Raw genomic sequence first — 72,089 nt, forward strand, 5'->3', positions numbered from 1 at the left:
TATCTTTTGCATGTAAAATACTCTAAACTTATATGCAGTTTTATTAAAATGTTAAATCATGTAATTTTTGTATTTTTTTTTACCATTTTAATAGTTTTATATTATGTTGCCATATTATATTTAAAATTGTCAACTTAAAGGTTGTAGCAAATTATTTGCCTTGGATTTTTATTCACCAAAAGAATTTATCATAATTTAGATAGGACTTATAAAGGTTAAATTCATATCATTCTTGTATTCGAGTATAACTAGTACTGTCATTAAGCCGTAACGAAGCAAATGATGATGTAATAATAATTTAGGAAAATAAACAAACTGGGATTACATAAACAAATTTTTAAAGTGGATGCAAATATGTCTAGCTTTTCAAACAGGGCTTAACGTTCAATCATGGTGGGGAGATGCTCACCGACCCACCATTTCAATCAACATCCTTGGACCGGCCGGCAATGAGATTTGCTAGCATGTGATATGAGTTGCGTACAACACCCTTATTGCTATCAATTATTGAAAAAAATGAATTAACACTTAACAACGCACAAGGCAAGTAGACAAAAAATAATTGATGTTTATTGTCACAACTGCAAGAGCTGGAATGCATTTGGTGAAAAATCACAGTAGCTATCTTGGTTACCAGTTAACAAACTTGTTTAAATAACCATCACAATTTTCAACCACCCCAATAGTGCTATCGCATAGAGGAGAGGAGATCGTGATATATTCTTTGATGTTAACATGCTGATAACGGATAGTAAATAATCGAACATTCAATATTATTTGATTTAATTATATTGGGTTTGAATATTTATAAATGGATAATAAATAGATTTGGGGAAAAGATTTATTATTCAAGTCAAATTTGAAAAAGGTTCAAATAGCATCTGTTGGGGGTATTTAATTGTCCAAAAGATATAATGGTCTTTTTCTTGGGCTCTTGGCAAACAATCAGGAGTATTTTGGACATTTGTGTCAACCTGATCCGACACATTTAGTGTCACATCAGCTCGATCATCTTATTATTGTTTCTTATCGGCTTTTTGTCTCATCTATAAATATAAGCATTTAAGTATTATCATCGTAGATTTTATCTTGTCTTGATTCCTTTTTTTTTTCTCTCATTCTGACATCTTTCATCTTGATTTATGACTTACGCACCAGAGTGCAAACGCAAGAACACTCCTTACCTTTGCATCTAATCACTCTTTTCTAATTTTCTGTCCTTTAAAGAATACTCTTACAATGGAGTTTGGCACAAATATTTGATGTGCCAGATAGGGGTGCTTTCTATTCATTAGCCGAGTACAAGACAATACCACCTAGGAAGTGAACTTTGGAGGAAAGAGAGATGGTCGTCCTAGTAGAAACAAAAATTCAAAAAAGCCAGCAGTAGGACTGACCTACCCCACAACAGGCTGGTTTGACCATGGAGAAGTTTCGGGCTTTGACCGAGCAAATATAGGCTCTTAAACATATGTTATAGATTATAGCCCTACCACAGGCTTCAAAGGTATTCAACCTAGTTACCCATGGTTGACAAGCTGTGGAAAAGCAACCAAGTTACAAAGAGGTGGAAGCCTTCTCAACCTAAAAAAAAAAAGCATGATACTCCAGCTTACCCCTACCCCAATCATAACTCAACACAAGCCATGACTCAAAAATCAAAACAAACTGGGATTACATAAAGAAATATTTAAAGTGGAAGCAAACATGTTTGGCTTTTCAAATAGGGCTTAATGTTGAATCATGGTGGAGAGATGCTCGCTGACCCACCATTTCAATCAACATCTTTGGACTAGCTGACAATGAGATTTGCTAGCATGTGATATGAGTTGCATACAACACCCTTATTGCTATCAATTATTGGAAAAAAATGAATCAACACTGGACAAAGCACAAGGTAAGTAGACAAAAAATAATTTATGTTTATTGTCACAACCGTAAGAGCTGGAATCCATTTGGTGTACTAAAGTAGATATTATTCGATTTGATTATGTTGGATTTAAATATTTATAAGTGGATAATAAATAGATTTAGGAAAAAGATTTATTATTCAAGTCGAATTTGAATAAGGTTCACATAGCATATGTTGAGAGTATTTAGTGGTCCAAAAGATATAATGGTCTTTTTCTTTATTAGGGGCTCCTAGAAAATAGCTAGGGGTAATTTGAATATTTGTACCGACCTGACCCAAGATACTTAATGTCATATCAACTCGGTCATGTCATTATTGTCCCCTATCGGCTCTCTGTCTTATATTTATAAATATAGGCATTCAAGTATTATCATCCTAGGTTCCATCTTGTCTTGATTCCTTATTTTTTTCTCATTTTAACCTCTTTCATCTTAATCTTTGATTTATGCGTCGGAATACAAATGCAAAGAACACTCCCTACCTTTGCATTTAATTGATCTCTTCTAGTTTTTTGTCCTTTGAAGAATACCTTATGGTGGAGCTTGGCACAAACATTTGGTGTGCCAAGTAGGGGTGTTTTCTATTCATTAGCTGGGCACAAGACAATACCATATAAGAAGAGAACTTTAAATGAAGAAGAGATGGTTGTCTCGATCAAAACGAAAATGCACAATAACCAGCACTCGGACTGACTTACCCTATAATAGACTGGTTTGACCATAGAGCAGTTTTAGGCTCTAATCGAATGAATATAGGCTCTTAAACAAATGTTACAGACTATAACTCTATCGCAGGCTTTAAAAGTACTTGACCTAGTTACCTATGGCCAACAAACTATAGAAAGACAACCAAGTTATGAACAGGTGAAAGCCTCTCTGGCCTTTAAAAAAAAAAAGCATACCCCAATCACAACTCAACACATGCCATAACTTAAAAATAAAAACAAACCAACCCAAAACTCCAAATCGAACAAAGACTTAGAAGCTCGAATGCAAGCTATGGAGAAAATGCTGAAGGCAAAGGAGTTGGCTTTTAAGGATGAGTTCAAAATTTTGGAGACATCATTCTTAATCGAAGAGATTGATAAAACTATGTCCCTAAAAGGGTTCAAAATGTTGACCTTAGAAACTTATGATGGTACCTCTAACCCTTTCAATCATTTAAAACTTTATAGAACTAATATGATGATGTAGGGTATAGACGAAACTCTGATGTGTAAAGGTCCTGCTACTACCTTTAAGGGCATAACTTGGTCTTGGTATAACAGCATAAAATTGAGGTCAATCATGACATTTAAAGAGCTCAACCACTAATTCTTGTCGTGATTCATAAGTAGTCAAAGAATGAAGAAGACGATGTTAAGTCTAATGTTAATTCACTAAAGTTGTAATGAAGTTTTGAAGAACTATGTCATGCATTTAAAACGAAAGCCCTACAGGTGAAAAACCAGAAACAAAGGACTACTGTAGCTACCTAACAAGTGGATTAAATGACAAAGGTTACCATCTGAAGTTGACATTATTATTAAAGCAACCTAAGACTTTGGTCGACGTTCTATTTGTAGCTAAAAAAATACATAAATACTAAAGTTACAATAAAAAATAGCTAAGGTGAAAGAGGCTCATCTCCTTTCTTCAGTCGTAAGAAAAATAATGGTTTCTACGATTTTTCTCCAAAAGAGAGATGACATAAGGCTAGAAGTCTTAATAGAGAAAGAAACTATACTACATTGAATACCTTTTGAGAGAGGATTCTAATGTAAATTGAATGGAATTTGAAGCACAGATGGCCAAAGCCATTAAGGTAAAATATGATGAGGGATTAACCAAAAAGTGCTTCTTTCACAGAGATATAAATCACAACATTAAAGATTGTGTCGACCTCAAAAATAAGATTGAAGCTCTGATAAAAAAAAGTCAACTGAAGAGATTTATAGACCAATAAAGACAAGGACAGAATATATCAGACTATAGATAGAACCAAAGAGAGCCCATAAGATATAGAGAAGGGAAGCTAGAGGAAAATAAGAGAGGAAAAGTTTGAAGAGATAAACAAAAACAGGAAGAAGGTCGAGCTAACAACAATAGGCTAATTGTTAGAGTAATTACTGTGATCATTGAAGGGAGCTTAACCTTGGCAAAAAAAAAAAAACCAACCTAGGTATAATCATGGCCATTGGCTCTTCAACAAAAAAAAAAAAACTAAAAAAAAAAATTGATCTCATTTAGTTTAAAAGATTTGAAAGGAATCCAATACCGTTATGATGACACTATAGTTATCACAGTTGTGATGTATAATTATGTGGTCAAGAGAATTCTGTTAAATAATAAAAGTTTGATCGACGTCATGTACTATGCCATCATGAAAAAGATGAGAATTAAAGAAAAACTAATTGCAGTTGCTCACCACGAACCCTATAGGATTTGAGAACACATATGTATTGGTGAAAGGGACTATTCAACAATTGATCTTTTTTGGGATGAAGTTGAGGACAGTCACCTTGATCATAGAATTCATGGTTGTAGATGCCCTATTTGCTTATAATATGATATAGGGCTAACCTAGCTAATCTATTATACAGCTCATAGGCTCAATTCCCCATCTAAAGGTAAAGTTTTCAATCCTTAGGGGGTTGAAAAGGTGAGGGGAGACTAGTCCAAAGCACGATAATATTACGTTATGATAATGAAAGAAAGGATTGGGATGTAAATTGGTAGTTCAGTTGAGATTGAGAATGTTGAAGAAGAAAGATAAGTAATAAAAATCGAGGAGAAGTAAAAAAACAAGAGTAAAAACTTACAACATAAGATTGATTTGACAGAAGTGAGCTTGTAAGCTGCTTTAAACTTTTAAGCTCCAATAACAGATACATTTTTTGCTTCATTTTTTGAACTTCTAAATTGATCTTAAAGGTGATCGACCTCTTAAGCTAACACAAATATTTATATGTCATTTGGATTGAGCTAACACGTTGGCCAAAAAAAAAATTGAAATGAGAAATACATTTTGTTCAACCATATATTCTGATCACTTATCAATAACATATTAATCGTCACTTTGGGATTTATCTTCACAGGAAATGGGCTTAACCTAACTAAATAGAAAGAAATAATTGATCAAAAACTTGACATAGATGAAAACTAACTTGAGCCAATTAAAGACCTTGTGTCTATACATTTTTAAGAAAATATCCTTGAAAAACACACGTAAATCAAAACTAAACTTGTACACAAAGAATAGTTAACTCAATTTTTAAGAAATAACACTGTCCTGTTCATATGGACTCCATCTGACATACCTAGAATTGATATCGAGATAATGATCCATAAGCTGCCCACCGATCCAAACATGAAACTGGTTCGACAAAAAAAGAAAACCTTTACCTTAAAAAGATAAAAAACTATCGAAGAAGAGGTCGATAGATTATTACAAGTGGGTTTCATAAAAAAAGGTTTACTACCCTGAATGGATAGCCAATATGGTCATGTTTAAAAAGTATAATAAAAAATAAAAGATGTGTGTTCACTTTACTGACTTTAATAAAGCATGCCCAAAAGAAAATTTTTCTCTCTCTAGCATAATTCGACTAATGGACGACAGTACCGAGCATGACCTTTTTAACTTTATGGATACCTATTCTAGCTATAACCAAATTAAAATATTGAAAAAAAAAAGAGAAAAAAATAGCTTTCATCACTGAAAAAGTTTTTATTGCTACAAAGTGATGCCTTTTGGCTTAAAAAATATAGGGATGACCTATCAAAGGTTGGTTAACAAGGTCTTTAAAAATTAAATCAATTGTAATATGAAAGTATATAAGGATGACATGATGTCAAAAGTAACAGTTTGGCTGAGCACTTGAAAGACCTTGGAAATATATTTAACATATTAAAAAAACACAACATAAGGCTTAACCTAAGTAAGTGTGCTTTTGGAGTTAGTCGGGTAAATTCCTTGGCTATATGATTAACAAAAAGGGGATAGAGGCAAACCCAGAGAAGGTTCAAACAATCTTGGATATAAATTCACCTACCTCGATAAAAGAAGTGCATAGGTTAACTGAAAGAATAGCTACCCTGATTAGGTTTATGTCTAGGTTAGCAAAACAATGTCTTTCATTGTTTAAAAATTTCATAAACATCTTCAATTTCAAGTGGACCTCTCAATGTCAAAAAATATTTGATTAACTCAAAAAGTTCCTATCTTTTTCACCCATATTTTTTAAATCGAGGCTCGACAAGACTTTATACTTATATCTAGCCATTACAAACCAAGCCATCAGCTCAATCTTAGTCCATGAAAAAAAAAAGTAAAAGCCAATCTACTTTATGAGTTGGGTGCTGACAGGGTCAGAGATGAACTATAGCATGATTAGAAAATTAGCCTATGCTATTGTTATGTCAACCAAAAACTCAGATTATATTTTTAAACTCACATGGTTTCACATATTAACTGACTAATTGTTGAAGTAGATCTTGTAGAAGCCAGAACTGCTAGGAAGATTAATTAAGTAGGTAATAGAACTTAGTGAATTCAACCTACATATACTCTCCAGGTCAACCTTGAAGTCTTAAGTGTTGGTAGACTTCATTGTAGAGCTCACGTCGACTTATCTTAAGAAACAACCTGATAAGAATAAGAAAGCTACAGGAAAAAATGGAAACCTTTTGTTAATGGATCGATCACAAGTCATAATGGTAGAGCTAACCTTATTTTGATAAGCTCAAAAGGCTTACAATATCAGTATGCCCTGAAGTTTAGATTCAAGGCAACTAATAATGAAGTAAAATATAAAACATTAATAATCGACTTAAGATTAGTAACCGAGCTGAATGTTCAGCATATAACCATGTATAGCATCAATTAGTGGTCAATCAGGTAAATGGTGAGTTTGGAGCCCAGGAAAAAAAATTCAAAAATATTTAGATAAAGTGCTAGTTTTCATAGTCAGTTTCTAAAAAGCCAAGGTGAAGAGAATATTGAGGTTAAAAAATTCACTGGCAAACTGCCTATCTAAACTGGCCTTAGAAATAATGATAGAGAGTTCAAGCCAAGTTCTAGTGGAAGAATTGATACCAAAAAACACCGAAAAGAAGTTTGTAGAATAGATAAAAAAAAAAGAGACCTAGATAACCCTGATCAAGATATACCTAATTACGAGAGAGCTATTTAAGGATAGGGTTTATGTAAAAGCATTAATAAGGAAGGCTCTTCAATACATAATGATCAATAGAAAACTATAAAGAGGGTCTTTTAACTCGCCTTATCTAAGATGTGTGGATGATGAAAAAGCAAACTATATCTTAAGGAAAATTCATGAAGGAATATATGAGAACTACCTCGGATCTTGACCACTTGCTTACGGAGTACTTAGGTAGGACTATTACTAGCCTCCTATAAAAAAAGATATGATCGATTTGATGAAAAAATGTGACAAATGTCAAAGATTTACCTACATACAACATCTTTCATCCATCGAGCTCATCTTAATTATCAGTCATTGGCCTTTCATGTAATGAGAATGAAAGTTCTTAGACCGTTCACCTTTGCCATTGATTAAAGAAGATTTTTCCTAATAGTAGTAGACTACTTCACAAAGTGGCTTGAAGCTAAGGCCTTAGCCATTATAACGAGCCCATGTTGAGAAATTTGTGTGAAAGAACATAATTTGCAAGTTTGGCTTACCTCAGTTTATAGTAGTGGATACTAGTAAACAATTCAAAAATTTAAGATTCAAATAATGGTGTTCAAACCTTCACATCGAATTAAGATTCACATCAATTGCCTATTTTTAGTCTGATGGGCAAATAAAGGTCACGAATAAGGCAATATTGGAAGCCTTGAAAAAATGATTAAACGAACCAAAAGAAAAATATAGGCCAATGAGCTACCTAAGGTACTATGAGCCATAAAGATAACCATCGGGGTTTCCATATAAGAAACCCTCTTTTACCTAGCATTTGGAATAGAACTATGCTACCTATCGAGATTGGTTTCTCGAGCTTGAGAATCGAACTAAGATCAGAGGAAGAAAATGAAAAGGCCTTAAAGGTTGACCTAGATTTTGAAAAATAGAGAAACATGGCCCTAACACGAATAATAGTTTACCAGTAGATGATATCTGGCTATTATAACAAAAATGTTTAACATAAAAATATTAAGAAGAATAACCTGGTACTTTTAAGAAGGTTGAAGCCTCAGGAATTAATGCAAACTAGCTCTGATCTGGGAAGGACCATATGTGGTTAAAAAGGTTATCCATAACATGACTTACAGATTACAAGACATGAACATCAATTCTTTGTCGAAGACATAAAATACGAATAATTTGAAAGTATATTATCAATAGCTTGGATTAAATTGAGCTCATACTTGTAATCTAAAAGTCAATAAAGTTATGATGATCATGTTTATTGCCCAGTCAAAAAATAATGTTTCTACCTGATATGCCTGACCTAAAACTTAAGTTCAGAACACAATAACATTTGTCTTAATCAGTAGACTTAGGCCTAAACTAACCTAAGACTTAAGTGAATTTTAAGCTTACTCGAACTAAGCTGAAACTTTAGATTATTTTGACTAAATCAACTATTAGTTGAGTTATTCTACATTATTTGAGTTAATTCCATAGAATTTAAGTTATGAGGTCATCTTGTAAATAACTATCCGAGCTCGAACTTTAAAAGTTTCAACTAAACTAAAACTTGAAATAAAACATTATAAACTTCTCATTAATGATTAGGTTAGTACAAAAACTTATCAATGACAAAGTTTTATAGAGTGATTTTTCTCAAAATCATAACAAAAATCGACCTTACACTTAAATAAAAATTTACAAAATTAATAAAAAGAGAAAAGAAAAGAAGCCTTAAACATCAATAGCACTAGCAGTGGCACCAACATCCCTAATAGCAGCAACATTAGCTTGCCGCTTCTCAGTTGTACCCTCCTTAGCCTTGGTGCTTAGAGTAGCCTCAAGCTTGGCATCTACTGTTTCATATTTATCTTCATCCTCTTCTTATCTTTTTTCTTTATTGAATGGTATGAAAGAGGCCTCGATCTGATGTGGTTTATGTTAAAATAAAAAAAGTCAAAATTGAAATCTACAAATTTAAATTACACCTCATTTTTAGCCAACTCAAAGGTACCGATGACATTCTCTTTGAAGTACTCCACTTGGAGCCTGAAGAATTCGTCGGAGGCTTTAAATTCCTCAATGGCTTTCTTCTTTAGCTCTTTTTCTCTTTTCTTTTAGCCTCGAGCTTAGACCTTAGCTTGATGATTTTAGCTTACGTATCACCAAATTTTAGCTCGACCTTTTTTCTTATGGACTCTATTGAGGCCTTCTTAATATGCACGCTCTTTAGCTTGGCCATCAGTTTGTCAATTCTCTTTCTCTACTCAACCTCTTTTTTATGGGACATGTTGAAGCTAGAACTCATATTACCTAAGCCATCCAAGCTTTTTTAGTGTTCTTTACTCAAGATGGTTATGTCTTTCTTGGCTTTGAGCAGTGGGCTATAGCTAGATAGGCATGATGGAGGGCTTAGCTGGTGTTATCTATGGGTGTATAAAAGAGTTTTTGATAGATTGCATAGGACGAACTCATATTTATAAAAAACAGAGTAATGAAAGGTTGAGCTAAAGTTAAACAACACTCATCGCTAGAAAAAATTATGACCTTACAAAATCTCTTGGCCACATCAGAGTTTTCGATTAGGTTATTAGCTGAAGTGTACTCCAAGCTTGTACAAACTTTTTTTGAGTTGGGCCTTAGTGCCTTAAACTTAAAATTTTCTAAGGTAGAGGATGAGGCCTTGGTCTTTCGTTTTTTCATAAAAAGAGAGCTACTGAGGAGAGCTCTTGTTGTGTAGTGGCTTCGTGTTTTTTAATGGCGAGAGAATGCTAAGCTAAAGAGCTTAGTTGCTTATCTACTATTGGATTGATAACTTTATTTCCCCTCGAAAGGGGGTACCAAGCTGAATTTTCTTACTTTTGGTCTTATTAGGCCTGGGACCATACTAGAACAAAGAGAAGTAAAATTTCTTATTGGTAGACATCTTTGTAAAATCGAGCTGAGAGTTAGATAAAAAATCAAGTCAAACAAATATCGTATGTGATTACCTTACACATACCCTAGTATTTTATCTCATTTATTATTTCGAGAAAGGTAAGCTCTTAAGCATTTATGACAAGCTCTTCCTACGAGTTTACTCAATTATTTTATCTCGATTTGAGAGGTCCAAAATAGAGAGAGCAACAAGCACATTTACAAAATTACTAGGCTCATTTATTATCTCTTAGGCCTTGACCTCGATTTCAGCCTCAACCTGGGTCTAATTATCTTTATTTTCTTTTTATTTTTAAAGGTAGAAGAAGAGTACTTTCTAATTTTTTATGGAGCTCAGGTAATCAGTGAACAACTTTTTAGTAGGCCAAGTTGAAATTTAGTACCACATTCTATCACTATCATGCTTTTTACTAGAAAAAAATTTCTTGAATGAAGGGAGATCGAGAATAATGTGTAAGTGTTGACAAAGAATAATAAAACCTACTATGTATTGTATTTAGTTGGAGATGACCTACGTGAGTGTTAAATTATAAGAATTAAAAATTAAAACAAATAAAAAATAAAGTGGAAACTGTAAACCAACCACGAATGAATCCTAATATACCTAGAGTTGATAAAGCTCTAGTTTATCAATGATCTGATATGAAGAGTTCGACATTAATATGTTAGAACCCTCTATTGGAAAGCGAAAGTTCATTACCAAAGCACGAACATGATAAACTGAACATATATTAGGGAAATCCTTGGGCTTGACCTTGCCTTTTAGTTTTCTCATAACGTTTTTAGGGATCGTATCGAGGTTGCAGGGAGTATATACAAAAACCTTGGACAACTCATCCTACTCTGAAAGACTCTCTTTTTTACCGTTATTTTTCTTAGTAGGGGTATTGTCTTCCTCTTTCTCCTTCTTAGAACCTTCATTGTTGTCAGTCTTCACCCCATAAAGATTCATATTCTTAAGTAGGAGTAAGATTCCAAAATGAAACAGTGGCTGAGAGCACCATAACCTCAAGGAAAAAAATGAGGAGGAGATTAAGAAAAAGTGATTCAACAATAGTTGATCGAAGAGGAACAGAAGAGACGAAAAGAGCATTTATAGGTAGGCAAGAAAAAAAGTTGATAAGACTAAACCTTAAAAAGGGGAACAACTGAATATGAGAAAAGGTCAACTGTAAAAGATGAGCCAACCTAAGATAGAAAAAAGAGGTAGATTCTCTAAATCAAAATCTATTTAAGCACATATCTCTTTTTTGCTTAGGATTCGCTTTCATTTTTCTCAAGCATTCTCATCTTTTTATCGTTGTCTTTCTTTAGACATGGGGTTGAGCCAATAAACACTCTTGTAATAGTTTTAACCTTCGATGATTAGTGGGACTAAGTCATTGTCATCTTGCTCGAGTTAACCCTATAATCTCTACCCTGAACCTCCCAGCCTCCCTAGAACTAAAACTAGAAGACATGATGAAAAGAGAACATATAGAGCAAAACAGAGAGAATGGATGAAATTAAGAGAATAGTAACACCAAAAAGAAGAAAAGCTTTTAAGGTAAAAAAATTTAGATAAGATGAAGGGCAAGAAAGCAGAAAGGTGAAAAATGAAAACCCCAACAACCCTTTATATAGCCGCCCCTCAGATCAAATGGATAACTTTGAGTGTGTCATATGCCAGAGCACCATTGAAAGATGTCTTTTTACCTTCACTGCTCTAAATTTTGTCACCTAAACTACTTATCTCCTTATTTAATGTGACCTCAATAGCTAAACCAAATAGATCCTCAAACTGAACCAACCTAGTGAACTAGCAGTCTATTAATCACCAAAATTCAAAATAAGGATTTAAATTCCAACTTCTAAAAAAAATGTTTAAGTCCCACATTGACTAGACGAACTCCCATCCTAATATTGGATCATCCCAAATGAATGACATTTAACTTTCAAATCAGCCATGCATTCAATCCAAAGCACACGCGCAAGATTGAACTCACACTAATTCGACCTATGCCATAACACCTTAGGTCATAGTAGAAGGTGAATTATCCCTTGATGCTGATCTCCATGAGAACCTCGGCTATTGGAGATCGGATTCCACGTGGTTTCTTTTAGGCTGGCTGACTTGAACGAAATGAACTAACTGCACATCTAATAGTTTGATACTTAGACTGCTTGATAGAGGGATGGAATGTTGGTGATATTTAGTGATTTAGAGGGTATAATGATCTCTTTCTTTATTAGGGGCTCTTGGTAGCAAGGGGTATTTCGGATATTTGTGCTGACCTGACCTAACACATTCAATGCCACGTAAGCTTAGTCACATCTTTATTGTCCCTTATTGACTCTTTACCTCTCATTTATAAATATAGACATCTAGGCATTATCATTGCAGATTCCATCTTGTCTTGATCCCTTACTTTTCTCTCCTTCTAACCTCTTTCATCTTGATCTCTAACTTGCGTGTTGGGGTGCAAACATAGAGAATACTCTTTGCCTTTGCATCTAATCACTTTCTTCTAGTTTTCTATCATTTCATAAATACCTTCACGTTGGATCTCGACACAAATAGCATCCTTTGGATATCCGATATTCAAAACTATTTAAGTTTTAATGTATAATATCGAATATCCTAATTTATTATCCATTTAAATCACATATATAAAATATGTAAAATTTTATACTTATAGAAAGATTCAAAACCTTAGTAACAATCTTTATTTGTTATTAATTAAGAGTGAAATTAAATTTTAAATTAAATTATTATTTATTTTATATTTTAACAAAAAACTTAAGTAATAAAATATTTTAATGAATTCTAATATTTAATGAATAGTATTTATTTAAATATAGGTTAAGATAGTGATATTAAATTTAATTGATAGCTTAACAAATTCAAATATTATAAAAATTAAACACAATTCGAGTATAAATACTTAAAAATAACGGATATCTCTTATGTTATTATTTTTAGATGCTAGAGCCATTTGGTATAAAGAAAATCAAACAAAAGTGAGAAAGAAAAGTGTAAAATTTATACCCTCTTTCTTATCCAAAATTCTTGATCTATGAGCGTGCTTAAGGTGGAGTTTAGAGGGGCCATGGCTAATTAATTTTACCCAGCATATTTTTCTTTTTCAGTGAAGTAGTGAACCTCCTTCAACACAGTTAGGAGGTACAGCTTAATAAAGAAAAAAAAACCATATATACAACTTTCCTTCCCAGAAGCTTACAAAAATCCAATTACTACATTATCATGCATTTTCACTCTCTTCCACTCACTCAAATTCTCAACAGCCACCTCACAATTTCCTTTAAAAATGCTACTTCTGGTTCTAGAGTCAGGCACCAACTCCTTGAATATCTCCACTTACTAGCAAGCAGCTGCTGCAATGGCTTCCAAGAAAATCTGTGCCCACCTTATACTTTTCTCTCTTGTTTTCCACTCAACATTCACCAGCTCTTGCAATTCATGCAAACCAAAGCCAAAACCAACTCCTCCTCCAGCTGCATGCCCTTCACCAGCAAAGCCTGCTTCTTGCCCAAAGGACACATTGAAGCTAGGTGTCTGTGCTGACCTCCTTGGACTTGTAAACATAGTGGTGGGAACACCTCCCTCAAGCAAATGCTGTGCTTTGCTCGCAGGCTTGGCTGATTTGGAGGCTGCCCTTTGCCTTTGCACTGCCATTAAAGCCAACGTACTTGGAATCAACCTCAACGTTCCCGTTACTCTTAGCTTACTCCTTAGTGCATGCCAGAAAGAGCTTCCTCCAGGCTTCAAATGTTAATATTTATAAGAAGCAGAATCAGTACTTCTTGGCTAAGTTTGCTATAGTTTAATTAATTTGTCCTAAATAACTTTGTCATGGTGCTGCAAATTGCTATGTCTTTTGTTTTTATGTTGCTTTTAATTAGTGGGTTTGGAAGTTGGAATAGGATTTCCTTTGGCTATATGATTTTTATTACATTTTTATGATGTCCGGTATTATGCGATATTTGTTCAAGTTAAATAATTAGGTATAGAGGGTTAACATTTACCTCTGCGTAATGTAATGTTTGTGTTGAGAAATGAATCGGAATTTTAGTCATATAGAATTTATATTATAATATTAATTATAAGATATATTATTGTAATTTAATATTTATTTATATTATTATTATTTATTTATTATATTAATATTATTTACATATATTTTTTTTGTGAAATAATTATTTGTATATTTGTAATTTCTTTCGTAATAATAAGAAAAACTGAACTGATCATTTTAGCCTAAATTTTAAAAACTCACTTAATTCATCCAAACCAAAACTTAGACCTAATTTGATTTAATCATAAAAAGTGTACAACTCAAATTCGCTCAACTCAAAACTAAAAAGCAACCGGAACTCAAATCAAACCAAATCCGAAATTATTCGATACCAAGATGGTCCAAATGCATTTGAAATTGATATGAACAAAAAAATTAATCTAAAATAATTCGAAAATAAATTAAGTATAATTTTATTTAAATTCATTAATTTAATAAAAATAATAAATATAACACAAATGTTAACTTATTAAAATTATTAAAAATATCAACTTAATATTTTTTAATATCAAATATAAATTATATATATTATATTACTTATAAAATTTCTTATAATTTATAATATGATTTAAAATAAATTTTATATATATTTGAAGTTATAATAATAATTAAGTATTACTATCTATATATAAATTGAATTATTAACTATTGCATCGTAATTAAGTTATAATTATTAAATAATCAACTAACAAATTAAAATATAACTAAATAACCAAATCTGCATAAAGTAAAACTTGAACTTAAGAATTTTAAATTTTAGGGCCTTCTCATTGCCACTGAGCCAAAGTTTTATTAGCTATATATTTTTAATTATCATTATTTGCTAATGTATCATTTAGAATAAATTATATAATCTCTTATAATTATACATAGATATCATTTATCATATGATTTAGAATAAAGTATATAAAACAAACTATTAGTTTGTGTATATATGTTATACTTATATTATTAATTTTTAATCATGTAATTTAAAATAAATTATATAATCATGCAATTATACTAAAATCTAAAATAATAAGCTATTAAATAATAAGTTATAATTATACTAAAATGATTGTTTATATTATAGTTATACTATTAATATAAAAAATAATTGCATATTAAATGTGTGTCATAAATAAATATTTAAAATAATTTTTATATGATTATATTAAATATGTAATTTTGTATTATAATTAAAGTTTAAAATATTTTTTTATAAATTTATATTACATTGAAATAAATATAAAAAACTATTAAACGTATTAAACATGACAAATATATTTTTCGTGTCTAATACATGTACTCATATAGTACGATTTAATTAAATATGTTTTCTGTCTTACACATATCAAAATTTGTATTGACACGTCTAAATACAAAAAATATTTTTTTAAAATCCAATTGATTTTTTCTGTATTATTTTGGTGTTATATAATCATTTCGTGTTTAAATTTGTCAAATTTAATAAAATCATATATTTTTTTCATTTATATAAAAGTTAACTTTAATTTAAACATCAAATTACAATATTTATATTTATTTTTAAAATATTATTTATTTTTATTTTTTTAACAAAATTATAATAAAATCTGACTCAAACTTGATTAGATAATTTATTTAAATTTAATCTAATTTTATTCTAAAAATTAAAAAGTTGAATCCGAAATGACTCAAATTTAAATGAACGAACTCAAATAACTCGAATGTCAAATCCAAAATACCAAAGCTGAAATGATCCAAATCTCAATTATTCCAAACTCAAAATATCCAAACTTAAAATAACCTGAAAATCCATAGTTAATTTATTTTTTTAAAAATTCAAAATGACCAAAATTTAATTGATCCAACCTAGACCCAATCCAAATCCAACCTACTCATCCGATTAAGAAGCCTATACGGAACAGTGGTATCATTGAAGTAAACACTTAAGTATTTTGTCTGTTCATATTCTTCTCTAAAAGTTATTTTTATTGCATTTAAAAAATGTATTTAGACACTTAATAGTATCTGTGTATATTTCAAATGAAATTGTCAATTAGACTTAATAAAACTCTTATTTGTTTAAAATTTAAAATTCAAATTTCATTACTTGATTCGTTTTTTAAATTTTATGCCTTAATATTTTGATCGGCTTTGACTCTATTCCGAATTAGATATTGATTTCGCGATTGATTTTAGACTGCAAAATTCGTTTTATTTATATGTTAATTGGGCTTTATTGTTGATTTACGATTTGTCCTTGTGTCCAAATTCATGATTGGCTTTATTGTTAATTGGCCTTCAACCAAAATAAATATGGCCCAACTTTTTTTTTTCTTTTTTTTTTTGTCATTATGATTTTTTTTTATTTTAATAAAAATAAAAATGAAAAAACAGAATAAAAAAAGAAAAGAAAAGAAAAGGAAACGTTATTAAAAATTGTTTTGAGAAACAAATTGTGAAAATTGAGTCGCCTAAATGAAAAATCTTCACAATCAATGTTGAAAATCCAGAAGTCAAATCTGAAAATATTTTTTGAAAACAAAGGAAAGAAAAACAAGGAAAAGAAAAAAAGAACGAGAATAAGAATTCGATCTTCTCCCTTTCATTAAAGCCAAAAATTCTAGCAGAAGTTCCACCATATAAACTGCCACAAAGAACAAACATAGAATATCAACACAGAAAGTGCAATAGACAGAGACAACAACAATGCACAAGCAAAAATCTTTTGGCAGCAAGGCTTCTTCTATACCATTCTTAGAGATTAGAACAATCATGTCATGGCTGCAATTTAGAATATTGCGAAGCTCTTTGATTATCATTTCTTAGTTTTTTCCTTTTCTTTTTCCTTTTCTATTTTGCTTCTGCAATAACAGCTCGATCGAAAACTCGATGGACCGGCCATTGATTAGCATCTTAGATTCTTTTGCCGCTGATCGATAGTTTATTTGGGTTTGCCAAAAGTATAAAGCGAAAAATAATGTAAGAGATTGAAATGCATAAAATGACACACTATCTTTAATTGTATTTATTCTTCTTAAAATCTTTAATTGTATTTATTGGGATGTCTTAAAATATGTGAATTATACACTAATAGAATAAGATTTACATGAAATTTTTTAAATGAAGTTTGCAAAAAATGTTTGAGTAAAAATTTTAATAAAAAAATTAAATGATATTTAATTGAATTTAATGATAAAATTAATAATATGTAAAAAAATTTGTTAAAAAAATTATTTATAATTCAAATATTATCAAAATTTTTAATAAAAATCTTATCTAAAAATATATTAAATTTTATTTAAATTTGTACACTTAATCTATATAATAAAATTTATTAATCTATGAATTTGGATTTTTAATTCTAATTTTAATTTAAATATTCTTAATAAAAAATTTTATGAATTTTATTTAAAATTTTTTTATCTAAACCTTTCTCACATAAATAATAAGCAAAGGTTGCCGTGTGCCTTAGAAGCATGCATAAATTTCTAAATTGACTAAATGTATAATTAAGTTATAAAATAAAGATGGTAATTGTTTTCTTAAAAATAAAAAAAAAGATCGTAATTGTTCTTTAAGAAAAATCAATTCCAAGGAAACCTGCTTTTCATAATTGACACACGTTCAAATTAAACATGAAGGGCGTGGTTGTTTCTGGGCAGCTGAGTTTTACAGGTGAAGTACTTTGGTCTTTGACTTCTCTCTTTCTGTGTGTGTGTGTGTGTGTGCATGGATATGCTGAAACAAACGTGATCTTCATGGTTTACTTGTCTCAAATTCTCAATTGCTATCGACATACATATGCTACTTGTAAGTTTGATTATTCGGTCGTGAATTTCTCTTGTTGTTGCTCTATTTATGATCTCCTTTTTTCACTGTCATTCGACTAACTAGGTTACATAATTTCCTCCCTAAATCAAATATTAAATTTCTAAGGTTTGATAGTTTGGCTATTGCAATAAAAGAAATTAAACCTGTTTAATCGACTATTACTACTACTACCTAGAATGTGGATTTAACATCGATCCCATCATTGTTTTTGTTTATATCGAGCTTCGACGTGAGGGTATTTTTCAAAGAATAAAAAAAAAAAAAGAAAACAGTTAGATGCAAAGGTTGAAAGTGTTTCCTGCATTTGTATTCCAATGTGTAAGTCAGAAATTAGGATGAAGGAAGTTAGAAGGAGAGATAGATAAAAGGTTAAGATAAGATGATATCTAGAATGATAATGCTTGGATGCTTATATTTATAGATGAGAGGTAGAGGATCAATGAAGGACAATAATGACGTAGTCGAGTTGATATGACACTAAGTGTGTCAGATTAATCTGACATGTCAATATGGCACAAATGTCTGAAATATCACTGATTGTTTGCCATGGGCCCCTAATGAAGAAAAATACCATTATACCCTTTGGACCACTAAATACCCCCGACATTCTGTCCTTCCCACCATCTAGTTTGAATATCAGACTACTGGGCATGTTGTTAGTTCATTTTGCATAAGTCAGCCAAATTAAAAGAGGTCATGACAGATCCGATCTTCTATGGTCGAGGTCGACATAGAGGTTAGCATTAAGAGACAATTGGCCTTTTACTACAACCCGAGGTGTAGGTCAACCTGGTGTGAGTTTGATCTTGCGTACTAATTTGAAGGTTGCCAAAATGTCATTTGTTCAGGATCATTCAAGATTAAGATAGGAGCTCGCTTGGTCGATGTAGGAGTTAGATGTTTTTTCAAAAGTTTGGATTTAAGTATTTGTTTTAAATTCTGGTGATGAACTGGCTATCGGTTCACCAGGCTGGTTTAATTTGGGGAGCCATCCAGTTTGATTGGTTTGACTGGGTTTGATGGTTAAAATTGTATTAAGTGAGGAGAAAAAGAGTTTATGCGGTAAAATTTAAAATAAGAAAGGCAAAAAGATGTCTTCTAACAATGTTTTGACATGTGATACAATTTGGACTCTCATCTGATTTGAAGTGCGACTATATAGAAGGTTGTAGAGGCATTTATTTTTCATTTTTCTACTTTTTAGCTTTTTATTCGATCAAAATTTTTTGACCTCAAAAGCTTTTCTTCTTTTTGACCACACCGTTCTCTTCTTTTCATCCGTTCTCTTTGTTTTTCTTAATATGTTCTCTCTTCATTATGTCTTTTAGTTTCAGTTCTAAGGAAGCTGATAGTTTTAAGGTTAAGCTTAAAGGGGATAACTCTAGCAAGATGATAATATCCTAGTCTCACCAATTATCGAAGGTCAAAACTATTACAAGACTACTTACTGGCTCAATTGTATGTCTAATGAAAGGCAACGATAAAATGATGAGAATGCTTGGGTAAGAGAAGAACGGGTCTTGAGCATAGAAGAGCTATGTGCTCAAATAGATTTTGATTTGGAGAATCCACCTTTTTTTCTTATTTTTCAAGTCAGTCCATCTTTTATGGCCCACTTTCTCTCATTTTCAGTTGCTTTTTTTTTTCTGAGGTTCAGTTTCATCAATTTTCTTCTTCTTCTTTTGCTTTCTCACCTATAAATGCCCTTGTTGTTTCTTCTACTCCTCTTTGGTCAACCCTTATTGACATCACCTTTTCTCTTGAAGGGTTTCATTTTTCTCTTTTTCTCTCGAGGTTATGGTACTTTTAGCCACTGTTCTATCTTAAAATCCTGCTCCTACTTAGGAGTCTGAGTTTTTTGATGATAAAGACTCTAACGATGAGGAAGGTTTCGAAAAAGAGTAGGAGGAGGAAGGTGTCCCTGATAGGGAAGATGGTGATGAAGAGGGGAATTCTTTAGGCCAGGATGAGTTAACAAAGATATCTATATATACTCCATACGACCTCAATATGGCCCTCAAAGATGTGATGATGGAACTGAAAGATAGAGCCAATCCTGAGAACTGTCCTAATATGTGTTCAGCTTATTACATCCATGTTCTGGTGATGAACTTTCATTTTTTCAGAGAGATGTATAACATATAACTATTGAACTCCTCTAATCGTGTCACTGATCAACTAGAACTACATCGACTCTAGGTATATTGGGATTTGTTCATAGTCGGTATGAGGTTTTCACTTTATTTTTTATTTGTTTTAATTTTTAATTCTTATAATTTAACTGTTACTTATCTCACCCCTAATTTTATATGGTACATAGTAAGTTTTATCATTATTTGTCAATACTTAGATATTATTCCCAATCTCTCTTTATTCAAAAAATTTTTTTCTCTTAAAAAGCACCACAGTGATAGAAGACAATACTACATTATAACTCAACCAAATAAGAAACTATTCACTAATTGCCCAAGCTTTATAAAAAACTGAAAGCTGCTTTTCCTTTGCCTCTAAAAATAAAAACAAAATAAAAATGATGAGATCGATGCTGAAACCTTCTTAAGAATTTGATGTGGCCAAGAGGTTTTGTAAAGTCGTAATTTTTCCTAATAGTAAGTGTTGTTTAACTTAAGCTTTGTCCATCATTATTTTATTTTTTATTTTGCTAAGTCTGAGTTCATTTTACATAATCTTTTAAAAACTCCCTCTGCACTCATGGACAACACCACCCAAGCCCTCTATCATGTATATCTAGCTATGACTATCCTGAGCAAGAAACACCAAAAAACCTCGGACACCTTAGGCAACATGAGGTCTAGCCTCAGTGTGTCTCATAAGAAAAAAATCGAGTAAAGAAAAAGTATTGACGAGCTGATGGTTAAGCTAGAGAGTGTCCATATCGAGAAGGCCTTAGTAGAGTAGCTAAAACTTGGTGATGTTTAGGCTGAAATAGCAAGGTTAAGGTTTGAACTAGAGGCTGAGGAGAAAGAGAATGAAGAGCTAAAAAAGAAAGTTGTTAAGGAGTTCAAAGCCTTCAACAAATTTCCAAAGCTCTAGGTGGAGTTCTCTAAAGAGAACGTGATCAATGCCTTTGAGTTGGCAAAGAATGAGGTGCGATTCAAATTTACAGACCTCAATCTTGATTTCTCTAATATTGATATAAACATTATCAAATCAAGATTTTTTCCAAATCAATCTAATGAGGAAAAGGGAGAGGGGGATGAAAATGATGCACTTGACGTTGAGTTCGAGGTTACACTAGACACCAAGGCTAAGGGGGTACAGCTGAAGAGGGACAAGTCGATGTTGATGTTGTTGTTGCTGAGAATGCTAGTGCCACTACTATTGATACTTAGCTTTTTTTTGTTAACTTTTGTAAATTTTTTGTGAATTTTTTTGTTGATGTATAAAGATAAGTTTTTGTTGTGACCTCAATAAAAAATCACTCTGTAAAACTTTTGTCAAATGATAATTTTTGTATTGACCTATTGACATTAAAAGAAAGCAAGATTGTTTAGTTCAAATTTTAGTTTGGTTTTACTTTCTCTTTAATTATTTAACTTAAATTTAAAATTTAAGCTCGGTTAACTGTTAACAAGATAATGTTATAACTTAAGTTTTGTGAACTTAGCTCGAACTATTCAAAATAACTCAACCACTGTGACATAAGTATCAAGTCAGATTCACCTAAATGTTCAACAATATCTCAAATTAACTTTAGAATCCATCTTGACACAATTTTTAAGTCAAATTACATTTGGTCAGTTGAGGCCTTAGCCTAGAGATTAGAACAAACATTGTCATATTTTAACTATTTTAGGTCAGATATATCAAGTTGGGGGTATTGTTTTAAGACTAGCAGTGAACTTGAACTCTATCAAATGAACATAATCATTATGACTTCATTAATTTTTGGATTACAAGTATGAGCTTTATTTAGTCCAAGCTATTGACAATACACTTTTAAGTTATTTGTGTTTCATGTCCTTCGAATGATATCACCATTCATGTCCTGTAGTTTATAAGTCATGTCATAGATGACCTCTTTAACCACATATGGTCTTTATCAGGTTGAAGCTAACTTTCAACCTCGGTCATCAATTTTTAAGGCTTTAACCTTTCTAAGTACTAGGTCACCATTCTTGATGTTTTTACATTGAACCTTTTTGTTATAATAATTAGACACCCTTTGTTGGTAAGTGCTATTCATGTTAGAGTCACGTCTCTCTGTTTTTTAACTAGATCTAGGTTGGTCCTTAGGGTTTTTTCATTTCCTTCTTTTGACTCTAACTCGACTCTCAAGCTTAACAAACGATCTCGATGGGCACCAAGGCTTTTGTTCCAACTGTGAGGTGAATGAGGTTTTTCTTATGAGTACCTTGGTGGTCATCCTCAGGGCCCATAATACCTTGAGGAGTTCATCGGCCCACTTTTCTTTCATTTCGTCCAATCTTTATTTCAAAGCCTCAAATATTGTCTTGTTTGTAGCCTCGGCTTGACCATTGAACTAAGGGTGGGCGACCAATATAAATCTTAGGTTGATGTGAAGGTTTAAACACCATTGTTTAAACTTTAAATTTTTGAATTGTTTGTCATTATTCATTATTATGGATTAAGGTAAGCCGAACTTGCAGATTATGTTCTTTCACACAAATTTTTTGACTTGGGCCTTTGTTGTAGTGGCTAAGGCCTCAACTTTTAGTCATTTTGTGAAGTAGTTTACTACTATCAAAATAAAATTTCTCTAACCTATGGCTAGGGTGAATGGTCCGAAAACATTCATCCTTATTGCATGAAAGGCCAATGATTGATAATAGGAGTGAACTCGATTGACGGAAGATGTTGTATGTGGGCAAACTTTGGCATTTATCACATCTTTTCACTAGGTTAGTAACATCTCTTCTAATGGTGGGCTAATAATAATCCTATCTAAGTGCCTTATAGGCAAATGGTAGAGATTCAAAGTGATTATCACATATTTCTTCGTGGATTTTCCTTATGATGTAATTCGTTTCTTCGTCATCCATACATTTTAGATAAGGCAAACTAAAAGATTTTTAGTATAACTTTTCATTTATCATTGTGTATCAAAGGGCCTTATTCGTTAATGCTTTAGCTTTGACCTTATTTTTGGGTAGCTCTCCTATAGTCAAGTATGCCTTGATCGAGGTCATCTAGGTTTCTTTTTCCTTAATTTATCTTACAAGTTTCTTCTTGGTGCTTTTCTTTACCAATTCTTCTATTAGGACTTGGTCTGAATTCTTTGTCATTATTTTTAAGACTAATTTAGAGAAGGCATCAGCTATCAAGTATTTGAACCTCAGTATTTTAGCTCAACTTTTTAGAAACTGACAATGAAAGCAAGTGCTTTATCCAAATATCTTTGGATTCCCTCTTTTCAGGCTTTGAACTCACCATTTATCTAACTGATCACTAGTTGAAAATCACTATTAGGTTATACACTGAACATTTAGCTCATCTATTAGTCTTAAACAGCTTATTACTGCTTTATATTTTACCTTATTGTTGGATATCTTGAATTCAAACTTCTGGATGTATTGATATTATAGTCCTTCTAAGCTTATCAGAATGAGGTTGACTCTACCAGTATGGCTTCTAACTGATCTATCGATAAAAAGGTTTTAACTTTTTTTTCTATATCTTTTTTATTCTTCTTAGGCTGTTTATCAGGATGGGTTGATGTGAGCTCTACAATGAAGTTTACCAACACTTAGGATTTCAGGGCTGACCTGGAAAGTATGTACAGATCAAATTTAATAAGCTTTATTACCTATTTAATTAATTTTACTAACAATTTTGGTTTCTATAATACCTGCTTCAGTGGTTGATCAGCCAATACGTGTATTGTGTGGGTTTGAAAATACGACTTGAGTTTTCTGACCGAAGTGATAATCGCATAGTCTAATTTTTTTATTTTGGTGTAATTTATCTTTGACCCTGTCAGTACCTTACTCATAAAGTAGACCAATCTTTACCTTTTTTTTTTTTTCACAGACCAAGATCGAGCTAATGGTTTGTTCTGTGGTCACTAGATATAAAAACAAAGTCTCATCAAACCTCAACTTAGAGAGGATAGGTGGAAAAGATAAAAACTCTTAAAGTTCATCAAATGCTTTCTGACATTGAGAGGGTCAACCAAAAATTAGATATATTTTTTAAAATTTTAAAAAATGGTAAGCATCATTTTATCGATGTAGACATGAACCTGCTTAGGGCAGTGATTCTTCTAGTTAGCTTTTATATATTTTTTACTGAGGTTGGTGCTTTCATATCAAAGATTGCTTGAACCTTTTCTGGGCTTACCTTTATCTTTATCTTATTAATTATATAGCCAAGGAATTTGCTTGATATGACTCTAAAAGTACACTTACTCAGGTTGAATCTTATGTTGTATTTTTTCAAAGTGCCAAAAGTCTTTATGAGGGTTTTCAAATGCTCGATGAAGCTTTTATTTTTGATTATCATGTAATCCACATACACTTTTATGTTGCAGTCGATCTAATTTTTAAAGATCTTGTTGACCAACCTTTGATATGTCGCCCATACATTTTTCAAGCCAAAGGGTATCACCTTATAATAATAAAAGCCCTTTTCAATGATGAAAGTTGTTTTCTTCTCATCTTCCTTTAACATCTTGACTTAGTTATAGTTAGACTAGGCATCCATAAAGCTAAGAATGCTATGCTTGGCACTGTCATCTTCTAGTCGATCTATACTAAGGAAAGAAAAATCATCTTTTAAGTAATTTTTATTGAGGTTAGTAAAGTCAACATACATCTTTCATTTTTTGTTGTACTTTTTAACTATGACCACATTGGCTATCTATGTAGGATAGTAAACTTTCCTGATAAAACTTGCTTGCAATAATTTATCGACCTCCTCTTTAATGGCCTTCTACCTTTTTGAGGCAAAGGTATTCTTTTTTTACCAAAATTGTTTCATATCTGAGTTAGTGTATAGCCTATAAACCATCATCTTAGTATCAATCCTGAGCATATAAGATGGTGTTCATGCAGATATATCTATGTATTTCTCAAGAGCTAAGTTAATTGTTCTTTGTGTTCTAGTTTAGTTCAGATTTGCATGTGTTTTTCTAGAATATTTTTCCAAAATGGTATAGACATAAAATCTTATGTTAAATCAGGTCAATTTTCATTTGAATGGTTAATTATTTATTTTTGTTCAGTTAGGTTGAGGGTATTTCTTACAAAGATAGATCTTGATGTGACAATCAATATATTATTTGATAAGTGATCAAAATATATGGCTGAATAGAAGTATTTCTCATTTCAATTTTTGTTTTTAGTCAATGTGCTAGCTTGGTCCAAATGACATGTAAATATTTATGTCGGCTTATAGCTCATTCACCTTTAAGGTCATTTCAAAAGTTCAAAAAATGAAACAAAAGATATATCTTCTATTAGAGCTATTAGTGCTTAAGAGCTTAGAGCAACTTAATAGCGCATTTCTATGAGTTCGGTTATATGTTGCAAGTTTTTACTCATGTTTTCTTGCTTTTCCTTGGTTTTTGTTGCTTGTCCTTCTTATTCAACATTCTTGGTCTGAGTTGAGCTACCAATTTGTTTCCTAGTCCTCCCTTTCATTATCATGATGTAACATTATTACCTTTAGATAGGGAGTTAAGCTTATAAACCACATAACATATTGGCTAAATCAGCCCAATATCATGTTGTAAACAGATGGTTCGTTTACTATCATGAATTCTATGATTGATGTGACTATCCTCAGTTTCATTCCCAAAGAGATTGATAGTTTGATAATCTCTTTCACTAGTGCTTACTCATTTTTATATCCCACCAAGGTTATAGTGATTGGTTGTAACTGATTTTCCTTAATACCATTTTTTCATGGTGGTATAGTACATGGCATCAGTTGAACTCCCACTATCGAATAGGATCCTCTTAATCACATAATTATATACCATAGTTGTGATCACTATAACATCATCGTAAGGATGTTGGATTCTTTTCAAATCCTCAGAGCTAAATAAAATTGATTTATCTTTCCACTCTTTTTTTTTCTTTACTAAAGAGCCAATGGCCATGATCATCCTTGGGTTGGATTTTTTTTTGGTCGAGGTTAAACTCTCTCCAATAATCACATTAATCATTATAATAATTGACCTATAATTGTTAGGTTGGCTTTTTTCCTGTCTTTGCTCATCTTCTCAGACTTTTCCTCTTATGTTTTCCTTTGGCTTGCCATTCCTATCTTTCATGGGCTTTTTTTAGTCCTATCTAGAATCTAACTTATTCTATCCTTGTCTTCTTTAGTCCACAAACCTCATCAGCTGACCTATTCTAATTAAAGTTTCAATCTCATTTTTAATGTTGATACAATTTTTGATGTTGTGGCTTATGTTTATATGGTAGGCACTTCTTTTGGTCAAATCCCTTCTCATATTTTACCTCAGTGGCTTTAACTTTTTAAGCTTCAGATTCTTCTTGATTTGCATCAAAATCCTCTCTCGAGAAGTATTCAATACAATATAATTTTTTTCTCCACTAGGGTTGCGAGCCTTATATTATCTCTCTTTTGGGGGAAGATTGTAAAAATCTTTACTTTTCTTATGACCGAAGAAGGACGATGAGCCCCTCTCACTTTGGCTATTTCTCATTGTAACTTTAGCATATATATATTTTTCAGCTACAAGTAGGACATCGGCCAAAGTCTTAGGTGACTTTAATGATAAGGTCAATTTTAAATAGTACTCTTTGTCATTGAGTCCACTTGTCAAGGCGACTACAATGACCGTTTTTTTTAGGTCTTTTATTTATAGAGCTTTTATGTTAAAACGCATGACATAGTTTTTCAGGTATTCATTATGGCCTTGGTGGATCGACATCAAGCTTAACATCATTTTTTTTGTTGTTCTGCTACTGATAAATTTAGACAAAAAGGACTGGCTGAGGTCTTTAAATGTTGTGATTAACCTTGATTTTAAACTGCTATCAAGACTAAGCTGTGCCATTAAGGGTAGTAGCAAGGCTCTTACACATCAAAGTTTCATTCGTGCTCGACATTATCATGTTAGTTTTATAAAGTTTCGGATGATAGAAGGGATCAGAAGCATCGTCGTAAGTTTCTAAGGTCAGCATTTTGAACCTTTTTAGAAGCATTTCTTTGTCGATCTCTTCGGTGAAAGGTGAGGTCTCTAAGAGTTAGAGCTCATCTTTGAAAGTCACCGCCTTCGCCTTTAGTTTTTTTTTCTATAACTTGCATTTGAGTTTCTAAATCTTTGTTTAACTGGGGGTTTAAGATAGTTTGTTTTGATTTTTAGGTCGTGGCATGTGTTAAGTTGTGACTAGGGTGGGGGTGAGCAAAAGTGTTGTGCTTTTCTTCTCTGGAGGTAGAGAAGGCTTCCACCTCTCTATAGTTAGGCTGTCTTTCCACAACTTCTCGACCAAGGGTAACTAGGTCGGGAACCTTCAAAGCTTGGGTAGAGTTATAGTCTGTAACATCTGTTTGAGAGCTTGTATTTGCTTTGTCAAAGCTTGGAACTGCTTCATGGTCAAATCAACCTATTGTAGGGTAGGTCAATCTGAGTGCTGGCTATTTTGTGTCTCCGTTTCGATCGAAACAACCGTTTTTCCTTCTTTCAAAGTTCTCTTCCTAGGTGGTATCGTTTTGTACTTAACTAATTAATGGAAAAGCCCCTACCTAGTGCATCGAATGTTTGTGTCGAGCTCTGACCTGAAAGTAATCCTAAAAGAACATAAAGCAAGGATAGAAAGTCAAATGCAAAGGCTGGGAGTATTTTTTACATTTACACTCTAACACGCAAGTTAAAAATCAAGATGAAAAAGGTCGGAAGGAGATAAAGATAAAAGGTTAAGTCAAGATGGAACTTGGGATGATAATGTTTTGATATTTATATTTATAGATGAAAGGTAAAAGATAAATAAAAAATAAAAATAATGTGATCAAGCTAATGTGACACTGAGTATATCCAGCTAACTTAATATATCAAGTCAATGCAAATATTCAAAATATCTTTGATTGTCTATCAAAGGCCCTAATGGAAAAAAGGTTATTGTACTCTTTAATCTACTAAATGCCTCCGACAATTTTGTTAATAAAATTCAATGTATAGGAATCTTTGCTGGTAGTATAATAATTTTTTTTTTCTTTTTAAATTTCTGCCAAAGAAGAAAAGAGCTTAATTGTTATCCCGTATAAGTTTTTTTTTTTTTTTTAAATTGCAATCTAATAATAAGCAGAAGATAGAGTAGATATTAAGGATGCATGTATAAAACACTATATAACTAATCATTATTGAGTAGTTTACTTGATAATTATCATTTTGCTACTATGTTTACATTAATAAATTTTACTTTACAATGACAAAAATAAATAAATAAATAAATAATTAGTGCTGCAAGTAAAACTCTATATTTGAAATTCTCAATATTCGCATGTAATTGTAATATCATATTAAGCGCATAAAAAGGAATCTCAGTCAAACTTTTAAATTTGCCAATAATTTGTTCCTTTTTTCTTTCTTCGACAAACAAAACCCGTCAGCTACTGATTAGATTATCATTTGCTCCACTTAAACCTGACTAAAAAGTACAGAATATTCACCTGAACCAACATTTTTCATTTTAACAGACACCCAAATAGGGAGAAATTCCAAATATTACACAAATTGACTCATTTTCAAGGGGTTGTTTTTGTTTTTTAAATAAAAGGAAAGAACATTAATATAATAATAATAATAATATACAAACTAATGATAATTCATATTGATAATTTATAATTCTAAAATTTACCAGTATATTATGAAAGTAATATAAAAAGTCGGGATGATTTATAGTGCATCCACGACAAAAAAAAAAAAAATCCTTTAAAAAAGAAAAGGAGCATTCCAAAACTGAAAGCCCAATTGTGCAACCTGCTTTTTGAACTGAAAGGCAGTTTTATTCTAGATCCACAAGAACTGACTTGATAGAAATCCACATTCTGGTCCAAGAGAAGTTAAAAGTTGAATCAAATGAGGCCCATATTTAAAGGTCCATGAATAATAAAAGACCACAATTTGGAACTCAAAGCCTAAATAGCCAGCAAAAGCAGCGATCTGTCTTTTTCCGTTGTTTACCGTGAAGCTCAATGCAAGGGCTGCACAAGAGGTTTAGGTAAAGACCGTTCTCTCTTAGTACTAAAAAAAATAGAACCAATGTGACCCCGAAAAACAAAACCCAAATAAAACCAATAATAAATAAAGCAGAAAAAAAAAAAAAAAAAAAAGGGAAAGAAAGAGATCATGCAATGGAACTGTTTTTGGCATCGACGACCTGAGAGAAGACCCAAAAAAAAGAGACAGAAATCATCGAAACAACAGCAGGTTCAGGTGACACGCTACGCTCGCGGCTCAATCTAGCCCACTTCGCCCATTTTCTCTTTCTTAATATGCGCCGTCTTTTCTTTTCTTAGTTCTGAAGTATTATGATTAATAATATAACAGTGCAAAGGTCAGAGTCTCTGATAATTGAAATTCCTACGTCCAACACCTGTTGACCGTTTTCTCCAGCTATCCAGTTTCTCCCCCGATCCGATCGCATAAACCCTAAGGCTCTTCCCTTCTCGACATTCAAGACGGAGCCTTGATTTAATGTTCAATTTCGATTCAAAGAGAGAGATCGGCGTTATTTTATAACGAATAAAAAAATAAACATGATGCAGAGACGGAGTCCACCGAAGCACAGGCACGATGGAACTTCGCCACTGCCTCTCGGGATGGATTGGAGTCCTTCCCCTCGTAAATGGGTCAGCTTTCCCTCATCTCTCTCTCTCTCTCTCCTTCTTTCTGGTTTTTATTTGAAATCAGTTTGGAATCTCAATTAGCACTCAATTTTGGTGATTGAAGAGTTTAGTCTATGATTTTAAGCAATAATTAGTGTTTGAAGTGAGTTTGTGGTGGATCGAGAATAAAAAGACGATCAATTTGGCAATGATGAGATTGGACTTGATTTTTAGATTGTTTCAGTAACCTGGATAGCTAGTTATCTTAATCTTAACTGAAAAAGACATTGCATTTATTGCTTTTACATTTATATATTTTTGTCCGGCTTTTAGAGATATTAATCTAAGTAAAGTTTAGAATATTAGGTTATTTTGCTTCCCATATCTACAAATTTCTTTGCCAATAGGAGACCTGATGAGCTGGTTTTTAAGCATTTATATTATACATTTTTTTGGGCGGAAATTTTATTAGTAGTTTTAATTAAGCATGATGATCCAACAACTATGGACCCTCCCACAACCCTCACAAAGTGGGGAGCCTTGTGCACCGGGGTTTGCCCTTTTATGATGATCCAAGAACTCAATCTGAGACATCATCTCAAAATAATGACTGAGTTATAATTTAATCTTGAAACAGGTTTACATTTTAAATACAATTTTTGGCTTTTTTTAGCATGGAAAAGAATTTTATTTTCCTTTGTTTATGATCTGAGTCTTGGTTCTAGCACGTAGTCATTGTATATGTATATGCAGAATGGGAGGGAAACTGTTTGGCCGCATGATTCTCGAACAGGATGGAGTTACTGTGTTACAATACCTTCTTGGGTTGTCCTTCCAAAATCAAGAGATTCAGATCCTGTAGTGGTAATCACCTGTATCTATGCCTATGATAGATTTTATCTCGTTCTGTCTTGTAGTTTGTGACTTATTGATATGTTGAATTCTCTTTCATGATACAAATTTCAGCCTCACACTTTTAGTCTTAATTTTGTAATACTTTGGTTGTGGATTGTGTATTACAGTTCAGAAAACTTTCAATATCTAAATGGGCTGAAAGTCTATAGGTGGAAATTTAACACCCTGGATTTCATTCAATTTTTGGACATATTGGCATTCTGTCATAATCATCAATCATGTAGATATTTTAACACTGCAGTGACACTAACATATTTGCCATGGTTCTTTGTTAACATTCTTAGGGGGCAGTTTTACAGGGTACAGGTTGGGGTACAATCAGCAGAGGGTGTTACAACTACTCGTGGAGTATTGAGAAGATTTAATGATTTTTTGAAGCTATTTACTGAAGTAAGTCCTGACATTGTTTTTATGTTGCACCAATATTAGTAAACAGAGTGTATGTTAGGAAACTGCAGCTGATTCTTATGACATAATTGCTTGAGCATAACTATGGGAACAAATGACAGACATTCTTATTAAAATTTTCAAATACGTCTGATTTAGGGACCTCTTATATTGTTATTGATTCACGTCTACAGCTAAAAAGGGCATTTCCCAAGAAAAGTCTTCCCCCTGCTCCACCCAAGGGGCTGTTGCGAATGAAAAGCAGGGCTCTGTTGGAAGAGGTAGCCAATAAGTTTTTCACTTTGTTTATTTTTCTTTTTCTTTTATGCTTTTAATAGAACTGCTGTAGTGTCATCCTTCTCTTTATCATCTGGAAAATGTGGCATAACTCTATTTCAATTCTCATTTTTTCTTCTTTAATGATTAGCACTAGCTATGTTTTTCCCTTGTATTTGCTAACAACCGTTCATCCTTTCTCTCAGGTCTTTGTGCCAGAAAACTTAGTTTTTTATGGGCATTTGTTCAGCATTATTTTGTCCTACAACTAGTTTTCCCAAATTGTGACATCACTTTGTGGCAGCCTATATTGGTCAAGCATGCGAATATTTTTCTATATAACTTGCCACTGGATAAGTTAACTCAAACTAGCATTATTAATCTCTCAAGTTTTGAATCCATATGTTACCTATAGTTTCGTATTGACATACAAACATAGTATTCAATTAGAGTTTTTATTCAACAAATATTTGTTCTTGAACAAAAATTTTTTAATTTTAAATGTGAAAGTTCTTTCTTAGGTTCTATTTAGACAGCTATAGCCGCTGGTTTATGAAGCTGCGACAGTAGCAATGAATTGTTTGTGTGATGCAAATTGGTTTGTTTGGGTAAAAACAAAGAAAGAAAAAAAAATGGAATGTTCCAAATTAAACCTGTCGTTGTTTGTCATCTTTATTATCTGGGTAACTATGCCCTCAAAAGGCTTAATTTTGTTGCAGAGAAGGTGTTCATTGGAGGAGTTGATGACAAAGCTGTTATCTGACATTGATTTGTCAAGAAGTGTTTCAGTGGCATCCTTTCTGGAACTAGAAGCTGCTGCGAGGTCTTGTATGTGCAATTCTACTTCATTAACAGGACTTTAAGAAGCTTCAACAATTTACCTGTAAAAGTGGTTGTCTAATAGAATCTAAGTGATATTGGATGTCTAATTGAAGATATATATCCATAATCAAGATGAGTTTTATCATTAACTTGGAGTTTTAACATTTTGTATTATTCTTTCAGCATTCCAAGATGTAAATGAACACTCATCAGAAATGAATGTTGCTGGAAATAGCACAATTTCATCAAATAACATTCCTCCCAGTTCAAGCATATCTCATCTTGCTGGTAGTTCATCAGTCACATCAGATTATGGTAGTGATACTGCTTATGAGGCATCTGAGCTTGGGACACCTAGGTTAGTGAGAGATGACAGCTCTGAAATTGGTTTGGGAGATCTGACATTGGATGAAGATTTTACAGGTTCAATAGAAAAACTGGTCAAGTATGGTATGTCCAACATTGATGAGGGACTATTTATGGGACAGACAATTTTGGAGCAGCTAGAAGATTTTCCTAGGCATAAAACACACCCGAGAAACATCAATAATAATTTGGGAAGAGATACTTGTAATGGAAATGGGTCTATAGCTTCATTTCTTGCAGGTAATGGATTGGAACTCTTTTCTGAGCCAGAGCCAGCTAAGATGACTGTTCATGCTCGAAAGCTATCGACTGAAAGTGTTGGAAGTGATGCAAGTTCATTGAGAGGTAGTGACATGTCCAGCTCTATGATTCCAAATTCATCTGTTGATGGCCCTCTTGATCTTCCTGGAACTGCCGAAGTATTAAATACCATGGGAACTCTTGGAAACTCGGATTCTCAGTTCTCTGTTGATGCACAAATAGTCCTTCCATTGGATCAGCATCATAAGATGAACAGGATTCTTTTGACCATGCAGCGGAGACTAGTCACTGCAAAAACTGACATGGAGGATCTTTTTGCAAGATTAAATCAAGAAATAGCAGTGAAAGATTATCTAATGACAAAGGTGTGTGTGGAAGCATCTTGATGTGCTTTCTGAGATAAATTTTGAAAGTTATCATAATATAAATAGTTTTTTTTTTTTTTTTTTGCCACAAATTACCAATATGTTTGAGATTTTTTTCAGTATTCAGGGGCTATTTGCAGAGATAGTTCATAGTTGTAAAGCTGACTTGTGATATTTCACTGTATTGGTTTCCCTATTCTTTCAGTAATGAACTTTGTTTGATCTACATTCAAATTAATTGTGTGGAAAACATGAATTTTGTATGGTTAGCTTTTGGTTTTCTGTATGTATCAGTATTGCATTTTCTATATTTCTCTCTCTGGGGTCAAGTATGTGCAGAACTGTGTCCATTCCTACAAATTTTGACGAGAAACCTTTATAACATTTGAGTCGATTTTCTAATGGTTTTTGTCTTATGGTGCTTTATATTCCAGTAGAGGGTGACTGAGCTTTATTCTTAGTAAAATATTAGCAATTTTGAGGTTGAATTAACAACTTGGAGATGCTCAGGTTAAGGATTTGGAAGTGGAACTTGAAAGCACCAAACAGAAAAGTAAAGAAAACCTGCAGCAAGCTATCCTGATTGAAAGAGAAAGGTTTACACAAATGCAGTGGGAAATGGAAGAACTTAGGCGTAAATCATTGGAATTGGAGTTGAAGTTGAATCCTGAACAGGTAATGCGTTTAAACACCTTTTTATTCTTCATTTTAACCACCCCACATGTGCACATGCATGAAATTGATGCTTTGTACAGATATTTTTGTCAATTAAGGTAAACGATGAACTTGGCCTGATAAATGATGCATGGAGAGGCATTATTTAAAACTGGTGATTCTATGTTTCTAGTTGTTTTATATCTTCTTTGGATAAAAATCCAACTCCAACCTCGCCCCACAAGATAAAGCCAAAACTAATCTTCAGATAGTAACATTATAGACACTGATTGTTGAAGTTGAGTTCGAGGGTTAATTGAGAAATTTTTTTGAAGAATTAACCATCATTGCTTTCCCTTGGACAAGCATTGCAAATCTTTGCCGGGTTCTCTATAGCAACATATGATTTTGAGGCAATTTCTGCTCCTTGAAATAAAATATACTTTGAATGTTTTACTATTCACTAATGAACAATAAAACTTGAGACAGAATGAGAGGCAAATAACAGAGAGAAGCAACCAGTCTTCTGCTGAGGAGAAAGATACAATGCTGCAAGAGTTAAATGCTACTAAGGAGCAGTTGAACAAAATATCAAAGCAATATGAAGAGCTAGAGGCAAAATCAAAAGCAGATATTAAAGTTCTTGTTAAAGAGATCAAGTCTCTCAGGAAATCCCAAAAAGAACTGAAGCAGGTGGTTGCTCAATCACTGTCTGAAAAATCTGAAGCTGAGGTAACTGTCTGTACTAAAGCATTTGTTATATGTTAAGTTTCTTCTTTATACATTCAACAAAAAAAAAAAAAAGAAAAAAAAAAAAACCTTAATATCTATTGAAATTTTACATCTTTAATGATTCTAGAGATATTGGGTGTATTCAAAGCAAATCATTGCTTTAAGTTTCTTGCTACTAGATGTAATCCTTGGACTTCGCAGGTACAACGAGAACAGGAAAGACAAATCAGAAAGCATGTGAGAACTGCTAGAGAAAAGCTGCTAAATGAATGCCAGCTTCTTCATCATCGACTTCTCGAATGCAATGTGAATTTGTCTTCAGATGATGAAAATTTAATCAAAGATACTTCTTTAGTTGAAGATGCATTGGATTTGTTGACTACATCTGATGATAAAATCACTCTCCTACTTGCAGAGGTACCTTGCTTTTTGGCTATTTTCAACATTGTTAGACTCTTGTCCCTTGAGTTGATCTTTAAATTCTCAGTTATATTCAGGTTGGGGAAATATTTAGATGGTAAATAAAAGTTAGTTTTGTCCCTTTTTTTGTACCGAAATTAAATACTGTTAAATGAAAGGCATTCTCACCATTATAAGTAAAATCCATAAATGGATTCCCCTCTTTTGTTCCCTCTACCTCTCTTCCCCTTCTTGCCATCCCACCCCCCTTCTTTTTGTTAATTTTTTAATTTTATTTTGCATTTTTTTATTGTTTGGTCTTCCATAACTTTTGCACTAATTAATTTTTTGCTGCACAAATTGAATTAGGCGCAACTATTAGACAAGGAAGATAGCAAAGCCACTGGGTATATCGATGGCATACATGACCACTATGATACTAGAATGGATGATGAGTTAAGGAAGATCATGGCAGACATCTTCACCAACAATGCTAAATTAAGAAAGCAGGTGAATTCTTACCTACGGCATAGGCTCAAATGTGATATCATGTCAAAGAATAATGACAAGGAATTAAACAACTCTTCAGAAAGATGAAATGGCGTTTGTATATTGTAATTCTTCTATCTTATAGAGGATGATAAGGCAGAACCTGCAGTCTCCATTACAGTTCCTTGTAAACTATCACACGCTGCTTTAATTGCATGATCTCAACAATTGTACTTGTGAATTTTGTGGTTATGCGTACACGGTAATGTAGAGAAGATGCCATGTTATGACACAGTGGTATTCTATATTTTAGTCACTTGAATAACAAGGAGAAAAAATGAAAGCAAAAGCAGCAGAGTTAGATGTGTTTACTGTATTCCATGCGGCTGGGTTTGATCTTGTTTTTGCATATGATAACTTGGTAGAAGAAAGATGATAGTTTCAATTACATTTTTCAAGCACTAACAGCTAAATTCATGTTGTGTATAAAGACGATTTGAGTATTCATTCTGTGGCTTGGTCGGTCACGACTGTAAAGTTGATAATTCATCAGTCCATATGTAAGATTTTGGAGTTTTGGAGGGGGTCAAGACTTAAGACTATCGTGCAGTTTTATTTTAAGAGTTTCTGTCTCTCACCTGTATCATGAGGATTGGAAAATGGAAATGAATCATGGTTAATGGAACCTTATCAATATGGAGAAACAGCATTTCTGCATCTGATGCTTTTTTTTTTTTTTTTTTTTTTTTTTGTGTTTTACTTTGACAACTTGTGGATGGAAACATAATTTCAAGCCCAGGAAAAAGGATAACTCAAATCTCAAAGAAAAAGAATCATACAAAATGAGCCTTGTGAGTGGCATTCCTTTGCCCAACAAATAGGAGAGATATAAACAGCAAAGCTGTTGCTCAGGCATCATCTTTCTCAGCAAATCAGCATGGAGACAGGTTCAACGTCTGAAAGCAGAAAAAAATATTAATAAAGAATACGCATGGGTAAAACATACGTGTACACACAAGCAACCCAACCCACTGTCAATGTCCGGTAAAATTTCACATCAAGAAGTTGATATCATGCACGATCCACCGAACTACAATAAAATTAAATATCAATTTGGAGAAATTGGTCAAGCTAAGATTTATTATCAACAATAAAAAGTTAATATGGTTGCTATTAACAATATTTACAACAGTAAATAAGGGTGTAAATTATTCATATTTATTAAGATAAAATTTGAATTCGATTAAATAATTATTTAATTTTAATAGCTCAGGAGTTCAATTTAAATGTTTTAATACTCGATTTAAAATCAAATATTTTTATTATTTTTAATTAAAAATTATAATTTTATCTTTAATTATATATCAAAGTAACCTAACCTAAAAACCTCTAACTCAACCCCAGTGGGAGTGCGTTTTGCACGTAAATTTGTGCCAATCGTGTTGTAGACGTCCAAATGCATTGTCAGTGTCAGTGTGAGTTGATTTGTGCCGATCATTCATTGCAGTATTTTAGTTCAGTGAACAACTGCTTTCCTTTTTTGCTTTGTTTGTTCGTTTGTTTGTTTTTTCCCATTCAAGCTGTAAAGAAAAAATGTCTCTGCAATATAGTTTTTCTTTTCTTATTTAATTTTTTTTAAAATTAATGAATAATAAATAAATTTTTTATTTAAAATTTTAAGAGTGAAAATAAAAAAAATAAAAATATAAAGTTACTGTACGATTAGTCCCTAAACCTTTTTAAATGGGATGGTCAATCATCATCAACCAAACCGCACCAAATATCTGTTTGGATTTCAAGGATCGGTAGACACAAAATTTGGTTGGAATCACACTTCCAGCGAACGTAAGATTGAATCCAGACGAAGCCTTAGTCTCTCTCCCAATCAAAAGCCAACGGCGCCTCCTTTCTCTCACACTCTTTCAGAGTCTTTCTTGATCTCATCCGGTCCCGACAATAGAAGCCACCTTTCCTGCGATCCCTACTGTTTACAAGGCCTTACTTTCCTAGCCTTGTTGAGAAAAATTTTCGTCTCTCTCGAGTCTCGACTCCCGATCAGCCTTCTTCAATCATCCCTACTCCCAGCCTTCATCAACCAAGACACTTTGAAAGACTTGAACGTATTAGAACCTATTCAATTCTTTTCCTTCTCAAATTAAGAGCAAATCTTTTAGATAATATTTGCAGCAAAAAATCATTATTAAAAACGATATTTTGCTTCTCATCAAAAGTGTTTAGTAGTTAGATTTTACGAGTGCAAATTGCTATCAAATAAGACTATATTGTATCAAAAGGTTTTTCGGTCTAACTCCTCTTGCATGCCGATATTGGTAGGATGAAATGAAATGATATTTGCAACACAGCCATTTTTTTTCTACTTTGTTTCTCTGTCCGAGACAACGGGGGAGAAAAACATTGGTGAATTGGCTATTGAGAAGTTTTAACTTGAGGCAGCTCAACTGGAAGTTGAAGCTGCCACTAGCGCTCTGCTGAAATGAGTTGGGAACTCTTGAAAGAAAAACTTGCACGAGTGTTGGGGCTGATTCTGATACCATTATCTTCCTTCAAAGTAGTTCTGATTCAGAACAATGAATGTTTCACTGACACAAACGGGAGTAGCCAGGCTTTCAGCTTTAACACAGCAGCCGGTGAAAGATGCCCGAATTGTTGGTGCAAATCTGCAAAGTTAAGCTCGTGATTGAGTTGGCTTGTGTATATTGATAGCTGATATTTCTCGGCTTTTAGTTATAGGGCTGGATTAGGAAGCAGCCTGAGTGTTTATCTAAAATTTTGGGTTTTAGGTTAGTTACCCACTTGTTCTGCCATTAATCATGTTCTCATCGCTCGTGAGTATGTAAATTCTATATACTCTTTCTTGTTTCCCGAGTGAAACTAAAATAATGTTGCTTTATGAGTGTCTTCTAAGCGAACCCTCAACATGGCATCTCTTCCTGAGCATTCTTTTGCACATTAACGATATTTGCGCTCCCTTTATCATAGACCACAATGGAAATGCAACCGTTTGTAGTCACTTTGATCTCTATTTTATTCTTTAAGTAGGGCGTCCAAGCCGCAATATACAAATCAATTAAAGGTCAAACAATGTTCTGATAGATGGAAAGCCAAAAGCAATTGGATAATGCCCTTCACCCAGACGTTTCTACAAAGAAGATACAGACCATAATCATCATAAGATTCAGATCAGCTGGGATATCTGCAGAGCAAAGAGACAATGTGCTAAAATATATACACCTTAGCGTATAAGATGTAGATAATTTAGAAGTTTAGAATCAAAGTCGATAACCATTTACGGTAGAAACAATTGCCTACTGCAATCAAACATGGTATGCCTCCTAGTGTATGAACTACCGAGCAGCACCTTCCCTGAAAAGAATATTTGCCACAGGTGGTGGAAGCCATGCAGGGTTGCCTGCAGTCTGGCCATCGATACGTTGGACATCATTATGAATTACAGTGCTATGTCGCTTCACTTTTGACCTCCCAAATCTCTTTCCAACAAAAATTCCAACCTTCATTGCCGTAAATAGACCCAATGCAACTATAAGTGGCCTCACAACCCAGTGAAAATCCTCAAGATGTTGAAACTTTTTCACCACCCCTGGACAATTATTAAAGGAAACAATTTCCACTTCAGCTGGATCAGCCAAAAATTTGCCAAATTCCTCTCCAATACTTAATCTGCCTGGGAACTTGACAACAAGGCATCCATTTGGCAGGATCCAGCAAATTTTCCCAGTAGCCCACATACCTCCTCTTTTATGAGGCCAATCAAAGCGAGGGCTAAGCACGTTAGATTTCAGCCTAACAAACTGACCAACACAGTAAGATTCCGCCATCTGAAACTCTGAGGAACTTCCCTTCCAAAGAGTTTCCAACCCTATAAAGCCGACAGCAACATTTCCATCATGGTCAATGGAATGAAGAATACCTACTGGTGAGTGCCTTTTGTCTTCCTCCTTCAAACGTACCCAGTCCCCAGCTGCTAAGCCATGAGTGACCCTCTCTATTGTTGAAGCATGAACTCTTAATGGATCATGAAAGCCATGAACCCTCACCAATACAAAACCATCTCGATCTGTGCTACGTTCTAAACCCACCACAGTTCCTTCTGGGACATCCATATTTTCAGGTTTGCATGAGTTAGGTGGCTTTCTGGACCGCACTATGTCACCCATTTGCAAACAATCCTTTGAAAGAAACCACTCTGTGTAGCCAGTGATGTTACTTTTTTTGTCCGATTCTGTTGTAGTCCCAAGGCCTGTCCAACCACCATCATCTTCACCTCCAGTCTCTGAGCTGAAAATGTGGTTGCGATTAGCCAAAGATACTAAGCAGGTTAACAGGAAATAAGTATAAGAACACTCAACATTGTCATTTAAAATTGTTTTTAAATGGGTTGCTTTAACAAATTGCACAACTATTTAGCTGCATATTACATAATTGTTCAGCACTTTATACATCAGGATAAAGAGGGAGTGGAAACAGTGGATATACAGAGAAGGGATCTTATTTCTGTCTTAAGCTACAAAATTGAATATATACATAGAAAAAACCTACCTGTTAAAGACATGTAATATGTCTTTCATTAAAGGACGACTTCTGAAGTCATACTCGAAGCAGCCAAGAAGAACTTTCTTGACTGGAAGAGGAAGGCAACTTGGAACAAGTGGTTTCTCCTGTTTCCTGACAACCAGGTCATAAATTTCATCAGCTGATTTCCCATGCCAAGGAACAATGCCAGTGAGCATTTCCACAATACTGCATGCAAATCCCCATGAATCAGTCTCAAATGATATTGGACCTCTTATTTCTGGTTGCCACTGTTCTGGAGCCATGTAATTGGGCGTTCCAAGCCTGTGTGCCATACCTGAGCTGGGCAACCTAATTCCCAGGAGTAAATACGGAATACCAATATCCCCTAGAACTGCTTTGTCAGTTTCATTAAGAAGAAAGTTAAAAGGTTTAAGGTTAAGAATCAAGATCCCTTTTGAGTGCAACCCCAAAATTCCCTGCGCCAAATTGATCCCATACCTGCAAACATTAGATGCAATAAAAGTAAAATTAACTACTCTATCCTAACATAGGTATTAACAAGAAAAATAAAAAAGACACAAATTTCCATTTATTGAGTACATCACCTTAAAACACAAGGCCATGGTAGCTTTCCCCCCTTAAGGCGAGAAATTTTATCCCCAACTGATCCCTCATAAAATTTCATAATAATACATATCTGAAGTAAAAAAAAAAAAAAAAACAAAATTAATTTCTTAGAAAGATAAGCAGTAGTCATCTAGTGAACCAAATTCATCTATATTAGCTGCAATACGCACCTTTCCACTTATAATAGAAATTCCATGAAGAGAACAAATATTATTCACACCTTGGCACTTAGAATATAAATCATCAAACTTATCCAACAAAGACCTCATGTCATCTTGCTTAATTGGATGCAACATCTTGATGGCTACTTCATAGTACTGATCATAATCATTAGTCGAACGACAACACGTTGCTAACCAAACATCGCCAAAAGGTCCCCTTCCAATTCTATGCCTAAGTTTCAAAATTGAAGGGTCAATCCATGGAATTATCTGATTTGAAGCTGCAACCACGGTTCTAAGTTGGTCATCATCAGCTTCCAGAAATTCATACTCACAGAAACTGGCGGACAGAGCGTTGACAACTTTCCCAGCCATTCCTTCAACACCCCCCCACCCAAAAAAAAAAAAAAAAAGACATCGTTACAAAATACCCAACGAAATCATGAATTCCCAAAGCATCAGATAGGATTATACAAATAACTAATATGTTTAACGAGTCTTGTTTATGATAATCCACAATAGAAAATTAAAACAAGCTTTTTTCAATTATTAGTCAAAAATCTGTCTTGCAGCAAAAGAATCAGAAAAGTTAAAGAGCTATAATCTGATCAAACTTTTTTTTTGTTCTTCCTGTATATTCATTCTTGTTTTCTCTTTACACGAGGAGTCTAGTGGAACAAGTCGAATTCTTTTCCTAAGAGAACCCAAAAAAGACCAAAGAAGGAGATGGGGAAGATCATAAACATGACACCTAACCATATTTAGAGAGACAAGTTTTATGGTACGAGAACTTACCTTAACTAAGACCAAGTTCGATCGGCTGAAGCTAAACTGCACTATAAAGAGAACAGTTAAAGGAGGAGGGTTTTGAAATATCGACGAATTAAGATGAAAAGAAAAAAAAATAATTGAAAACAGTGAGGATTTTTTTTTAGATATTTGAAGCTGAAAACTGACAAATAATAAGTGTGAAAAATGGAAGGAAAGTGAAGAGCGTTGGAAAGAGAAACACAGAAGTCGAAGAAGAAACTGTTACTTTGGAATCTAAAACATTCATCAGAGTGGTCCCACAGTGGGCCAATTAAGTATTTAGCCCAATAGTTTTACTGCAATATAATTTAAACGAATAAGTAGAAATTAATAAAATCATTAATCGCTTTCATAATTAATATACTTCTTTTTTTGTTTCTATTGTTTTTGTTTCTTTAAATAATAAAATATAACTCTATAAATGTGAATAATAATTTATGCTGATTTGTGAAACAAAATGAATCTCTGAGTATTTTTATGTTTAAGTTATTAGCGTATAAAGATAGTACTGCAAGGCATGATCTGGTATTTAAATCAACAAGATATACTAGGGAGACAGAGTTGAAGAACAAAAAATAATTAGAAGAGATAGTAAATTTGTGAATGTGTTACTTGCTTAATTTGATTTTCTAAATGATGACGCGATTGATTAACTTCTCATGTGTTAAACCTACCAAGGTGATAGTTAAAGTTACCATGGTCGGGAGAATAAAAAAAAGGGCTTTTAGAGATATAAAAATCGGATTCAGATGAAAATCAAACATTGAACTAAACGGCTTCTATCTCGAGGTGGTAAAGAAGTTTTTATTAAGTCGTTAGTCCAGTCCATACCATCCTATCTTATGAATTGCTTCCTTTTTTCCTAAGAGTTTATGCTATGAAATCAATAGTTTAATTAGTGACTATTGGTGGAGCTCTAAAAATGAAGAGGAGTGCATTGGATAAACTGAAATAAAATGTATTTAAGCAAAAAAAGCTGGGGGAATGGGCTTTAGAAATTTATATGATTTCAAACAGAGCTTTTCTGGGTACACTAGGATGAGATTGGTCAAGAATACTCACTCTTTGCTGTACAAAGTTTTAAGTGCCAAATATTTCCCAAATTCCACCTTTATGGAAGCCACGCTTGGTTCAAACCTTCACATGGAGAAGCATATGGCTGGTCAGGGATGTTCTGATTTCAGGAGTTAGGTGGAGGGTGGGAGATGGTAAACGAATCCGAATATGAAATGACAAGTGGCTGCCGAAAAATGCATTGGCAAGCCCTGGCGGTAACCATGGCCTGCTAACTGGAAATGCAACTGTAGCTAAACTCATAGATCCCGAAACGAGAAGTTGGAATGCTGGGTTGATTAAGCAGGTTTCAGCACCAGGATCAATTAATTTGGAATTTTGAGAAGCATGGTGTATATACAGTTAGGAGGGCTTACTATTTGCTTGCCTCTAATTCACATGGCATACAATCTGAGGGAACACATTAACACAAGGCTCCGGAACAAGTTTTGGCAGACAAACCTTCCAAACAATATTAAGATCTTTGGATGGAGGTTGAATCATGGTGTGCTGCCTGTTTTCAGCAACTTGAGGAAGAGGAATATAGATGTACAACCAGTATGTCTTAGGTGGAAACTATGAAGAAACGGTAATGCAGGCAGTTAGAGATTGTGTTCATGTGAGGAAAACCTGGAGTCATATCACAATAGACAGAGCATGGGTAAACATGGATTATGGTGCGGATAAGGGGTGGTTATCTGTAGTGGCATAGGAAGTTTTGGCAGACAAACCTTCCAAACAAGATTAAGATCTTCGGATGGAGGTTGAATCATGGTTTGCTGCCTGTTTTCAGCAATTTGAGAAAGAGGCATATAGATGTATAACTAGTATGTCTCAGGTGGAAACTATGAAGAAACGGTAATGCATGTAGTTAGAGATTGTGCTCATGTGAGGGAAACCTGGAGTCATATCACAATAGACAGAGCATGGGTAAACATGGATTATGGTGCGGATAAGGGGTGGTTATCTGTAGTGGCATAGGAAGTTGATAAAGAGAATTTTGAGCTTGGATTGGTGGTGGCAGTGTGGCATAGCAGAAACTTGGTGGTTAGAGCTGGAGAACAGAGGAATCCGGAGGCTACTGCACAGTTTGCTACTAATTATCTGGAAGAATTTAAAAAAGCTCAAGATATATCTCTGAACAACAAAACTGAAATGGAAGATAGGTGGCAAGCACCACCCATAGGTGTTGTCACAACTAATTTTGATGGAGCAATAAATGTCGAAGAGAACATGGGCGGTATTGGCGTTGTGCCAAGGGATGACAAAGGTAGTGCTGTAGAAGTTGCAAAGGAAATGGGCTTCTATTCTATCCTGTTAGAAAGAAATGCAGTGGAGATAATTTATTGTCTCAAATCATCTACAGATGACCTCTCTGTTGTTGGAAACCTAATGGAAGATGCTTGAATGACGGGCAACTTTCTAGTCCTCACAGGCAGTCCATGTGAAACGAGATGCAAATGAAGCAGCACATTCTTTGGCCAGACATGCCCTGCAGCATATATCAACTATGTAATTGTTTGAAGAATGTCCTATTATTACTAATATTGTTACCAATGCTTGTAATGCTTTCACTTCTTAATGTAATCATTAAGCTTTTCAAAAAAAGAAAAAATGTATGTCGAAAAGGGTAGAATCTGGAAGTTAGGAACATGATCACAATGGGATAGATTTGGTCACATAAATTTACCCAAATTTATTGTTATGGTTTGTAAAGTGGTACAACATTAAAATTCTTCTTGTCCAAATAAAAAGGTTACTTTTAAACGAAGAATCAGTCACCAAATGAGGATCGAGAAAACAGATGATTGGTTTCTCGCAAATTTCTTTTTGCTGCTTCCCCTTAATTAGTCAATGCCAAAAGGCAAAAACGAATTATTTTGGTTCTCTTTTTTGATCTTCAACTGGTGTTTACGTTAGAAGACAGGACAGCTTGTCTCGAAACGTCTGGCGTGAAACTTTTGCATGAAAAGCCAATTTCACTTGCCCCATTTTTCATAGCATAGCAAATGGCTTTCAAGTTTCTATTACTGTTGGTTATTAACAAACACCTTCGTCCCACTACTTGGCCTTTGCTTGAACAAAAAGCTATAAAGTTAAGGAGTTAAAAGGTAAAACAACTGCCGGCGATCGGCACTTGGCGAGGCGAACCTGCATTTTTTTGGGGCATCCGAGTTGTATTTGTCGTGGTTTGGGTGATAATTAGAAATCAAATACTACAAACCTTATGAGTTGTTCCAGTCATTTTCATCGAATTGAAGAGGTGGCAGAGAATAGGATTAGTCCTGATTCATTGGCTGATTTCGCACCCCTGGTCCTACACTTCTGCTTGTCAATGGCTAACGTTGAATTTTCTTGGCATCACTGGTATCGTGACCCAGTGACCCAGTGACCCTTTAAAGAAACCAATTTCGCTTGCTCCAAAGGCTGTTGATTGTGATATTTAAAGCATTCTAAGGTTCCTAGATGAAACACTCAAACTAGTTAAGACCTCAACATTGTCCTTGTTGACTTACGTGGACTGAACTGGACGGGCATTAATTCATGGATCGATAGATAAATTTAAACTACTGATCAAAAGGTTAACACTAGAAAAACTAGGTACATGAGAATATAAAGCAAGCCTATGGACATAGACCCATCTCGGTTTTTTAAGCTTCTAACCTTCTATCATCTTACAAAAGTTCGGAACTTGAGAAACTGATGCTTTTACACCTAATCCACTTTGGCAGATAAGTTGTCTTGTAAAAGAATGCAAAATTATGAAACTCATAAATGAAAGAAAAGAAACAAAAAGAACGAGCAAGGGTCCAATAAGTACAAAAAGTTGTCCCTTGTTTTACAATTCAATTTTATGATTACATACATCGATGATTGACGTCGCTCAAAATCATAAACCAAATAGAAAATGGGAATAAAACAGATGATTTAGAGAGGAAGCACCTTCTTGACAATCTCCTGACTGAGAGCATCAACCTGGGAATCAACTGCCTTGATAGTCTCTTCCTTTTGTTTATCCAAATTAGCCAAAGCCTCCTGCAATTCAGCCTCAACTTTCTTCCTTCCTTCATCCAGTTTCTGCTCCAATTCCAACTGGGTCTCTTTCTTCATCTTGTTCAAAGCAGCTGAAATTTCAGCTCTTGCAGCTTTCATGATAGCTGCAGCTTGCTCTTCAAGCTGCTTCACTTCCTCAGAGGTGTCCTTAAAACTGGCAAGTTTCTCTTTTATGGCAGCATCTCTCTCATCCATGAATTTCCCAAGTGGGGTAAAGTAGATCTTGTCAAGAGCAAACATGAGAAGCAAGAATTGAACCATCATAATTGGAAGAGTTAAGTTGAAGTCAAAAAGAGCAGCTTTTTCTATTTCTTCAGCAAGAGAAGGTGGGGCAAAGGATAAAGAGGTGACTGTTAAGAGGGATATGGATTTGAGAGTGGAGGAAGAGAGTGATAGGATTTGTTGGGGTTTCAAGAATTTTGGAGTGGGGATTTTTGGGAGGGAAAGTTGTGGGATTTGTTGGAGTTTGGGTTTGGAAGAGAGGGAAGATGTGATGGGGATAATAGGTTTTGAGGAGGCCATGATCATGCTGGCCATGGCTTTTGGTGTGGTTGTTTCCGGTTGGATAAAAAGAAGGGAGGTGATAAGTACTTGATTGGAAATGTGCGATGGTGTGTTCAGATTGAAAGAAGGGATTTTTTTGGGTGGAGATGGAGAGTGAAATTTTGCAGAAGGCTATCTCGTTCTTCGCCACACACATTGATGAGGCTGTGGTGGACTTCAGGGGAAGAAACCGTACAAACAATGAGTGGTTTCACTTTCACACTTGCAATTGCGAATGTGGGAAAGTGGGCTTTGTATCTGGGTAATGGGTCCAGGAGGACTTTTTTCATTGGAACCAATAAAGAAATATGAGTTCTTTTTCTTTATAGTTGGATACATCAGGGATTTTGAGGGTTCAAGCTGCGCTTACACAATTCCAATAAAGAAGCACCGTTATGAGGCCTGAAGATTCAGCTCATTGAATTTGAAAGAAATGCAAAATAGGGTTGGGATACAAAAATACAAAAATTCAGCCTCAAACATTTGAAATTTTAATGGTTGATGCAGTTAGGATAGTATGAAATGAATCTGATGAGTACTTTTGTCTAAAATCAACGTAGCTTTTTTACCAAATCAAAATGATTAACAGTATTTGTATCCAAAATTTTTACAAGATGTGACAGCATGTTGAGAATTAAGAACAACACAGTCTAAAACTTGGAACTTAGTTCAAAATTTTGTAAACAAAAGAAAAGAAAAATGGTCCCTACTTATCCAAACTCTTCAATTTTACAAAATTTCACTTACTACTCCTATGAACCCATGTAGAGGAAGGGAAAAAGGAAGAGTAAAGACAAGGTGAGATGAGCAGAGAATCATAAACTACATTGGTTCTAATTGCAAGTGGGCCTCAATTTTCTGGAAGTTTTTAGATCAGCAACTTCTCACTGTGCATAAATCTCCTTTCTTTAGAAGGGTATCTTTCCTCCAACGGATCGAAAATCATATCAGACAAGGGAACAAAAATAAGGCAGTAGCAATCAATAAACTCGAATTAGACGTTACTTATTTCTTAGCCTGGTCACTCATTTTCCCACAAGCTTGTAGTAGGCATACAGACCAGAACCAACAAACCCCTGCAATTGCCCGATAACATTCAGCTGTAACAAAAATCAAGTCCTATCATACGGGTGCAACTTAAAAAGGAAAGAAATGAATTTATAATTTATGTGCAGTGTTAACTAGCAGCAGGAACAAGAAAAAAGAGAGCACTTAACAATATGGGAAGCCCACAGTATCCAGCCAAGTCCGATGGTAAAAAGATCCTACATCTATTGAGCCGGATACAACAAACACAATAATGCATAAATAATATAACGCAATAAACTCATAGTAATACACAATAATTAACAATCAATAATGCAGAAAAAATAAAGCACATTAAGATTTATGTGAAAAACCCTTTAGTATAAAGAAAAAAATAATTGACCACCAGAAAAATCTTCACTATCAAATAATTGATATACAAAGTTCTTTTTTAGCTAAAACTAAAACTAATCAATAACTAGAGAGATAATTGAAGAAATCTCATCAAATAGGTGACTCAACAAATACACACTGAATTTGTTCATAGAGAGCTTTAAACCTAATCTTCACCATTCAAAGTATAAAACTCTAAATTATAAACCTGCTAACAAAGTTTCAGCTCAATCGAACCACGAATCGACTTCCGTTTAACCAACTCTCCCTTTTTTTTTCTCTTTATTTTTCTTAGCTTTTCTTTTTTCTCTTCTTGGTTTTCAATACCACCTTAAAACAACTCCACCTCTTTTTATTAAGTAGCTAAAGCTCTATGTAAAAGGAAAAACCAAGGCTTATGGCCTTTGCTTGGTCCAAAATCAATTATATGGGGTTGGACCCCATTTTCCCAACAATCTCCCTCTCCAACCCCATTAGGAGGAGATTCATTATCATAGCAGTTTCATTTGAAACTTATCTTAGCCATAAAACTCATTCCGATCAAGTTACTACAGAGCTTAAGCTTCTTCCTAAAAAGTGTCTTAGTCAACATATCTATTACATTCTCATCAGTATAGATTTTTTTCAACAGCATCTGCTGTTTCTCAATCACCAAACGTAACCAATGATATCTAACATTAATGTGCTTCATTCTAGCATGGTAAATGGTATTCTTACTCAAATATAAAGCACTCTGGTTATCATAAAATATCACATACTTTTTTTGATTTAACCCCAATTCAAGAAGAAAACGTTTCATCTAAAGTATTTATTTATTTGCTTCTGTTGCTGCAATATATTTAAGCCCCTGTAGTTGACAAAGCAATATATTTCTGTAATTTAGATTGTTAAGACACAACTCCTCCTGCAAAAGTGAACAAATACCTTGAAGTAGATTTTCTACTATCTAGATCACTTGTCATGTTAGCGTCAATAAACCCTTCTAGAACTGGTTGTGAGATTCTATAACTTAAGCACATTTTTTAGGTGCCCCTTAAATATCTGAAAATTCATTTAACTACTTTTCATATTAGAAAGAAATCTGCTCACTACACCAATTGTATGAGCAATCTCAAGCTGTGTACAAACCATAAAATACATTAAAAAATTGACTGTAGAAAAATAAGGAATACTAGACATAGCTAATTGCTTTTTCTTAGACACCGGACAAGATTTCTTATTTAGATGAAAATGGTTTGCAAGTTGACTGTTAACTGATTTAGCATGTTGCATGTTAAATCTACTAAGTACTCATTCAACATATTTTTCCTGTGATAACCATAACTTTCTAGCTCTCCTATCCTAGATAATGTCCATATCAAGAATCTACTTTGCTAGACATAAATCCTTCATGTCAAAAAACTTAGACAATTATTTTTTTAATCTGTAAATTATACCAACATCTTGTCCCATAATCAATATATCATCAACATATAATAAGAGAATAATGAAGTTACCATCAGAAAATTTTTTGACATACACATAAGGATTCGCTGTCATTCTTTTATAGTTGTGACTCACCATAAAATAATCAAACTTATTGTACTATTATCGTGGAGCTTGTTTTAAGCTATATAAGCTTTTTTTCAGTTTGCAAACTAAGTGTTTTTTCTCTTTTACTTCAAAACCCTTAGGTTGATTCATATAAATGTCCTCTTGTAAGTCACCATGCAAGAATGTAGTCTTGACATTAAGTTGCTCAAGCTCAAGATTCAAACTAGCTGCTATTCCTAGTACCAGTCGAATGGAACTCATTTTCATAACTGAAGAGAAGATCTCATCAAAATCGATGTCTAATTTATGAGAAAAACCTTTCACCACCAATCAAGCTTTGTACCTTACTAATTTGTCACCATTATTTTTCAACTCGAACACCTATTTATTTTTCAACAGCCTTTTTTCTTTTGAAAGTTTAATAAAATCATAAGTACCATTTTTTTACAATGACTCAATCTCTTTTTTCATTACTTTTAACCAGTGCTCTCTATCCGGAGTAGCCTGTACATCTTCGAAGCTCTCTGGCTCCTTCTTACTCGTAACTAAAATAAAATCTGAACTTGAATACCTGATAGATGACCTGTGCTCTCTAGTAGATCTTCTAGACTGAGACTATACATCACCTGATACCGAAGGTAGCTCTTTCTGTTCAATATTCTCAGGTAGAGAGAATTACTCTTTCTACTCAAAATTGATTGTATCTGGTTCATCACTAACTGTGGTTAGCTCATTTATATCTTTAAGTTCTGTTTCTTACATATTTCCACCATTTGTGACTCTTTTCTGTGAAACCCCTATCGGTGTTGAAACATCACACTCAACAATAACCCGTATAGTCTTCTTATTTTTTTCAAGGTTTGCTATGATTTTTTTTTCATGAAAAACTACATCTCTACTTCTAACTGTATTTTTTTTCACTGGATCCCATATCCTGTAGCCAAATTCCTTATCACCATATCCTATAAACACAACTGTGTGGCTTTACTGTCAAGCTTTGACCTTTACTTTTTTGGCACATGCATGGATGCTTGACACCCGAAAACTTTCAAATGAGAGTATAAAGCATCTTTCCTTATCCACACTCTTTTTAGAATGTTAAAGCCTAAAGAAACTGATGGTAATCTGTTAAGCAAATAACAAGTTGTGTTAACTGTTTCACTCCAGAATGGTTTTGATAATTTTACCATCCTCAACATACATTTGACTTTTTTCACAATGGTGCGGTTCATCCTTTCAACTACACCATTATGCTGTGGTGTTCTAGGTTTTGTCATCTCATGCTTAATCTCATGCTTTAAACAATACTCTTCAAAGTCTTTGGATGTGTATTCCCCACCATTATCAGTTTGAATACATTTTAAGGGTAACCCTATCATCTTTTTCACTATAACATGAAAATTCTAAAAATGATGCAATACCTGGCTTTTGTTTTTTAACATATACACATAAGTCTTACGTGAAGCATCATCAATAAAAGTAATAAAATACCTGTTACCACCTAATGACTCAACCTTAATAGGACCACATACGTCAGAATAAATTAATTTCAATTTATTTTTTTATCTAAGAACTCTTACGAAAAAAATCTCTACGATGCTTATCAAACAAATAATAATCACATGAATCGAGAGACATACCTTTGGTCAAGGGAATGAAAGATTGTCTTGTCAAAACCTGTAACCCTTTCTCACTCATGTTTGCTAGTCTCTTATGTCACAAGTTTGTTGAAGCATCATCCTTAATGGCATTGACTTGGTTATCATTCAATTGCTTTATGTCTTATACATTGTGTAGCATAATTTTTCCTTACAATACCATAGATTCTTTGAGAAGTTTCTACTGTCCATTCTTTTGTTGACTCTTATATCCCTTCTTATCAATGACATTAATAGCAAACAAGTTCATTCTTATATCTAAAATGTGTTTGACATTCCTTAAAGTCAACATGCAGCTTATACTAGTTTGTATAACAATATCACCAATTCCAACAATCTGTAATATACTCTTGTTTCCCATCTTGGTGCCACCAAAGTCTCCTACTTTGTAAGTTGTAAATAATTCTCTTTTAGAAACACAATGATATGCCACTACTGTGTCAACTATCCACTTAATGTCGAGATCACCAATATGATTACAATCACCATGTGTACAAATTAAAGTAACTGAATCATTATTTGAATTCACTGTTACAATATTACCATCATATGAACTCTTATCTTTCTCATCTTTTCACTCTTACTTCAAGATTTTACAATGTTGATTTATATGACTTGTCTTACCATAACAGAAACATTTCATTTTATCTCTGAACTTGGATCTATGTTTAGACTTATTACGATCTTTTGAGTTCTGACCTCTGTCGATATTTTTATCCCTGTTCTCTGTGACCAAAGTTTGATTCCCGAGGTCTATATCTTTTCGCTTTGCTTTTTCATTAAGCATACTATCATTTACCATCTCCAATGTCACATTGTAATTAGGAGCTAAATTACGAACAGTCACAACTAGAGTATTTAAGCTATTTGGCAATGAACCCAAAAAAATAACACCTTGATTTCATCATCTATCTTAAGCTCCATGGTAGTCATCTGAGTAAATATATCTTAAAAATCAGTCAAGTGTTCTGTAATCGATCGTCTATCCCTGTACTATAAAGTTGTAAGCTTTTTAACATGGATAACTATATTCATACCTATTTTTATCTCATACAATGTTGTCAATTTTTTTCAAATAATATGAGCATCTGCCTTCTGCGTTATATGATGAAATATGCTGATATCAACCCATTTTTTGATTGTAGTCAGCATCTTTTTGCTTAACTTTCTCTAGCTTTCATATTTCATATCTACTTGTTTAGTCAAATCACCAAATACCGGCTCATAAAATCTTTGCAATATAAATGATTTTTCATCATAGGCTTCTAAATTAAATAATTTGATACTGTCAATTTTATCATAGAATCTGTATCACCCTCCATGATCTCAAACAGAATTTACTTCTGTCTTGGGCTATTTCTGTACCATTGTCTCAAAAATAACCTTTGCTTTGATATCACTTTTTAAGCCTGAAGCAATAAACACAACAATGCAAAAGCAATATAAGGTAATAAACTCACAGTAATAGACAACAATCAACAATGCAGGAAAAATAAAGCACATCAAGATTTAGTGAAAAATCGTCCACTGTAGAGGAAAAAATCATGGACTATCAGAAAAATCTTCACTATCAAATAATGGATATACAAAGTTCTTCTCTAATTAAAACTAGAGTTAATTAATAATTAGAGAGATAATTGAAGAAATCTCACCAAATAAGTGACTTAAAAAATACACACTAAATTTGTTCTTAGAGAGCTTTAAACCCGATCTTCACCATTCAGAATGTAGAACTTTGAATCATAAACCTGTTGACAAAGTTTCAACTCAATCGAACTACGGATCGACTTTTGTTTAACCAACTTTTTCTTTTTCTTTTTCTCTTTATTTTTCCTGGCATTTCTTCGTTCTCTTCTTAGTTTTTGACACCATCTTAAAATAATCCCATTTCTTTTTATTAAGTAGCTAGGGCTCTATACAAAAAAAAAAGACAAAGGCCCATGGCCTTTGATTGGTCTAAAGTCAATTACATGGGGCTAGACCTCATTTTCCTAACAACAACCACACATTAACTAGTACATCAGAGAAAAATTTTAAGAAATATGTACTTGTGCATGTTTCATGATAGTAAACATGGCCAAAAGAGACATTTAATGCTAAACGAATGGTAATACCCAAAAAGTGATATCTATAAGTAGAGATGAGAAATCATCATCATACTCAAGCTACCAAAATCACATGCAAAGTCAGATGCTCAAAATGTAATAAATAATCCATTTGAAAGTGTTTATCATTTCAAACTTCATTATGAAGATTCCTCAATTAAAAACAATTAGCAACAATGCGAAAGAATTCACAGATCATTACTTTTCTATGGCTACCAGATTGTCAGAGAACAATGCATGATTTAGGCTTTGAGAAGTATTTGGACAAACCTTCAGATTGCCACAAATGGTTTGTGTGATTGCTGAATTAAGAGTTGTGTTCAAGAATTAGTGTAATTTAAGAAGAGAGCTAGAGTATAGGAAAGACAATAACCAATATAGCCTGTCCAAAAAGAAAGGGAAAAGTGCATCACTTTTGTTAAAACTCACTTAAGTTAAAACGTAATAAAGTGTTGAAATGTGAACTTGATCGCTAGAGGCAATACATGGATGTCATAACGTAAAAGTATTAAGTATGTGAAATTGATTGTTAGAGGCAACACATGTAATTGTCACCAATTTATATTTTTATTTAAGTGTGATTTGTTATTTAAGTGAATATAAAGAAAGATGCTAAATTTTACTCATTTCTTAAAAGAGTAGATTCCAATCTACAATATCAAGTAAGGTCTAAGAATACGGTTACAAGAAAAAAATGTTATAACACCATCCAAAGGACAATATCACTTGATTTCATATTATCTAAAGTTCTAAAACATCTTTAAAATCTTATCAAATAATTTAATATTAAAAATTATTATTAAAATTACTCAAATAGTTTGATAGTAATTTTAGAATATTTCTTTGTATTCAAAAAACTATTTATCATACTTGAAAAGGTTTCGTCGTCGATTCATTTTCAAAACTTTTAATTTTTCAAAATCAATAAAATTTTTCAATAATTTAGTAAGATTTTATTTTCAAAAAAATATCTTTAATAATTTGATAAGATTTAATTTCAAATTTTTTTACTAAAAAATGAACTTATAATAATTTGGTAAGATTTTATTTTTCAAATAAGATCCTTTAATATGTTGGCAAGTTTAATTTCTATTTTTTTTAAATCTATGAAAATTCTTCAATATGTGAGGAGGATTTTAAGAATTTAATTTAAAAAATTATTTTTAGACCCATAAATCTTTCAACAATTTGGTAAAATTTTATGAATTTGTTTTTCAAAAAGTATTTTAAACCCATAAAAATCTTTCAATAATTTAGTAAGAATTTATGAATTTTTTTTCTAAATTTTTTTTTTAAGTTATAAAATCTTGTAATATGTTGGTAAGATTTTTTTTTAAAATAAAATTTCAAATTTTGAATTTCAAGGCAATGAGATCATCCAATATGTTAGTAGAATTTTGTTTCAAAATTAATTTTCAAAATTACATTTTAAATCAATAATAAAACATTAATAATTTACACAAAAGATAACATAATAAAAAAATAAGAAAAAAAATAAAAAATATGGTCAACAGCACGGTCACAGTGGTCAACTACTTAGTCGGCTTGGTCAAACGACTAAGTCAAAATGAAGTGGCTCAATTAACCGGCTTGGACTTGGCTAGGTGACTTAGAGGTATGGCCTGAAGCCTGAAAATCGGTTGTAAATGCCTCGGGTCATGATGCGGGTTAAGGTGCAAATTTTCAGTTGACCTGGTATGTTTTTTTGTTCAAAACATTGACTTTTGAAAACATTACAAAACACAAAAAAATATTCTTTTTTATTTTTCACATTTTTTTTCCTTTTCTCAAAATTTCTTATTTGTCCCTTTCTCTAAAATATTCCAAAAACATCACTAGCCTCTTCAAGATCTCTAGAATTCAATGAAACTCAACCGTCGTCACCGTGATCGCCATTACTAACCATTACTTGTTGACGGTGGTTTGCTTTAAAGTCAATTTTGATTTTTCTCGTGTTCTTTTTTTCACTGTTTTGAACTCAAATTTCTCAAAAAATAGTCATCAATGGTCTAGATTTGAACTTCAAGCCATAAACTTTTTTCACTTATCTAACTACCTTTTCATAGTTCGATCTTTTCGAGTTTTAGTATGTTTTTATCTTTATCGGTCTTTTTCATTTCACTGTTTGGATTTCCAAAAGCTCAAAGATCTAATAGCCCATTAAAGCCCATTTAACCAGTAGCACTACTAATGACTGTAATAGAATACACATTCTTTGAGCAAGATCCTTGTCCTCAAGGATCACAAGATAGATATTTCTATTGCAGTTCCTTTAAAACCTTATAGGTTACATCTTCTAGAAAACTGTTGTTCCACTAAACCGGTACTTCGATAACAATTTTTCCTTTCTTCTTGTTCATCCTCTTGTCTAAGATTGAAATAGGTTCCTTAGCTAAAATACCATATAACCAGCATAAGTAGAGTGGATTAACTTATCTTTTTCCAAACATGATTCTTTAATTGAGAAACATGGAAAATTGGTGTATACGAGCCCAATCAGGCAATTCCAACTTGTAAGCCATAGCTCCCAACTTTTCAAGCATCTTATAAGGCAAAAAACCTTAGCACTAAACTTCATACATTTTCTATTCACCATTGATAATTGTTTGTAAGGTTACAGATTAATATAAATAAGACCTCCTACTTCAAAGTGTCTGTTAGACTGGTGTTTGTCTACTTGCTGCTTCATTCTATTTTTGGCCCTAGTGAGATGGAACTTCATAAGATAAATAGCTACCTCTCTGGCCTGTAAGCTTCTATCGACCTTGAATATCTTGGTAAATAAGGCATATGGATACACTACAAGGGTTTTGATTTTTAGTGATATTTTTTTTAACGTTTAACGGCATTTATAAATATCATAAAAAGATTTACGACGTTTACAAAAAACGCTACGCAGAATGTCGGCTATTCAAGCATCGCGGTAAATAGTTGCATTTTTAAAAAAATGTCTTAATATTAGCGGCGTTTATATCTGAAATGCCACCATTTTAGTGGTGTTTTTATCTTTAAGATGCTACTAAATTAGTGGTATTTTTATGAGGAAAATGTCGTTGCTTTGGTGGCGTTTGTAGTTGAAAATACTGCTACTTTAGAGGCGTTTAAATATGAAAATGCCTCTATATTAATGGCGTTTGTATCTTTTCGTCGTCGCTAATTTAGTGATGTTTTTATAAGAAAAACGTCGTTGCTTTAGTGGCGTTTTAATGAGAAAAATGCCACTAAATTATTCATTTAGTGACCCACGATGAACACAAACGCTATAATTATGTAACAATGTTTTTTTTTTTTCTAAATTCTTTTAATAAATTTTATTTTTATTAAAGAGCTTAAATTCAAAAACTGAAATTGATATTAACTTCATTCACGTTTAAATATACATCTAATTAATACAAAATTTAATAATTAGTATAATAACATTCAAATATTTTATATACATTAACAAAATAAAAAATTAAAATGTATGACATGGATGACTACATACAATTTGCTGGCTGCCAATTGATGAAGAAAAATTTTCACTTTGGTTACTAGCGTGCTCAAGAACCTATTGAATAATACCATATAATTTTTAACTCTACATTGTAAGCTTATATATATATATAAATTTAAATATTTACTAAATATAATACCTGAGTTGGTGGAGCACTAAGATCATTTCCTGAAAGTTGATGTTGCACAAAATTCATAAGATTGAATCGATCATGCAACTGCTGAAATTTAGCATGCTCTTGCTCCATTCTAGCACGTTCTTCCTCAATTTTGATACATTCCTGTTCTTTTTCTACTTCCATTTGCTGAAAACGTTGTTGCATAGTTTGTAACTCCCCTCTCAATATTGAAATGTCTCGCGAAGACTGACTTCTTGAGAATGTAAAATGCGAAGAGCTATGTCCATTGTAGGCAAATGATGTTGGACCCAATCCAAGGCCTCGGACTCGTTCATGCCTTTCTTTTCTAGCAACTTCTATGAATATCCGATTTTCAATTTTTTGCATGTTGAGAGAATTATCATATGCTACTTCAATCTCAACAGTCATTTTCTCTTTCACTTTCTCATGTGAATTTGTCATATACAACTATCAAGTTTAATGATTAATTGATTATATATTAAAAAGAGTAAATATTTATTTTCTGTTAAAATAGATGATACAAATTATCATAATTTCTTGTGTTTCGACATTCATGTAAGATCTATTTTTTTTGTGTTATGCAAAAAAGTTTCAAACGTCTAATTGTACCGCCCATCTCATTCTTCTATACAAAAACATATGTTATTTGATATGATACATATTAACCGCAACTTATTCATGCATATCAAGCCTATCAATCAAGTATTAAAATTTTGAATAATTTTAATCTCATGTATTTATATTTTGGCCCTGTAACAACACAATAGTCTTAAACATACGCAATGCTCTTGCTACATTCTAGCACGTTCTTCCTCAATTTTGATACACTCCTGTTCTTTTTCTACATCCATTTGCTGAAAACGTTGTTGCATAATTTGTAACTCCCCTCTCAATATTGAAATGTCTCGCGAAGACTGACTTCTTGAGAATGTAAAATGCGAAGAGCTATGTCCATAGTAGGCAGATGATGTTGGACCCAATCCAAGGCCTCGGACTCGTTCATGCCTTTCTTTTCTAGCAACTTCTATGAATATCCGATTTTCAATTTTTTGCATGTTGAGAGAATTATCATATGCTACTTCAATCTCAACAGTCATTTTCTCTTTCACTTTCTCATGTGAATTTGTCATATACAACTATCAAGTTTAATGATTAATTGATTATATATTAAAAAGAGTAAATATTTATTTTCTGTTAAAATAGATGATACAAATTATCATAATTTCTTGTGTTTCGACATTCATGTAAGATCTATTTTTTTTGTGTGTTATGCAAAAAAGTTTCACACGTCTAATTGTACCGCCCATCTCATTCTTCTATACAAAAACATATGTTATTTGATATGATACATATTAACCGCAACTTATTCATGCATATCAAGCCTATCAATCAAGTATTAAAATTTTGAATAATTTTAATCTCATGTATTTATATTTTGGCCCTGTAACAACACAATAGTCTTAAACATACGCAATGCTCTTGCTCCACTCTAGCACGTTCTTCCTCAATTTTGATACACTCCTGTTCTTTTTCTACTTCCATTTGTTGAAAACGTTGTTGCATAGTTTGTAACTCCCCTCTCAATATTGAAATGTCTCGCGAAGACTGACTTCTTGAGAATGTAAAATGCGAAGAGCTATGTCCATAGTAGGCATATGATGTTGGACCCAATCCAAGGCCTCGGACTCGTTCATGCCTTTCTTTTCTAGCAACTTCTATGAATATCCGATTTTCAATTTTTTGCATGTTGAGAGAATTATCATATGCTACTTCAATCTCAACAGTCATTTTCTCTTTCACTTTCTCCTATGAATTTGTCATATACAACTATCAAGTTTAATGATTAATTGATTATATATTAAAAAGAGTAAATATTTATTTTCTGTTAAAATAGATGATACAAATTATCATAATTTCTTGTGTTTCGACATTCATGTAAGATCTATTTTTTTTTTTGTGTTATGCAAAAAAGTTTCACACGTCTAATTGTACCGCCCATCTCATTCTTCTATACAAAAACATATGTTATTTGATATGATACATATTAACCGCAACTTATTCATGCATATCAAGCCTATCAATCAAGTATTAAAATTTTGAATAATTTTAATCTCATGTATTTATATTTTGACCCTGTAACAACACAATAGTCTTAAACATACGCAATGCTCTTGCTCCATTCTAGCACGTTCTTCCTCAATTTTGATACACTCCTGTTCTTTTTCTACTTCCATTTGCTGAAAACGTTGTTGCATAGTTTGTAACTCCCTTCTCAATATTGAAATGTCTCGCGAAGACTGACTTCTTGAGAATGTAAAATGCGAAGAGCTATGTCCATAGTAGGCAGATGATGTTGGACCCAATCCAAGGCCTCGGACTCGTTCATGCCTTTCTTTTCTAGCAACTTCTATGAATATCTAATTTTCAATTTTTTGCATGTTGAGAGAATTATCATATGCTACTTCAATCTCAACAGTCATTTTCTCTTTCATTTTCTCATGTGAATTTGTCATATACAACTATCAAGTGTAATGATTAATTGATTATATATTAAAAAGAGTAAATATTTATTTTCTGTTAAAATAGATGATACAAATTATCATAATTTCTTATGTTTCGACATTCATGTAAGATCTATTTTTTTTGTGTGTTATGCAAAAAAGTTTCACACGTCTAATTGTACCGCCCATCTCATTCTTCTATACAAAAACATATGTTATTTGATATGATACATATTAACCGCAACTTATTCATGCATATCAAGCCTATCAATCAAGTATTAAAATTTTGAATAATTTTAATCTCATGTATTTATATTTTGGCCCTGTAACAACACAATAGTCTTAAACATACGCAATGCTCTTGCTCCATTCTAGCACGTTCTTCCTCAATTTTGATACACTCCTGTTCTTTTTCTACTTCCATTTGCTGAAAACGTTGTTGCATAGTTTGTAACTCCCCTCTCAATATTGAAATGTCTCGCGAAGACTGACTTCTTGAGAATGTAAAATGCGAAGAGCTATGTCCATAGTAGGCAGATGATGTTGGACCCAATCCAAGGCCTCGGACTCATTCATGCCTTTCTTTTCTAGCAACTTCTATGAATATCCGATTTTTAATTTTTTGCATGTTGAGAGAATTATCATATGCTACTTCAATCTCAACAGTCATTTTCTCTTTCACTTTCTCCTGTGAATTTGTCATATACAACTATCAAGTTTAATGATTAATTGATTATATATTAAAAAGAGTAAATATTTATTTTTTGTTAAAATAGATGATACAAATTATCATAATTTCTTGTGTTTCGACATTAATGTAAGATCTATTTTTTTTTGTGTGTTATGCAAAAAAGTTTCACACGTCTAATTGTACCGCCCATCTCATTCTTCTATACAAAAACATATGTTATTTGATATGATACATATTAACCGCAACTTATTCATGCATATCAAGCCTATCAATCAAGTATTAAAATTTTGAATAATTTTAATCTCATGTATTTATATTTTGGCCCTGTAACAACACAATAGTCTTAAACATACGCAATGCTCTTGCTCCATTCTAGCACGTTCTTCCTCAATTTTGATACACTCCTGTTCTTTTTCTACTTCCATTTGCTGAAAACGTTGTTGCATAGTTTGTAACTCCCCTCTCAATATTGAAATGTCTCGCGAAGACTGACTTCTTGAGAATGTAAAATGCGAAGAGCTATGTCAATAGTAGGTAGATGATGTTGGACCCAATCCAAGGCCTCGGACTCGTTCATGCCTTTCTTTTCTAGCAACTTCTATGAATATCTGATTTTCAATTTTTTGCATGTTGAGAGAATTATCATATGCTACTTCAATCTCAACAGTCATTTTCTCTTTCACTTTCTCATGTGAATTTGTCATATACAACTATCAAGTGTAATGATTAATTGATTATATATTAAAAAGAGTAAATATTTATTTTCTGTTAAAATAGATGATACAAATTATCATAATTTCTTATGTTTCGACATTCATGTAAGATCTATTTTTTTTTTTGTGTTATGCAAAAAAGTTTCACACGTCTAATTGTACCGCCCATCTCATTCTTCTATACAAAAACATATGTTATTTGATATGATACATATTAACCGCAACTTATTCATGCATATCAAGCCTATCAATCAAGTATTAAAATTTTGAATAATTTTAATCTCATGTATTTATATTTTGGCCCTGTAACAACACAATAGTCTTAAACATACGCAATGCTTTTGCTCCATTCTAGCACGTTCTTCCTCAATTTTGATACACTCCTGTTCTTTTTCTACTTCCATTTGCTGAAAACGTTGTTGCATAGTTTGTAACTCCCCTCTCAATATTGAAATGTCTCGCGAAGACTGACTTCTTGAGAATGTAAAATGCGAAGAGCTATGTCCATAGTAGGCAGATGATGTGGGACCCAATCCAAAGCCTCGGACTCGTTCATGCCTTTCTTTTCTAGCAACTTCTATGAATATCCGATTTTTAATTTTTTGCATGTTGAGAGAATTATCATATGCTACTTCAATCTCAACAGTCATTTTCTTTTTCACTTTCTCCTGTGAATTTGTCATATACAACTATCAAGTTTAATGATTAATTGATTATATATTAAAAAGAGTAAATATTTATTTTTTGTTAAAATAGATGATACAAATTATCATAATTTCTTGTGTTTCGACATTCATGTAAGATCTATTTTTTTTGTGTGTTATGCAAAAAAGTTTCACACGTCTAATTGTAGCGCCCATCTCATTCTTCTATACAAAAACATATGTTATTTGATATGATACATATTAACCGCAACTTATTCATGCATATCAAGCCTATCAATCAAGTATTAAAATTTTGAATAATTTTAATCTCATTTATTTATATTTTGGCCCTGTAACAACAAAATAGTCTTAAACATACGCAATGCTCTTGCTCAATTCTAGCACGTTCTTCCTCAATTTTGATACACTTCTGTTCTTTTTCTACTTCCATTTGCTGAAAACGTTGTTGCATAGTTTGTAACTCCCCTCTCAATATTGAAATGTCTCGCGAAGACTGACTTCTTGAGAATGTAAAATGCGAAGAGCTATGTCCATAGTAGGTAGATGATGTTGGACCCAATCCAAGGCCTCGGACTCGTTCATGCCTTTCTTTTCTAACAACTTCTATGAATATCTGATTTTCAATTTTTTGCATGTTGAGAGAATTATCATATGCTACTTCAATCTCAACAGTCATTTTCTCTTTCACTTTCTCATGTGAATTTGTCATATACAACTATCAAGTTTAATGATTAATTGATTATATATTAAAAAGAGTAAATATTTATTTTCTGTTAAAATAGATGATACAAATTATCATAATTTCTTGTGTTTCGACATTCATGTAAGATCTATTTTTTTTTTGTGTTATGCAAAAAAGTTTCACACGTCTAATTGTACCGCCCATCTCATTCTTCTATACAAAAACATATGTTATTTGATATGATACATATTAACCGCAACTTATTCATGCATATCAAGCCTATCAATCAAGTATTAAAATTTTGAATAATTTTAATCTCATGTATTTATATTTTGGCCCTGTAACAACACAATAGTCTTAAACATACGCAATGCTCTTGCTCCATTCTAGCACGTTCTTCCTCAATTTTGATACACTCCTGTTCTTTTTCTACTTCCATTTGCTGAAAACGTTGTTGCATAGTTTGTAACTCCCCTCTTAATATTGAAATGTCTCACGAAGACTGACTTCTTGAGAATGTAAAATGCGAAGAGCTATGTCCATAGTAGGTAGATGATGTTGGACCCAATCCAAGGCCTCGGACTCGTTCATGCCTTTCTTTTCTAGCAACTTCTATGAATATCCGATTTTCAATTTTTTGCATGTTGAGAGAATTATCATATGCTACTTCAATCTCAACAGTCATTTTCTCTTTCACTTTCTCATGTGAATTTGTCATATACAACTATCAAGTTTAATGATTAATTGATTATATATTAAAAAGAGTAAATATTTATTTTCTGTTAAAATAGATGATACAAATTATCATAATTTCTTGTGTTTCGACATTCATGTAAGATCTATTTTTTTTTTTTTTGTGTTATGCAAAAAAGTTTCACACGTCTAATTGTACCGCCCATCTCATTCTTCTATACAAAAACATATGTTATTTGATATGATACATATTAACCGCAACTTATTCATGCATATCAAGCCTATCAATCAAGTATTAAAATTTTGAATAATTTTAGTCTCATGTATTTATATTTTGGCCCTGTAAGAACACAATAGTCTTAGACATAAGCAAAAAATAAAATTATTTTGGGCTTTCACACATATCGATCATGGAAACCAAATTCAATTATTTTCTCTCGGTTTAATATCAAGGATTGAAGTCATTCAATTTGTTGAAAGCCATAAAAAAATTTAATTTGTATATTTGCCTTTGATATGCTCCTTCTTCAATATAGGAGCAGGCTACCCATAGACAACTTCAAAGGAAGTAGTTTGAATAGAAGAATGATGGCTAGTATTGTACCACCATTTAGCCAATGGAGTCCATCTTGCCAAGTCTTTAGTTCTCTCCCCTATCATGCATCTAAGGTAAGTCTCCAAGCAACGATTTACCACTTTAGATTGTCCATCAGTTTAGGGGTGATAGGATAATGATAACTTCAGCTCAGTACCTAACAATTTGAATAACTCCTGCCATAAAAGACTGGTGAATACCTTGTCTCTATCAGAGACAATACTGTTAGGCATTCCATATAATTTATAAATATTGTCCAAGTAAGCTTGAGCAACAGAAATAGTTGAATAAGGATAAGAAAGTGTGATAAAATGAGCATATTTGCTCAACCTGTCAATAACCGCCATGATTACTTCTTTGCCAAATGATTTTAGGAGCCCTTCAATAAAGTCATTGATATATCAGACCAAATTTTTGTCTGGTATAGGCAATAGCTGTAACAGTTCTAGTGATGTTGTTGTGTCATATTTGTTTTGCCGGTAAATGATGCATTGTCTAACAAACTCTCTGATTCCCCTTTTATATACATTTCCAATAAACCAATCCTGCCATTCTCTTCATAGTCGCATCCCTTCTTGAATGACCATTAGCTACAGAATAGTGAAAGTACCTGAATAGGTCTTGTTTGAGAACTTTATTGGCTCCCACTACCAGTTTTCCATTCTTTCTTAACTAACTTGCATTCTAAGTACACTTTGAAGCTGGATCCTGGTTACACTACAGTTTATGAATCAACTTGACCATAGCGGAGTCTTCAACCCATGAGTATTTAATCTTGTCAGCCAATTCACTGTTAATAGCAGATAAGGCATATATCATAGCTGCAGGTTTCCTTGAAAGAGCATTAGCAGCTTGGTTAGCAGTTTCCTTCCTAAACACCACTTCATAATCATATCCCATCATTTTAACCACCCATAATTGTTGAGCTAAAGTGTCAGTTTTTTTATTTAACAAAAATTTCAGACTTTGATGATCAGTTTTAATCTGAAAATGTCTGCCAACCAAATAAGAGCTTCATTTTTTTACTACTGTCAATATTACCGATATTTCCTTTTCATAAACTAACAGCATTTTATGTTTTGGAGACAAGGTCTTGCTAAAATAAGCGATAAGCTGACCATTCTGACTGAACACAACTCCGATTCCATACTTTGAAGCATCTGACTCCACCACAAAAGCTGAGTTGAAATTAGGTAGGGTTGAAATGGTAGTAGAAACCATCGCCTATTTAAGCTCTTCAAATGCCTTGGTGGTTATCTCGCTCCATACAAATCCATTTTTCTTTAACGGTGCTATTAAAGGTTAAGCAATGGATCCATACCCCTTGATAAACCTTCTATAATAACCAGTTAGGCCTAAGAAACCCCTTAACTTTGTAAGACTTTAAAGAATTGGCAAGTCCATAAGACAAGCAATCTTGTTATCATCCATCGCCACCACTTCTTTACTAATAATATGACCTAAATATTCAACTCTGGTTGCCCAAAATTCACACTTCGATAATTTGACATATAATTGGTTACTTCTGATGATCTCAAATACTTGCTGTAAATGGAACAAATGTGCTTCCCATCCGTTAGAGTAATTTAATATGCCATCGAAAAAGACAAGTGCAAACTTTCTGAGGTAGGGCTAGAAAATGCTGTTCATAAGGCTTTAAAATATGGATAGAGCATTGCTCAGCCCAAAGGGCATTACCAAAAATTCATAGTGTAAATGATGGTTGCGAAAGGCAATCTTGTATATATCAGCTTCATGAATATGTATCTGGTGATAACCAAACTTGAGATCTAACTTTGAAAACCAACTTGCTCTTGTTAATTCATCTAAGAGTTTTTTCACCAATGGAATCGGAAACTTGTTCTTGATGGTGAACTTGTGCAACTGTCTATAGTCTACATATAAAACCAAGATCCATCTTTCTTTTCACCAACACCATAAGAGAAGCAAAGGAACTTGTACTATCCGTCACAATTCTAGATTCTTTCATTTCAGCCACCAACCTTTCTATCTTAGTCTTTTGAATGGAAGGGTACCGATAGGGTTAAATTCTAACAGCTTAAGATTCTTCTTTCATTGGAATTCGGTGATCGTGAATTCTTTGTTGTGGTAACTCTCTTGGTACCTCAAATACCGTTAAGTTCTGACACAACAACTTTTGTAGTTCCACTGGTAATATTTTATCGTCCTGCTTCTTTTCTTGCACAAGCTGAGTTGTTAAGTTTGATTCTCCTATAAGCATCATCAAACATATACCAGAATCAACTAGTTTCAGCTAAGACAATTGTTTTTTAGTTGCCATGTGTACTTTGCCTGCCATCATTCCTTGGAGAGTATGCCACTAACTTGCCATTGCAAACTTCATAGTCAAAGCAGTAAAATCCCAAATGATAGGTCTTAATGTTTACAACTATTGAACACCAAGTACAACATCGCGCCACATCAAAGGAAAAATTAAAAAATCCATACACTGCAATAACCCTTGAGCTTCCCAAGCTACCTTCTTACACATTTTTTTTGCCAGTAACTTATCTTCATTAGCTACGGTTACATTGATGCCTTGCATCCATTAAGTTTTACACCCCAGCCTTCTAGCAACCGCCTGATCTAGAAAATTATGAGTGTTACCTGAGTCTACCAAAATTAACAATAACTGGTTTTTAATTTTCCCCTATATCCTCATTGTTCGAAGGCCTGTAGTCCCAATCATAGCATGTAAGGAAATTGTTGGTTGATTCATCACGTCACCTCTTCCACATTTTTATCCTCAAACAGTTCTAAACAATCAGAAAACTCTTCTTGTTCATTATTAGACTCAATACCTTCATCAACAAGCATTTGATATAGTTGATATTTCATACATCTATGCCCCATAGTGAATTTAACTCCACACCACATACACAAGCCCTTTTTCCTTTTTCATCCCTTTTCTCCTCAGTGGGCAGTCTATTAGTCTTAGGTAGGTTGCTGTCTGGTTTGGTTGTGTTTGGTTTATAAGTTACGGTAGGATATACAGGTTTTGTTGGTGGATTATAGAATAAAAAAGAAGTTTTAGGGGTAGGTAGCAACGGTGTTGTAGTGTTTTTAGATGAACATGGTACAATAGAGTGTATGGGAGGGGCTGTCAAAGGAGTTTTGTATGGTATTGAAGATGTAAATACTCAATTTTGTTCAAAAATTTTTAGGAATTAAAACGGGTCTTCGATTGTACATTGGGTCTTAATGTAAAATTTTGAATCCAATGATTAAAAGCCCAAACAAATTTTTTTAGGTCTTGATTTAATTTTATTTTTACTTTTACTTTTAATTTTAATTTTAATTTTTTGTTTAATTTTATTTTTGGTCAAAGAAAAAGTACTAAAAAAAGGACAAGAAAGAAAGAAATGTCAAAAATAAAAAATTGTGGGAATTTAAAAATCTCAATTCTAAGAATCAAATTTTGGGTTTTAGGGTTAAAGATCTCAATTATGAGAATCAAAGATTCGATTTTATAGTTGAATCGATTATGAAAATACTTGAATCCCAATTTTTATACAAAAAAGTAAAATTACAAAATCACGGATTCGGTGAATTAATTTTTTTCTCAAATTGAATGGGATTGAATCCCTATTTAAAGACTTTGAATCTGTAAAAAGGGGGATGATTTTTTCATAGAAAATCTCAAGTGTTCACTAACTAGTGGAGTCTTCACCAAGCCTTTATGGTTGAAATCAATATCATCTCTCCATCCCTACAATCCAGTCCTGAAACCACCATTACCTACCTCATTTCATCTAAACCATCACTACAAGGGTTTAGGTTTTTAGTAGCATTTTTTTTAACGTTTAGCAGCTTTTATAAATGTCATTAAAAAATTTGTGACGTTTGCAAAAAATGCTTGTCAAAGTGTCGGCTTTACACGCATCGCAAAAAATAACAGCATTTTCTATAAAATGCTCCTATATTAGTGACGCTTGTATTTGAAAATATAACGGCATTTTCTATAAAATGTCACTATAGTGGCGTTTGTATCTAAAAAATGTCGCTATATTAGTGGCGTTTGTATCTAGAAAACGTCGTTATTTTAGCGATATTTGTATATTTGAGATGCCACTAATTTAATGATATTTTTATCAGAAAAACGTCGTTACTTTGGTGGTGTTTGTATAAAAAAATGACGCTAATTAGTAGTGTTTTCTAGTAAGATTGCCATTACTTTTAGTGGCATTTTATGGTACAAATGCTAATAAATTATTCATTTAGCCACATTCTTGAATGCAAACGCCACGAAATTAAGAAATGTATTTTTTTAAAATAAAAAATTTTTGTTAATATTTATTATTTTCATAAACAAACTTAAATTCAAAAACTGAAATTAATATAAACTTAATTCATGTTCGAATATGCATCTAATTAACACAAAGTTTAATAATTAGTATAATAACATTCAAATTTTTTTAATACATTAACAAAATAAAAATTAAAATGTATGAAATTAATGACTGTATAGATTTTGAAGGCTGTCAATTGATGAAGGAATTTTTTTATCATAGTCACTAGCGTGCTCAAGAACCTATTGCATAATAATATATAATTTTTAACACTTCATTGTAAGCTTTGTTGAAATTAAAAAAAAAATAAATATTTACTAAATATAATACTTAAGTTGGTGGACCATCGAGATTAGTTCTTGAAAATTGTTGTTGCACAAAATTTATAAGATGATTGAATCGATCATGCAATTGTTGAAATTTTGCATGCTCTTGCTCCATTCTAGCACGTTCTTTCTCAATTTTGGCATGATTTTGTTCTCTTTCTGCTTCCATTTGCTGGAAACATTATTGTATAGTTTGCAACTCCTCTCTCAATATCGAAATATCTCGCGAAGATTGACTTACTGAGAATGTAAATTGTTGAAAGCTACGTCCATAGTAGGTAGATGGTGTTCGACCCAATCCAAGGCCTTGGACCCGTCCATACCTTTTTTTTCTAGCAATTTCTATGAATATCTGATTTTCTAATTTTTGCATGTTGAGAAAACCATCAGATGCTACTTCAATCTCAATAGTCATTTTCTCTTTCGCTTTCTTCTATAAATTAGTCATATACAACCATCAAGTTTAATGATTAATTGATAATATGTTAAAAAGAGTAAATATTTACTTTCTGTTAAAATAAATGTTACAAATTATCACAATTTCTTGTGTTTCGACATTCATGTAAGATCTATCTTTTTTTGTGTGTGTTAAGTGAAAAAGTTTCACACGTCCAATTTTACCGCCCACTCAATCTCCTATATAAAAACATATGTTATTTGATAGGATACATATCAACCGCAACTTATTCATGCATATCAAGCCTGCCAATCAAGTTTAAAAATTTCAAATAATTTTAATATCATGTATTTATATTTTGGCCCTTTAACAACACAATAGTTTTAAACAGATGCAAATAATAAAAACATTTTGGCCTTTCACACATATCAATCATGGAAACCAAATTCAATTATTTAGACAAGTTTAATATCATGGATTGAAGCCATTCAAACTATTGAAAGCCATCCAAAAGTTTAATTTGTATTTTTGCCTTTTAAAGGCAAAAGTAGTCCCAAATAGACATAAATGACAACATTTCACCCATATAAACAGTAGAAACCAGGTTCAATCAATCGGGCAAGTTTAATATAAAGTATTAAAGATATCTAAACTGTTAAAACAGAACAATAACAACAAATTTATATTTTTACCTAAATAGACGTAAACAATAACTTTTTCATACATATCATTCGTGTCAACTAAGTTCAAAACTTTCGATAAGTTTAATATCATGTATTAAAACTATCAAAATATTAAAACAAAACAATAACTGTTAATTTACATATTTACCTTTTAACGGCACAAAAAGTTCATTCATTGGAATAATTTTAAAATCATAAACTTACTATTTTTTTTTGCTTTCTTACAAAACTTTTTGATCTACTTGTGTGGCTATATTTTTGTTACTTTCTGCTAACAATCCCAATTTGTTTTCTTTCCTTTTATAAAAAATAATTGTGGATATGGTAAAAATACAAATATTATCAACTTAAAGCATAAAACACTTTCATTATTTCATTTTACTATACAAAATTATAAATTAGTACCTCTCATTTTCTTAATAACCAAAGTCTAACTAATTGTTCATATTGCACCCTAATCACATTACGGGGTAGATTTTTCATTGTTGCCTCTATAGTAGTATTTCGATCGAAATACTTATTCTTCAAATTATTATTATAATCTTTCCATTTCTTTCCCAATGACTTAAGCACAAATGAAGTTGGTATTTCAAGTACAATTCTTAACTATAATAATACAATAAGAAAAGTTTGAATAAGTAAACAAAATGTATAACAATTATATTTTTATATGTAATTAATTATACTAATACCTCAATAAAGTTTAAAGCATCGGCCTTAACTTCTGTTGAAACTTTATGCCATGTTTCATAACGAATTGGCAATTTCATTCCATTACAGGCAAGGATGCCTAGAAATCCAGCCAACAGTAGAGCCTCTCCACCAATTGGTTGCCTATAGAGTTTGCAGACACTACAATATGCTCGTTTGGAGGTAGTGCAAACAATTCCTTCAAAGTTGTCTTGCCTCTGGTCCTCCGTTGACCATTGTTATCAATTGTAAAAAATAAAAAATAAATTTGTCAATTGGCAATACTTTTATCATTATAATCGAATTCTAAATATGGGGTATATAATACCTGCATTCAAATTTAAAGCATAATTAATTGACGGGATACTATCTAAACTTAGACCTCCCGTATTGTCGGAATCAATATCAGTTGAAGAGTTAAAAGTGATTGAGTTACATCCTACAGTATGTTCATTTCTCTCCAAAGAATTCAATTTATAGCCAATATCAATAGGTGTTGCAAATGGTTCTGAACTAATATCTCTGATATGTATTCCTTTCAATCTACTCTTCCACATTGTAGCTTACGTGCATCATAAAAGCTAATATATAAAAGATATTAGTCTAGAATATATATAAAGATATTGAAAAGTTAAGAAATCATAGCCTACGATATATAAAGAACATATCAATTTAATTAAATCAAAAAATAATGTATGATTTACAATACAATAAATATACAATAGCGAATGTGACATTAATTACATATAATCATTTACTACATTATGTCTTAAATACTCGAATTACATAATATAGATGATCCGTCATGGTTCATAAATGTCTTCATTAACATTTTTGCGAACCCACTGAGCATAAGTACTGGAGATATTTTCATCGAAGTTTTGTTCAGCAAAAGGATAACATTCAATTTCATGTTCAACATCATCTCTAGTATTTAACCTTATATTAAATAAATCTCTAGGTGCATTTCGAAGAACAACAAACCAACCTAATTCTTTGGGATCTTAAAAAAAAAAAACTTGTTTAACTTGAGATGAAAAAGCATAAGGTTCATCGATAAGTTATTGTCTAGTGTGAATTAATCGAGAAAAATTCACAAGTGTAAATCCATACTGATCTTTTTTAATACCCCTTGCATTATTCACATCAACCTAATCACACCGAAATAAGACAACTTTTCACTTGCCATAATAATCCAACTCAATGATGTCATTAATCATGCCATAATAGTCAATATTTTCCTCTAAATGGTTTGTGTCCCTAGCACTAGCATAGCTAGTAGTTGATGAAGTAACAATAACTCTTAAATTTTGTGTACTTTTAAATTGCTCACAGGATTTAGTGTAAAATTTAAATCCATTGATGATGAAACTTTTATATCGTTTCACAATCCTATTTGGACCTTGTGAAAGACACTTCACCTTTTCATTAACAAGCCTTCCACTCCAAATCTAGAAAAGTGGAATAAATATATATATGTTATTAATGTTAGTTATACCATAAGCATTTTATGTAGATTTCTCATAATGGAAAGTATGGCATTACTTACAGTTGTTCCTAACCATTCAATGAAAGTTTTCAATGAATAACTTATCAAGCTCTCGAGGGTTTGATCGTCTATAATATGCAGGAGCTCTCAAATTATTTCTATACTCACTACAAAGCATTATGATAAAATATTAACAATAAAAAACATAGAATAAATTATGCTTAATGTAATGAATAATTTCTTTGCTAAAAAACTTATGTGCAAAATGATTCTATAATGTCATGATGAAAAAGAACATATCGATGTGCTTGTGCCTAAGATTTATCATCTAACTCTACCATTTCAGTTTTGCCTATTGGTTGTCCAAAACTTTGAAAAAGATAACTATGGGCAGAGTCAGTATGTTGCATACCAACATTTTTCAATAGTCTATTAAATCTTGTTTCAACATCTTCCAAATAATAAGAATAAAATGTTATACACTATTCTACTAAATATCCTTAAGCAATTGAACCTTTCCGATAATGTTTGTTACGACAATAAGATTTTAACCTCTTCAAAAACCTATTGTATAAAATATTAGTCATATATCTTTTTAACTAGAGTGGCATGATCATCACTAAAAACCTAATCAATCTATTATACAATAATACCTTTCGATAGAATACATCCATCGATAATAAACTGGCCCATCAACTTTTGCTTTATATGAAAGGTGGATAACCAAATGCATCATAATAGTGAAAAAATTAAGAGGAAAAATCTTTTCTAAATGCCATAAAGTAACTACGGCTCGATCTTAAAGTTTATCAAGCTCTTCCATATTCATGCATTTCCCACACAGAGATTTAAATATGTTACTCAATTCAATTACCACAGAAGTGACTTGCTTTAACATTGATGAATGTAAAGCAATTGGAAGTAAGTCTTGCATCAAAATGTGATAATCATGTGACTTCAATGAAAAATGTTTTCGCTTCTTCAGAATCACACATCTCGATATATTTGACGCATAGCCATTCAAAACTTTGACATTTTTCAAAACTTTGTAAAACACATCTTTTTCAGCTTTAGAAATCCTAAAACAAGCAATAGAGAATCGATATTTGCCATTAGGAAGTAACTTTGGATGAAGGTCAAGGTGAATCCCCATATCAACTAGGTCAAGCTGATTCTTTGAGTCATCTTTTGATCTTCTATT

The 72,089-nt window shown here is 32.7% G+C and overlaps 4 protein-coding genes and 1 pseudogene across 13 annotated transcripts; 3 read left to right on the plus strand and 2 right to left on the minus strand.

Moving 5' to 3' along the window:
* Nucleotides 1–13,165: 13,165 nt before the first annotated feature.
* On the plus strand, nucleotides 13,166–14,066 carry LOC111304071 (putative lipid-binding protein AIR1 pseudogene; annotated as a pseudogene).
* A 14,919-nt stretch (nucleotides 14,067–28,985) lies between these two features.
* Nucleotides 28,986–35,675, plus strand: LOC111302873 (Phox (PX) domain-containing protein). 10 transcript variants are annotated; one of them, XM_022898742.2, is made up of 11 exons: nucleotides 28,986–29,246; nucleotides 29,361–29,662; nucleotides 30,392–30,502; nucleotides 30,845–30,943; nucleotides 31,135–31,221; nucleotides 31,936–32,044; nucleotides 32,222–33,030; nucleotides 33,541–33,705; nucleotides 34,174–34,416; nucleotides 34,618–34,833; nucleotides 35,185–35,675. In XM_022898742.2, the coding sequence occupies exons 2-11, from the start codon at nucleotides 29,570–29,572 to the stop codon at nucleotides 35,410–35,412; spliced, it is 2,160 nt and encodes a 719-aa protein (XP_022754477.2). In that variant the 5' UTR covers nucleotides 28,986–29,246; nucleotides 29,361–29,569; the 3' UTR covers nucleotides 35,413–35,675. The 10 variants fall into 10 exon arrangements, with proteins under 10 accessions (XP_022754477.2, XP_022754478.2, XP_022754481.2 ...); XM_022898743.2 differs by having other exon boundaries at nucleotides 29,427–29,662; XM_022898747.2 differs by having other exon boundaries at nucleotides 29,105–29,246; nucleotides 30,838–30,943.
* Nucleotides 35,676–38,325: 2,650 nt separating this feature from the next.
* On the minus strand, nucleotides 38,326–41,665 carry LOC111302875 (protein KINASE OF THE OUTER CHLOROPLAST MEMBRANE 1-like). Its single transcript, XM_022898750.2, has 5 exons — nucleotides 41,442–41,665; nucleotides 40,656–41,023; nucleotides 40,464–40,555; nucleotides 39,883–40,356; nucleotides 38,326–39,621 (listed from the first exon to the last, which is right to left on the minus strand). Exons 2-5 carry the CDS (start codon nucleotides 41,019–41,021, stop codon nucleotides 38,670–38,672), a joined length of 1,884 nt encoding a protein of 627 aa, XP_022754485.2. The 5' UTR covers nucleotides 41,022–41,023; nucleotides 41,442–41,665; the 3' UTR covers nucleotides 38,326–38,669.
* Nucleotides 41,666–42,908: 1,243 nt separating this feature from the next.
* Nucleotides 42,909–43,916, plus strand: LOC111302515 (uncharacterized). Its single transcript, XM_089742421.1, has 2 exons — nucleotides 42,909–43,067; nucleotides 43,491–43,916. Exons 1-2 carry the CDS (start codon nucleotides 42,909–42,911, stop codon nucleotides 43,914–43,916), a joined length of 585 nt encoding a protein of 194 aa, XP_089598547.1.
* A 1,372-nt stretch (nucleotides 43,917–45,288) lies between these two features.
* LOC111304072 (ATP synthase subunit b', chloroplastic-like) lies at nucleotides 45,289–46,326 on the minus strand. Its single transcript, XM_022900591.2, has one exon. It carries the CDS (start codon nucleotides 46,098–46,100, stop codon nucleotides 45,438–45,440), a length of 663 nt encoding a protein of 220 aa, XP_022756326.2. The 5' UTR covers nucleotides 46,101–46,326; the 3' UTR covers nucleotides 45,289–45,437.
* Nucleotides 46,327–72,089: the final 25,763 nt, after the last annotated feature.

This window comes from Durio zibethinus, chromosome 13, assembly GCF_047325235.1.
Source record: "Durio zibethinus cultivar Kanyao isolate XHJ-2024 chromosome 13, ASM4732523v1, whole genome shotgun sequence".
Classification (NCBI taxonomy): domain Eukaryota; kingdom Viridiplantae; phylum Streptophyta; class Magnoliopsida; order Malvales; family Malvaceae; genus Durio; species Durio zibethinus.

Excerpts from the sequence above, each read along its gene's own strand:
- LOC111302515 (XM_089742421.1), top strand. The coding sequence starts at position 42,909 with ATGGCATACAATCTGAGGGAACACATTAACACAAGGCTCCGGAACAAG. Across the intron at positions 43,068-43,490 it reads GGAATATAGATGTACAACCA|GAAGTTGATAAAGAGAATTT; the intron begins GTATGTCTTAGG and ends GTAGTGGCATAG.
- LOC111302875 (XM_022898750.2), bottom strand. The coding sequence starts at position 41,021 with ATGGCTGGGAAAGTTGTCAACGCTCTGTCCGCCAGTTTCTGTGAGTAT. Across the intron at positions 40,556-40,655 it reads TTTCTATTATAAGTGGAAAG|ATATGTATTATTATGAAATT; the intron begins GTGCGTATTGCA and ends TTTTTACTTCAG. Across the intron at positions 39,622-39,882 it reads ATATTACATGTCTTTAACAG|CTCAGAGACTGGAGGTGAAG; the intron begins GTAGGTTTTTTC and ends CCACATTTTCAG.
- LOC111302873 (XM_022898742.2), top strand. The coding sequence starts at position 29,570 with ATGATGCAGAGACGGAGTCCACCGAAGCACAGGCACGATGGAACTTCG. Across the intron at positions 30,944-31,134 it reads TTTTGAAGCTATTTACTGAA|CTAAAAAGGGCATTTCCCAA; the intron begins GTAAGTCCTGAC and ends TCACGTCTACAG. Across the intron at positions 34,834-35,184 it reads TCACTCTCCTACTTGCAGAG|GCGCAACTATTAGACAAGGA; the intron begins GTACCTTGCTTT and ends AAATTGAATTAG.
- LOC111304072 (XM_022900591.2), bottom strand. The coding sequence starts at position 46,100 with ATGGCCAGCATGATCATGGCCTCCTCAAAACCTATTATCCCCATCACA.